Consider the following 72,089-nt stretch of genomic DNA (forward strand, 5'->3'; position numbering starts at 1 on the left):
GAGCATTAAGAAATTTACCTATTTGTGAAGTGTGATTTTTCCTATTGATGGCGGGGCTATGACGTCACAAGCTGCCGGCTCCAGCGTTCAGAACAGTTTGTCCCAAACGCTGAGAAGCAAAGTACCCCTTTAAGTTCAGAGACAACATTCAGCCATACCTCCTGAGACAGCAGAGAATTTTTAACCAATTGCACCAAAATGTACAAATGTCCACAGCCAGTTTTGTAACTCAGGTCTGGGCTGGTATAGATTTGTGACAAATTGCACAAGTCGTACCTGACAAATTCAAGTGCGCTGTAAGGCCGAGTTCACGCTATGGAATTTTCTAACGGAATTCAGCTGCATGAAGCATAATATGCGGGTGAATAGGTTTTTGGTGAACCCATTCACACTGCGGAATTTTCTGGTTGGAATTTCCGACAGCGAATTCTGATTAAAAAATTCTGCCAGATACTATCGCCTATTCTTATGATTTTGATATATGTAACCTACTCTGATAATCTTTACTTGCCGGTTACTGAAATTTTCAGTCCCATATGGACGCTAGAACATTTAACTTTGATGTTGTGCCTTGATTGTTTTGTATTTGCATATCCCACTGTCAGGTCTGCTATTTTCTGTGATTCATGCGTGCCTCTTACCTGTCAATTCACTGTTATATTATGCAGTACTTTGAATATGGGTTGTAACCAACTACTTGCCTCTGTTGGCTTGTTATTGTATTTTACCTTGTTTATTCCTTTTCTTTTTTATACGTTTGCTTTTTTTGAAAATTAATAAAACTTTTGAATGATAAAAAATTCTGCCAGAACATTGAACCTGCCCAATGTTCTGGTGGAATCCCATCCACAGACATTGCCATCTATTGGGACGGCAATGTCTGCGCAGTCCTAGCACCGACTGATTCAGGAGGACCTGGGCTGCGCTCAGCAGCTCTGGATGAAAAACACCTCAATTGTGAACCGGCCTAAAAAGATAACTAGACTATGGCATAGCTACACAATTTTAGAAAAAGCATTTAAAGAAGAAGCCGCAATGAAAAGTCTCTAAACATCAATTGCGACAAATTGTAAGACAATTTTAAACCACAAAAACAGGGTAAAACCAATTATAAATTCCCCTCCTCAATGTCTTTACGATGCTCACTTTGTATGCAGGGGCCCAGTCATTACCAAAAAGTACACAACCAAAACGTAGCCTCTGAGAGCTTTTTTTTTTTTTTTTTTTTTTTTTTTTTTTTTTTATAATACAGCAGGGAAAAGAAAAGTACTCGTACATCCTCTTGTGGTAGGACCCAGTGTCTAACCATACGACACCTATAATCATTTACGTAACTACCTAAGACATAGCATGATGCATTATGTTTTTTCATCTTTGAGTGTAAATCAGGGCTGTAACAACTTTTCCCCTTCATTTTCTGTATTATTTACCATAAACTAACTTCTTTATTATCCCATGGATCCCAAGGTCTAAATTCAACTGTTCAGAGCCAACATCAGAACATCCCTGTTCTCCCTTTATAATTTATTCACAAACACACAAAATGTATGATACAAATTTTGATGTTTAAAAAAAGAAAAAAAAAAAAAGGAATATCCTTAATAGAATACAATGATAATAGACATTGGGGGAGATTATCAAAGAATTTTGCGCCAAAAAAGTATTTTCAAAGAGCTTTGTGCTGTGGTTTACACCGTTCACATCAGTTTTGTAAAAGTGGGCGTGTCCACATATATTGTCCGCTTTACATGATATTTTCAAAGGGGTCAAAATCCAGTTTACATAAAAAATGTCACCCCAGTAGTGTAGAAATCAAAGAAATGGTTTTTGGTTTATTGTTTATTTATTTATTTTTTTTGAAAGGGTGTCATTTAAGTCATTAGAAAAATAAATAATTATTGAAAAATGTAAAACAAAAAAACAGTTATCGCTTAACTGGACACTAGTAACCATGGAATATTTTGTGAGATGTTTCCGACAGAATTTTCTGGGATGTAAAATTTGACGAGAAAAACGTCAATTTTGGCGCAAAAAAATATTCAATACGGCTGCAACAACAAAGAAATATTTTCAAAGCAGTCAAAAGACATTTGAAAATGTGAGGAGAAAAAAAAAAGGTGTGAATAATATCGCAGAAACAGAAATTACAGAAGTTTTTGAGAATCTCCCCCAGTTTTCTTGATGGCTTGGTAAGACTTGTAATTTTTTTTAAATTACATTTAATTTCTACATAAATGTATGAAAACCCACAAGACACTACCCTACCTATTTCACTCATAAATACACATATTTATGTGTATGTAAAGTAACCAAAAGTCACCAAGTTTAACCGTTGGAAGCCCAAGTTGTATCCTGATCATTTTTTAGTGTTTGCCAGACTGTGGGCATGTAGGACCCTGATTGCCAGAACTATATAAAGTGGAGCCAATGTTTTCTGGTCCTGGAGCCATGTCAGATTGACTGTTCATTTTCTCTAAGAAAATGGGCCTGTTTCCATCTATTTGCCCTTTTGAAAATTTAGTTAATAAAAATATAAAAATCTTTTTTTTATTTTAAATAGGATTGTGGAACCTGCTAAAAAAGGTATGAGGGAGGGGGCGACTTTTTTCGCACAGTTTATAACATCTCCGATTAACTTTTCCATGACGATAGAGACTGGAAGAGTCTGGAACAAATTTTAAGAGAAGATATCCTCCCTCCAAGTCTGCATTGTTCCTCAAGTTTTTATCAGATGTTGGTAATGTAGTCTGGCTCCAGCTTACTCCAAGTTTTTTTCCATGAATGAGAGGAGCTGCCCCTCCAAATATGATTCCAGCTACATCTGATGTGATCAGTGGAACACAGCCCAGTGCCAAGGGAAAGTCAATGTTATCACTAAATACCCAAGATCCTTGCGCACCAATTTTTCTTCCTCGGCTCATTGTTGCTTTCTGCAAGGTATTGCACTTTGTTTGTACTGCACAGGGGAGTAGGGGAAGTGACAACCCGAATTCCTATTTCAAAAGTGGTTGTTGTTTTCCAATCCTGTTCACTATTTGGCCAAGCATATTGCCCCCTGCAGACAAGAATAAGCACTTAAACAGTTGAATGAATGTCTATATCTGCCTATTGTTTTTGATCTACGTGATTGCGGTGGAACTCATAAAACTTATGAAAAAGCTAGACTAAAACAAAAGTGGGGGCCATGTATTTCAGGTGACACTAACATTTTGTTATTTAGAATTCTAGCAATAACTAAACTAATTTCATCTTTTCGTGAATTCTCATTCGATGTTTGTCAAGGCTTCCCTTCCGGGTAAAAAACTTTCCACACTCCATGCACAGAAATGGTTTTTCCTCTGTGTGAATCACTTTGTGTTTGGCAAGGTTGGACTGGTTGGCAAAACCTTTGCCGCACTCAGGGCATACATACGGCTTCTCTCCTGTGTGGATAATCCGGTGTGAAATAAGGTTGGAATGGTTGGCAAAAGATTTCCCACATTCTGAACACATATATGGTTTCTCGCCTGTGTGGATGATAAGGTGGGCATTAAGACCAGACTTGCTGGAGAAAAACTTGCCACACTCCTGACAGGAGAATGGCTTTTCACCTGTGTGAATCCTCAAATGCTTCACAAGAGCTGGATTATTGCTGAAACACTTCCCGCAAGCTGGGCAGACTACTGGCTTATCTCCCGTGTGGATTTTCTCATGCATTTTTAGATTGAATTTACTGGAAAACAGTTTCCCACATTCAGTGCAAGAAAATGGCTTTTCCCCGGTATGAACCCGTTGATGACTAACAAGACTTGGTTTATAAGTAAAACATTTGCCACACTGAAGGCAGGAAAACGGCTTCTCCCCAGAATGAGATCGCTGATGCTTGGTGAGGTAAGAATAAAGGCTAAAACTTTTCCCACATTCTGAACATATAAATTGTTTTGCCTCCACAACTTTTCCGCCGAACGCCTCACAATTTGATATGAAGCTTGTGGCTCTGGATGTTGTAGCTGAGTGATACATCTCTTCACTGCAGTCATATGTAACGTCATAACCTGATGAAAAAGACAGACAAAGCAAAGAATTATCTTGTTTTTAGCAGGTTAAAATCCCACAAAATGATAGTAAATCCTGTAAATTTGTAAATCAGTGGGGTCTGTCAGACTCCAGTGGTGTCCCATTACTTTCATGAGTGGAATTTACATCCCAAACTGATCCTCTAATGCAGAGTTAACCTGACCTTGATTTGTTTTTGGCTATTATTGATATGAAAACAGTGGGGAAAGCAGTGATCATGGTTGCATTTTTCACATTGGCCACTAGACATGACTTAAACCTACAAACAAGGTCAATACGCAATCACTCTTCACTACGAACAAACAGCACTAGATGTTGCCAAATACTATCCAATAGTTCCAAAAAATACATATGGTACCCAAATCTTAAAAATACCACTATACAGAGCTAGTAAATCCTGTTATAATTACAGTGAAAGATCTTTGGGAAGGTAACACAAAATCTCATTGAAAACTGCTCTTCTATGGAGGTGGTCTTTTCAGAGAAATTGCTACTATTCATAATCAAGAGTGGACTAAATATCCATCACATGAAATCTAGTCTGGGTATGGGGGTGGTCTTTACTGTAGTTTTGACAATACCATAAAGAAGTGGTCAGCAAACATTTGTAGGTCAGTAACTACTTCCTCATCTAACGCAGAGTTGTTTGCTTTCTGTTCTTGTTTACTAGAAGACATCACTGTACTCAGGACATTGTATAGGTCCAGACAATGATTTACTTTCTGTATACTGAAGCTTTGAAAACCAATAAAAAACTCATTTAAAACAGATTTTGAAGTGAAGAATCCATATTAAATCCTATTATCTCCTATGGAAAGGATAGGGGATAAGATGTCTGATGTCCCAGCGGCGGGCCCCCCGCGATCTCCCTGCAGCTATGTGTAGAATGTCTGCAGTTTCGGAAACCGCCGGGCTTCAGAGACCGCGACGTGACATCACACCACGCCCCCTCCATTAAATTCTATGGGAGGGGGCATAACGGCCGCAACGTCCCCTCCCATAGACATGAATGGTGGGGGCGTGGCGTGACGTCACGTCCCCGTCTCGGAAGCCCGGAGGTTTTAGCTTATTTCATTCCATGTACTTCAATCTAAAGCTCTGCACAGATCAGTGCAGCTACATCCAAATGCTGACTGAAAGAAGAGGTAGAGATGCATGTGTGTGTGCTTACCATTTAAAGTAGCAGGCAAACAAAAAACTTTTTTTATCACTACACTCCACACCTGTTCACATTCTGGACTTCTTTTATGTATATTGCACTCACTTCTTTTCTGCCCAGCCTCCTCTCTGCTCTCTCTCCCTTTGTGCTATGCTAATCCCAAATGATCAGGGCCATCTTTAATGCGGGGCAAAAGGGGCAGCTGCCCTGGGCCCTGTCATTCCTGTGGGCCCAAAGCAGCTAGCCTTTTAGCCCCACGCTAAATCAGCTAGCCGCCACCGGTTCATAGCTGAAGAGCACAGCGCAGCGCCCCTCACTCAGGCCCCACTACCTCTAATATGCGCAAGAAGAACCCGCCCCTCCCCCTCTACTCCAGGCGTGGAAACCTCAGACATTCGAGACCCCCTGTTCCTGTGTTCCTTCCCTCCCCCATGCGCGCTACTGTCTTAGCAGCGTGCAAAATCCCCAAATCCCCATCCAACCTCCCGCCCGGCAGTGTTTTGACTACTGTCTCCAGCGCTGGTGGAAGACAGAGCCACCGGTGCTCCCTGTAAGTGTTTCAGCAGCCCTGTATGTGAGGGGTTGGGAGGGAATAGAATGTGTAAAAAAAAAAAAAAAATTATATATTATATATATATATATATATATATATATATATATATATATATAATTCACCAGTGTTTCCTAGGGCACCTCCAGCTGTTGCAAAACTGAAATTTGGCATGCTGGGAGTTGTAGTTTTGCACAGCTGGAGGAACCATGGGAAACAGTAATGTGTATATATCAGCGCTCCCCAACCAGGGTGCCTCAAGCTGTTGCAAAACTACAACTCCCAGCATGCCCAATTGCAGTTTTGCAACAGCTGGAGGCGCCCTGGTTGTAAAACACTGATATATAAACACGCACACACACACCAGTGTTTCCCAGGGTGCCTCCAGCTGTTGTAAAACTGCAATTGGGCATGATAAGAGTTGTAGTTTTGCAACAACTGAAGGCACCCTGGTTGGGGAACGCTGTATACCATGCATGTGTGAGAAATATATCCTGCATGGGAAGGGGGGTTATAGATAGATATTTATGTGTGTGTATAGATGTGTGTTATTGCAGTGTTAGTCAAGGTATGGTGGTATTGTTGCGTTCTGGTATGGGGTTGTTATTCAGTCATGGTATGGCTGTATTGTTCTGTTCTGGTATGGCAGTGTTATTCAGTCACCATATGGGGTATTGTTCTGGTCTGGCATTGTTATTCAGTCATTGTATGGCGGTATTGTTCGGTTTTGGCATGGCAGTGTTATTCAGTCACGGTATGGTGGTATGTTTCTGTTCTGGTATGGTGTTTTTATTCAGTCACGGTATGGCGAAATTATTCTTGTATGGCAGTGTTATTTAGTCACAGTATAGGGGTATTGTTCTATTCTGGTATGGCAGTGTTATTCAGTCACAGTATGGTGGTATTGTTCTGTTCTGGCGGTGTCATTCAGTCACGGTATGGTGGTATTGTTCTGTTCTGGCGGTGTCATTCAGTCACGGTATGGGGGTATCGTTCTGTTCTGGTATGGCATTGTTATTCAGTCATTGTATGGTGGTATTGTTCTGTTCTGGCGGTGTCATTCAGTCACAGTATGGTGGTATTGTTCTGTTCTGGCGGTGTCATTCAGTCACGGTATGGGGGTATTGTTCTGTTCTGGTATGGCATTGTTATTCAGTCATTGTATGGTGGTATTGCCTAGGGTGGCAGAAATCCTTGCACCAGCCCTGGAGGCTGGGACCGACGGGGGACGTCGCGTAAATGACGTTCCTCCGCAGACCCACGCAGGAGGACGTGAGCAATGTCACACGTCATCCGGGCCGCTGCAGGAAAGAAGAAACCAAATTGCTTGCCCAGGGTTCAATCAAAATTAAAGACAGCCCTGCAAGTGATGCTTTAGCACTTTAACAGCAAGAGACAGTATTGTAACATGATCAGCACTAGGATAAGGAGTGGCTGCCCCCCCTGTGTGTAACAGTCCATTGCAGTTACTAAAACAGCTATCCCATTCTTCCAAATATAAGATCACCAGCTATCATGCATTTATTACATATGTTGTGGAAATACCATAAATGTCTGAGGTGGGAAATTCCCTATATAATGAGCCAAAAATTAATCTTTTGTCTCTCTGAAGAACAAACTCGTTTATGTAGCTAGACCATTTGGTATTTAACTCCTTTGATACTTAAAGGGGTATTCCACTGGAATTTTTTTTTTAATCAACTGGTGCCAGATAGTTGAACATATTTGTAAATTACTTCTATTCTTCTTTTTGAATTTCCTTTCTGTCTGACCACATTGCTCTCTACTGACACCTCTGTCCATTTCAGGAACTGCCCAGAGCAGGATAGATTTGCTATGGGGATTTGCTCCTACTCTGGACAGTTCCTATAATGGACAGAGGTGTCAGCAGAGAGTACTGTGGTCAGACAGAGGAAATTCAAAAAGAAAAGAACTTCCTGTGGAGCATATAGCAGCTGAAAAGTACTGGAAGGATTAAGATTTTTAAATAGAAGTAACTTACAAATCTGTTTAAAGGGGTATTCCAGGAATTTTTTTTATTTTACCATGCTACAGGGGCTGTAAAGTTAGTGTAGTTCATAATATAGTGTCTGTACCTGTGTGTGACGGTTTTCTCACAATTCTTCTGCGATTTTCACCACAATATTTATTTTTAACAGCATACAAAATGACTGTTGTCTCAGATTTTTCCCAGGTTGCAATGCGGCCGAGACCTGACTCACTAGTCAGCTGATGACAGGGAGCCTGTCTGCTTCAATGTGTGGACGGATTGCTTGGTGGGAGAGGGATCAATATGCAACAGCTGTAGGCACCCTGATTGAAAACCACAGGTCTTTTGTTTCAATGGGTGGGAGGGAGGGAAATGGTATTATCGGATTTGTAGGCAAAAAAGAAAAACTCAAACAGGAAATACCAGTTCAGAAAAAGCTAGCCCCAGTGTTATGGTAATCTCACAATTTAGCCATTTAGCCCCAAGATAAGCACAGATCCTTCCTAAGCATGTCCATTACTGTCTGCCAGGTATGTACTAAAATCACCTTATGGTGGAGAACCCCTTTAACTTTCAGGCACCAGTTGATTTAAAAAAAAATGTTTTCCAGTGGAGTACCCCTTAACCCTTTAACGACCAAGCCCATTTTCACCTTAAGGACCCGGGCATTTTTTGAACATCTGACCACTGTCACTTTAAACATTAAAGGACATCTGCAGCGTAACAAACACTTATCCCCTATCCTCAAGATAGGGGATAAGTGTTTGATCGCGGGGGGTCCGAACGCTGGGACCCCCTGTGATCTCCTGTACGGGGCCGCGGCTGTCCCGTGCAGGGGGCATGCCAGCCGCAGCATGACGTTGCGGCCGGCACGCCTCCTCCCTACATCTATATGGGAGAGGTGGGGAGGCATTCGTGCCTCCCCGCATCCCCCATAGAACTGTATGGGGACGGGGAGGAGACGGGGCGTCACCGTTGACCTCTAGGTCGACGCTACGCGCCTTAGCGCTCACCATGAGCGCTTATGGCGGCGCTGCGTTAGGGAGCTCGGGCGGGGGGGGGGTCCCAGCGGTCAGACCCCCCGCGATCAAACACTTATCCCCTACCCTGTGGATAGGGGATAAGTGTAATGCCGTAGCAGTTGTCCTTTAATAACTCTGGGATGCTTTTACTTTTCATTCTGATTCTGAGAATGTTTTTTCGTGACATATTCTACTTCTTGTTAGTGGTAAATTTTCGTCCATACTTGCATAATTTCTTGGTGAAAAATTCCAAAATTTGATGAAAAAATTGAAAATGTAGCATTTTTCTAACTTTGAAGCTCTCTGCTTGTAAGGAAAATAGACATTCCAAATAAATTATATATTGATTCACAAATACAATATGTCTACTTTATGTTTGCATCATAAAGTTGACATGTTTTTACTTTTGGAAGACATCAGAGGGCTTCAAAGTTCAGCAGCAATTTTCCAATTTTTCTCAAAATCTGAATTTTTCAGGGACCAGTTCAGTTTTGAAGTGGATTTGAAGGGCCTTCATATTAGAAATACCCCACAAGTGGAGGTACGCACCTTCAAATTTACCATGTTTTCGAGCCATGCAGTCAACAAACTTTACAGTTCCAAGCCTTTTATCCTTCTTTAATTCCCTGCAGTCCACAGCAAAGATATACTCGTGCGTCCGCAGAGCATTTTACGCCCACATCTGGGGTATTTCTGTACTCAGGAGAAATTGCTTTACAAATTTTGGGGGTCTTTTTTTTCCCTTTTACCGCTTGTGAAAATAAAGTATGGGGCAACACCAGCATGTTAGTGTAAAATTTTTTATTTTTTTACACTAACAGGCTGGTATAGACCCCAACTTTTCCTTTTTGTAAAGGGAGAAAAAAGCCCCCCCAAATTTGTAGTGCAATTTCTCCCGAGTACGGAAATACCCCACATAGGGGTGGACATAGGGGTATTCTACGCAAGTGATTCCCAAACAGGGTGCCTCCAGCTGTTGCTAATCTTCCAGCATGCCTAGACAGTCAGTGGCTGTCCAGAAATGCTGGGAGTTGTTGTTTTGCAACAACTCCCAGCATTTCTGGACAGCCACTGACTGTGGAGGCTCCGTTTTGGAAACACTGCCGTATGGTACGTTTTTCTTTTTTTGGGGGGTGGGGGGCGGGGGGAACAGTGTAAGGGGTGTATATGTAGTGTTTTACCCTTTATTATGTGTTAGTGTAGTGTAGTGTTTTTAGGGTACATTCACACAGGCGGGTGTTTATGGTGAGTTTCCCGCTAGGAGTTTGCGCTGCAGCTCAAAATTTGCTGCAGCAAACTCACTGTAAACCTGCCCGTGTGAATGTACCCTGTAAATTCACATGGGGGGGGGGGGGGGGGCAAACCTCCAACTGTTTCAAAACTACAACTCCCAGCATGTACTGACAGACTGTGCATGCTGGGAGTTGTAGTTTTGCAACAGCTGGAGGCACACTGGTTGGAAAACCTTTAGTTAGGTTCTGTTACCTAACTCAGTATTTTCCAACCAGTGTGCCTCCAGCTGTTTCAAGACTACAACTCCCAGCATGTACTGATCGCCGAAGGGCTCGCTGGGAGAGTTAGTTATGCAACAGCTGGAGGTACCCAACTACAACTCCCAGCATGCTGAGACAGCTGTTTGTTGTTTGGGCATGCTGGGATTTGCAGTTTTGCAACATCTGGAGGGCTACAGTTTAGAGACCACTGTATACTGTAGCCCTCCAGAAGTTGCTAGGCAACTCACCGGCTTCCATAGGAACCAGGGTGCCGCATTGCTTTCCTCTGCTGCCGCCGATCGCTGTCTGCTGCCTCCGCCGATGGGTAAGTGGACTTCCGTGCCGGTCTCCCCGTTCTGCCCGGCCTACTGTGGGTGGGCAGAATGGGGGAACCGAACGTTACCCCCCCCCCCCCCCCCCGATCTGGTATTGGTTGTCGCTTCTGAATGACCAATAGCAGGGATAGGAGGGGTGGCACCTTTGACAACTCCGATCCCCCTTATTTTCCGGGTCACCGGAGACCCGTATGCCCGGAATCCCCGCAAATAGTCGGTGTGAATTCATCGTCGATTTGTGGTGATCGCCGACATGGGCATTTGCAAGGGGTGCCTGCTAATAGATATTAGCAGTCACCCCGGTCCGGTCCCCGTCCTTAAGTACTAGGGAGCGAAGGCGTAGCTGTACGCACTTGTCTTTAAGGGGTTTAAGGACCAAGCCAATTTTTTTTTTACACTTTTGTTTTTTCCTCCTCCCCTTCTAAAAATATATAGTTCATAAGGTTAACAAAAAGACCAGAGTCCATCAAGTTCAACCTATAACCCAAATGAGTCCCTACTAAATTGATCCAGAGGAAGCTCTGAAATGGCATCCCCCTCATCCGCCAACCGGGCAAACTTGTTGGGGTGTGCCAGTTCAGGACTTGCCTCCCTAACACTTTTCCCTCTACCCCGTTTTCTAACTGTAACCCAGCTAACTATCTGTCCTGCACATCTGTCCCACTATCCACCCCCCCCCCCCACCTCTACCCCAGAGAGTACTTGCTCATTGAGCAGGAGACTCCTCTCCAAGTTGTCAATGCGTCTCAGTGTTGCCAATTGCTCCTCTAGATCCAGGATCTGGGCTTCCAAATGAACAACTCGCACACATCTCACACAACAATTTGCACCCTCAAATTGCTGTTCAAGGATTGCATACATTGTGCAAGATGCACAATGGACTGATTTTTCCAACAGGGAGGCCTTAATAGATTTGGGGATTGCAAAAATTAACAGTAAAAAAAAAAACAATCAAATATTTCAATTAAACTCCCTGAATTTAAAGTCCCTTAAAGGGTACCTCTCATCAAAAAAACTTTTGATATATTATAGATTAATGTATGCAGAATAACTTTACAATTGCATGTTATTAAAATATATGCTTCTTTCTATTTAATTTTCCACTTTGAAGAAACGACCACTAGGGGTCTCCCTACCAGTCCTGGCAGCAAGCATTTCAGACTCATGCTGGAGTCCTAAACACTACGAGCTGCCAGTCTGCTTTGTTCACAAAGGAGAACACTCAGAGCTGCCAGCCTGCTTTGTTCACAGCCTGTTTGGCTGTGAACAAAGCAGGCTGGCATCTCTGAGTGTTTAGGACTCCAGCATGAGTCAGAAATGCTTGCTGACAGGACTGATCGGGAAAAATACAATAGAAAGAAGCATATTTTTCATTAACATGCTATTGGAAAGTTATTCAACATTCATTAATCTAAAATATATCAAAAGTTTATTTGATGAGAGGTACCCTTTAATTTTAAGTCCCTCTCACTTTTATACTTACACTCATAACGCTTTCAATTTTGCACCTACAGACCCTTATAAGGGCTTGTTTTTTTTGCGTCACCAATCGTACTTTGTAATGACATCACTTATTTTATTACATAATCTGCAGCGAAACAGGAAAACTTATTTGTCTGGTGAAATAAAATAAATACAATTTTTTTACTTTTGGTAAAAATTACACCTTCTCTTTATTTTGTAGGTCCATACAATTACAAGGATATCTAATTTATGTAGGTTTTACTTTATTTTACTACTTTAAAAAAAATTATAACTACATGCACCAAAATTAGTATGTTTAAAATTATCATATTCTGACCCCCTATAACATTTTTCTTTTTCTGCATACAGGGCTATATATGAGGGCTCCTTTTTTGCACCGTGGTCTGTAGTTTTTATCAGTACCATTATTGTTTTCATGGGACTTTTTGATTGCTTTTTATACTTTTTTTTTTACTGTATATGAAGTGACCAAAAATTAGCAATTTTGGACTTTGATATTTTTGACCGTGCAGTTTAACTAAACTTATAATTTAATAGTTCGGACATTATTACATTATTTTATTTAAAAAATAGGAAAAGGGGGGGGGGTGATTCAAACTTTTATTTGTGGAGGGGCTTATTCATTTCTATTAACTTTTTTTATTTTATTTGATTAATTAATTAATTTATTTTACTTTCTTTCTTAGCCCCCATAGGGGGGCTTTAATATGCAGTCTTGCGACTGCATACACTGTTCAGTGCTGAGCTTTGGCTCAGCATTGATCAGTGTTATCGGTGCTCTGTTGCTCCAGCCTGTGGAGGCAGCAGAGGATCACCAATCGGATGGCAAGGAGGCAGATAAGGGCCCTCCCACTGTCCTTTCAGCTGATCGGGACATCATAATTTCATCCCGGTGGTCCCCCATCAGCTCCGTGAGCATGCTTTAAACACTGGTAATGGGATCAAGGCGTACAGATATGCCCTGCATCCTTAAGGACAAGAAAGCAAGTGCATACCCAAACGCCCTGCGTCCTGAATCCAAACGCCCTGCGTCCTGAACAGGTAAAAAGGCCTTTTCTCTCTTTACTGATCACTATAAATAATGTGTAAAATGTTTAATATTCCAAAAATGTAAAGTTTCGCACTCGCCCCCTTACTTAGCATAATCTCTAGCCATTGTTACTGCGCATGCGCCAGTCCCCCGCTACACCCGAAGTCGGGAGTAGCGAGGCTTCAGCGAGAGGGTGAAAGTTATAAGCGCATGCGCTCTGCAGAGTGCTGCGCTCATGGGGCATGAGACTCCACGTCACTAGGACGTGGAGTTGAAGGCAATGATTATGCTAATTAAGGGGCGAGCTTAGGACGCGTCAGAGGCAGACAGCCGGCAGGGGCCCCACCTTGAAGCGCGATGCTGGGGACAAACAATGGAACTTTACTGGGCATAACTCAGCGGCAATTGGAGGGAGAAAAGTAAGTGACCCCTCATTGGATTCCTGTTCACCCACACTATAACCCAGTTTATTGGGTTTAGTGTGGGTGAACTTGGTGACAGTTTTCCTTTAAGTTAATAAATGGACAAAGAGGATGTTTGCCATGGCACACAAATTGTATCCCACTGGAGCATACAAAAAGAGTTGTCCTACATATTCTCAATTGTAGGGCCAATTCAATTTCTATGTGTGAGTGATATCAACAGAACATAATTCATATATTATTAGGTTTGATGCTATTGTGTAGGACGTTATTACAAACCATTAAAAAAAAAAAAAAAGAGTACACATACACACCTATATTGTACTCTCTTTCCTTAGCATGCTCTTGCTTAACCCTCTGGTCAGCTGTTAGATATAGGTCTTCCTCGCTGTCACTCTGTGATATGGTCTCATCTGTTCCATCCTCTAGGCAATCCATCTAATGGTGGTGCAGAATTAGCAGCCATGATTAAGTTGCTATGATTGGAGAACTGATATTAGACAGCCAAAGAATGCATTTATAGTTACCTGGCAGTCCTCTGTGGTCCTGTAATCGTCCGAACAATCGGAGTCAGGTCTACTTCTGCTACTGGATCCATCTGTAGGAAAGACGTAACTGAATATACAAAATATAAAGATCTGTGCTTACATACACATACAGTAGATGAATGATGCCAGTGAAACTAAACAATAAAAACTAACTATGAAAAAAAGTTAGAAAAATAAAAAAGTAAACTTCAATGAATTGTTTAGTGTTTTTTTTTTTTGGGAAAACTTAAATGTTTAATAAAAAGAATTTGATAAAAAAAAATAAAACATAAAAAAAAGGAAGCAGAAGAAGAAGGAGATAATCCAACTAGGGCATCATGGTGTTCTGGACCAGAGAGACTAACCTTTCCTTATAAACACTCCTGTTTATAAACAGATCTGTTTGCCCTGAAGTACGTAATTTAGCAGTATCTAATTTAGCAGCGATTTCCTCTTGGCACTGCAAACTATAGTTAAGCTGTCATGTGGTTCTTTGACTATGTTAGTGGTTGAGACATTAGAGGAAAGATGGTAGACACATTTCTGGTATATTCCACATATATGGGCCATTTTTTCATCAAGCCAGCACTAGACTGTGAGGGTACAGGGAGGAATATACCGGGATGGTTTGTGAACTTAGTGGTTATTAGGGATCGACCGATATCGTTTTTTAAGGGCCGATACCGATAATCTGTGGCCTTTCATGCCGATAGCCGATAACTTATACCGATATTCCGGTATAAGTTATCGGCTATTTCTCCACCCCCCAAGAAGCCGCTGCAGATCACTGATTTAAAGCGGGCGCTTTAAATCAATGAACTGCAGCGGCTTTGGCTGAATCAGAGACCACCGCCGCCCGCCCGCTTCTCTCCCCCTGCTTGTCCGGGGGTCCTCCCAACCACCGCCGCTGCCCCCCAGCCATCCCCCCCTACCCCCGCACCGCCCCTACCGCCGCTGCCCCCCAGCCACTCCCCCCTACCCCCGCACCGCCACTGCCCCATTGCCTCCCCTATCCCTGGTTTTATAATTACCTGTTCCCGGGGTCCGGGGTCCACGTTACTTCTGGCTCCTGTCCTGAGCGGTCACTGTGCGCACTGACGGTGACGTCACGTTGAGGTTACAGCGTAACGCAGGACGCAGCAGGAGCCAGAAGTAGCGCGGGCCCCAGACCCCAGGAACAGGTAATTATAAAACCGGGGATAGGGGAGGCAATGGGGGCGGCTTGCGGTGCGGTGGGGGGGGGCGGTGTGCGGTGGCGCCGTGCGGTGGTGGGGCGGTGCGGTGGGGGCGGGACATTATCAGATTACTGGCAAGGCAATTGCCGATACAGATAACGTCAAAAATCGTAAATATCGGCCGATAATATCAGCCAAACCGATAAACGGTCGATACCTAGTGGTTATTACCCACCTGGATTGAGAGCGTTTACTTTCATCCTTGAGTGTAAAATATTCTTCTCATAAGAAGTCAGGTTCAGAGCCTTAAAAAGGTACAAATGTTAGGAAATTAACTTTTTTAAATGGTAATAACCACCCTTGACAAAAACTTTGCCCCAGACCTATGACATATGGAATGCAAATGTCATCTACCTCATCATCCTGTGGGACATAGCGATAATCTGTATATTTCTGTGAACATCTCTCTGGTGCTTTGCTTTGACTGTATCCATCTGTAGAGGAGGAGATGCAACTGACTGAACATACTAGAGTTGGTATTCCACAGGTGCTCTTTAAAGTGGAGTCCATAACAGTAAGGCCCCATTCACACTACTGTTGTCACCGTAGTGTGACTGCCGTTGGGGAAAATAGCAGGAGAAAAAAAATACAGTCTTTTTCTCCTGCTACTCCAGCTGAAAAACAGCGGCTCCCAACAGACCCCATTGACTATTATGGGGTCCACATTGGGCCGTCAAACAAAAAAAAAAAAGAGAGTTTGCCGTCCGTTCTCGATGGGGCGCAGCAGCAATGTGAAAGAAGCCTAATTCATGAACAACCACTAGTTTCTGGGGCCTCAAATCTATTTAGCACCAGAGTGTTACCCACAAATCTCCAACAACACTCAAGGCAAAGGGGCAGTCAAATTAGTGGAATGTCTTGTTGTAAACAACATTGGGTGCTTGATAGTTTTGCAAATCAGCAGAAGGACATGTCTACATCTACTGACTCAACTATTTTAAAACAGAATGTACATTAAATTCTAAGTTGAACTAATGTTACCCCTCTTCCCAAGCAATTATTTATATACAACTTTAGTCTGGTTGCCATAACCGTGATGACTGGCCCAAGACCAAAAACAATGGATTAATGCAAAGAGACTTACCTGTGCTAATATACGAGAACTGCTTTTCCTCCTTGCAAAGAAATTCATCACCCATATAATGGTCCTCCACTTCAATTTGCAATCTCCTCTCTGCTTTCCCAAACCTCAGAATTTCAGACTAAAAGATTCACAGTAAAAGTATAAGTCCTAATGTGGAGCATCTCAGTAGATAAAGCAATTTAGGAAGCTCATTCATAAATAATAATTATTATTCTTAAAGCGTAAGTATTATTAATCTAAACACTCGTCATGTTGTCCAGACATGTCAAAAGTTTAGATCACACCAGGTCTCTGTCCTTTTAACATCCGGCTCAAATGTGTGACCACTCTCTTCACTTCGCGGCCGGCCGCATGATCTGACTCTTTCACTCTATTGACTAATGCAGTGAAAGAGTCAGATTTGATTGACAGTCAGGGAATGAAGTATGTGCTGCTGCACACCATAGCCGGCAATTACACATGATTGCAGTGGGTCGCAGGACTGAGATCTGGTGTGATCTAAACTTTTGACATCTCTGTATAACACGTCAAAAGTTTAATTTAATGACACTAGGTTTAAAATAAGCCATGGTTTCTGTTTCATAAATACAAAAATTCCAAGAATGTAAAGCTTTAATTTAATTACAAAACAAACATAAGGTATGTGAAAGATGAAGGTGAGTCAGCTGACCTTATTACAGATCAGTGTAAGGCTAGGTTTCCACACAGGTTTTTTTACTGGTGTTTTTTGGAAACTGCCTCTGTAGTTTTTACGACAAAGTCAAGAGTGTATTCAAAAAGAATGGGAAATATAAAGGAAGGACTTCTGTCTTCTTTCTGCTGGATCCACTTCTGGCTTTGGCTCAAAAACTGCAGTGGCAGTTTCCCAATAAAATGGCAGAACAAACCTGTGTGGAAACCTAGTCTTAGGGTGACTGGCCCTGTGTTAAAGGGGCACTCCGGTGAAAACCTTTTTTTTTTTTTTTTTTTTATTAAATCAACTGGTGCCAGAAAGATAAACAGATTTGTAAATTACTTCTATAAAAAAATCGTAATCCTTCCTGTACTTATTAGCTGCTGAATACTACAGTGGAAATTCTTTTCCGTTTGGAACACAGAGCTCTCTGCTGACATCATGAGCACAGTGCTCTCTGCTGACAACTCTGTCCATTTCAGGAACTGTCCAGAGTAAAAGGAAATCCCCATAGCAAACATATGCTGTTCTGGACAGTTCCTAAAATGGACAGAGATGTCAGCAGAGAGCACTGTGCTCATGATGTCAGCAGACAGCTCTGTGTTTCAAAAAGAAAAGAATTTCCGCTGTTTAACTTTCTGGCACCAGTTGGTTTTAAAAAAAAAAAGTTTTTCACCGGAGTACCCCTTTAAGATGAGGTTTTGCTTGCATGTATGTTTCTATAAAACAATAAAAGTCCACAACATCCAGTTCCAAAGAGACCCACACATTGGTATACTTAAAGCGTACCCATAAGATCCAACTTTTTTTTTTTTTTTTATATGTAACTCAGTACCTAATCCTGACCGTGTGCATCTAATTTTTAGTGTCAAAAGGGATACATTTATTAAATCCATAAGAATAAAAAGAACAATAGGAAATCATACAATTCTGCCAGTACAGAGTAATACATATCACAGATGTACATCAAGCGTGTATCTAATACACGTATAAGCAAATAAAGCATATAAGAGAGTTGTAATCAGATGGTCACATCTCGAATAGTGAACCACGTAGGAAGTACCTTAGTCTGGGGAAGACACATGAGGAATGACAGGAAGGGAAGAATGGAAGGGGGGGAAGAAGGATAAGAAGATGGTAGGGAAATAAGGGTGGAAGAATACAAAAGGATCTGGGTAAAATTAGAATGCATAAACCAACAATATCATCAGTCTGTCCCACTTATATATGGTACAATTGTGTGGTAGAGAATTCACAGGGAGAAACAATAGGACACATCAGGGGCATGAGCAGATGTGATCCACCCACCCCAAACCGCGCATCAAATTTTTATGTGTCTAGCACCTTTATTTATTTTATGACACTTAATTCAGCTCACTAGTCTGACATCCTCTCAAAGGGAGGGGGCGTGGCCTCACTGTGCAGGTCTCCGCCCCCTCCCTCAGTATGCTGTCTGCTCACATCTCCCCTAGCATTAGCAAAACTACAACTCCCAGCTTGTCCTCCCTGACAGTAATAGGACACAAGCTGACAGTGCGAGGATTTTTCCTCCTGCTGTGAGCCCTGCGCTCACAGCTGTCAATCAAGGAAGTGTGTCCATGACATAGGTGATTATGCATGGACACAGCAGGACTAGTATGTGTCCAAGCAGGCAGGGGGGGGGGGTATTAGGCAGTTGTTTGACTGGCTTTTTCAGTATGAAATACTGAAAATGTTCTAATGAAAGCAATTGCAAAACCTATTGGTTTTGCATTCTTTACAACATATCAAAAGTTTGTGTGTCCGACAGTGCCCATTTAAAGATTTTAATATTTTGTCATTAAAACAAAGAAATAGATCTATACCTTGATAGGTTTTCTCATCCTTTGAGCCTTTTTAGGACAGAGAGGCATTTGTTTTATTACCGTACCGGATACATCTGTGGAAAACATACATGCATTGAAGGGAATTTATCATTAGTGGTGGAAGCCTTTTCTTTTCTATATGTAGCGCAAAAAGCAAGTAGTCTATTTTTTTATGTACGGTGGGATGCATTTTGCAGTGAATACTAATTCATCATGTGTGTTTTTTTTTTAGATGCATTTTTTTGGCGCAAATACGTTTTTTTTTACAGCAAAAATACACCATCAAAAAGGACATGTAGGAAAGTGTTCTACAGAGACAGCTGCGGGATGCAGGAGCCATCCCTCAAGATTGCTAAACTCCAACTACTCCCAGAGTCTGTCCCAGGATGGGAGTAGTTGTAGAACCGCAGCGCTGAGGGCACTTGCACATACCCTGGCTGCAGGACTATTTTGGCACACTTAGGACTACTACTCCCATAATGGACAGACTCTGCCCATGATGGTAGTTATAGTCCACGGGCTGAGAGGAAGATCGCAGCAGGTCATTCTCCAGAGACCAGCTGCAATCCGAATTTATTAAGTTAACAATCCGGCAGCACATGCGGCTCCACTGCGCTCCCCACCGGCTTAAGGCTCCTGTATACCCTGTCACAATTCATAATCCCCGCCGCAGGGAGATGGGAGCTCTGATTGGTGAAAAGCTATTGGTTTGTACAGTTAATAAATGCAGATCGCAGCAGGTCTCTGGAGAATGACCTGCTGCGATCTGCCCTTCAGCCCGTGGACTATAACTCCCATCATGGGCAGAGTCTGTCCATGATGGTAGTAGTAGTCCTAATTGTCCCAAAAGAGTCCCGCAGCCAGGGGATGTGCAAGTGCCATCCCTCAGCACTGCGGTACCACAACTACACTTGCAAATCCCCCGGCTGCGGGATTCTTTTGGGACAAGTAGGACTACTACTCCCATCATGGATAGACTCTGTCCATGATGGAAGTTATAGTCCAGGGGCTGAAGGGAAGATCGCAGCAAGTCATTCTCCAGAGACCCGCAGCGATCCACATTTATTAACTGTACAAGCCGGTGGCACATGCGGCTCGACTGCACACCCCGACAATTCCTGTATACAGCGCTCATAATTCATAATCCCCGCCAACGGGAGCTCTGATTGGTGAATAGCTATTCACCAATCAGAGCTCCCGTCGGTGGGGATTATGAATTGTGACAGTGTTCCCCGCCTGGAGCCAGGGGAGCGCATTGGAGCCGCATGTGCCGCCGGCATGTTAATTTAATATATGCAGATCACAGCGGGTCTCTGGAAAATGACCCAGTGCAATCTGCCCCTCAGCCCCTGGACTATAACTCCCATCATGGACGAAGTCTGTCCATGATGGGAGTAGTAGTCCTAAAAGTCCCAAAAGAGTCCTGCAGACGGGGGATGCGCAAGTGCCATCCCTCAGACTCTGTCCCATGATGGGAGTAGTAGTCCAGGGGCAGAGGGACAGATCAAAAGGGGGTCACACCCCTGCGACCTTTACTGCTCCGCCCCCTAGTGATGACGTAATTAGGGCGGAGCTACACTGTCCAGGCTTGACTCTGTTCTCATTATGCGTTTTGCATAATGGGAACAGAGCCTTTCTGGCAGTGTGTTCCCAAACAGGGAGACTCCAACTGTTGCTTAACTAGAGCCCCCCCATGATAGGAGTTGTAGTTTAGCAACAATTGAAGGCTCCCTGTTAAGGAACACGCTGCATTATGTGCGCTGTCCCCAGGGGAGAGCGCAAAAAGGAGATTTTTTAACACTTATCGTAAAATCTCTTTCTCGAAGGATCCATTGGGGGACACAGACCGTGGATGTATCTTGCTGTCTCTAGGAGGTGTGACACTATGGTGATAAAAAAAAGTCAGCTCCTCCCAGCAGGATACACCCACCTTCAGGCTCTGAGCTAGTCAGTTTAAGTTCCAGAGCAATAGGAGGAGACAATAGGTCAAGGAAAAACCCAAAACTGTCCGAGAACCAGAAGAAAAAACCAAGGAAAACCCCCAAAAAGGGCGGGAGCTGTGTCCCCCAATGGATCCTTCAAGAAAGAGATTTTACGGTAAGTGTTAAAAAATCTCCTTTTCTCTATCGGCTCCATTGGGGGACACAGACAGTGGGACGTACCAAAGCCGTCCCTTGGGTGGGCAGATAAGTAATCAGGCAGACGGCCGAACCACTGCCGCCTGCAACACCTTACGCCCCAGGTTAGCATCAGCCGATGCGAAAGTATGAACCCGGTAAAACCTCGAGAAGGTGTGCAAAGACGACCAGGTAGCCGCCTTGCAAATCTGCCAGGCCGAGGATCTATTCTGGAGAGCCCAGGATGCCCCAACAGAACGCGTGGAATGAGCCACAACCCTGAAAGGAGGAATCTTCCCCTTACAGCGATAGGCTTGCGAAATGGCAGACCGAATCCACCTAGAAATGGTGGCCTTGGAAGCAGGTTGTCCCTTGCGATGACCTTCCGTAAGGACGAAAAAGGAATCACACTGACAAAACGAAGAAGTGATGGAGAGATAAGACCGAACAGCCCGAACCACGTCCAGCTTGTGCAGTAAGCGCTCCCATGGATGAGAAGGAGCCGGGCAAAATGACGGAAGGACAATATCCTCATTGAGATGAAAGGCCGAGACCACCTTAGGAAGGGTCTGGCCGGAAAACAACCTTGTCCTGGTGGATCACCAGAAACGGAGAACGGCAGGAAAGGGCTGCCAATTCAGACACCGTCCAGATGGAGGTGATAGCCACCAGAAATGCCACTTTCCAAAAAAGGAGGCGGAGAGACACCTCTCTAAGGGGCTCAAAGGGTGCACCCTGGAGGGCACTCAGAACCAAATTCAAGTCCCAAGGAGGAGAGGGTGACCGATAAGGAGGAACAGCATGCGCCACTCCTTGCAAGAAGGTCCAGACATGAGGATTAGAAGCCAGGGGCCGGGGGCCGCTGGAAAAGAACAGTAAGGGCCGAAACCTGACCCTTAAGGGAACTGAGAGACAACCCCAGTTCCAACCCCGACTGCAAAAAGGAGAGAAGACGGGGAACAGAGAAGGTCACCGGGGAGAAGTCCTGTGCTTCACACCAACGATCAATAAGACCTCCAAGTACGGTGGTAAATCCTTGCAGAGAAGGGCTTACGAGCCTTGAGCATGGTGCGAATGACTTGGGAAGAGAACCCGCAGGCCCTCAAAACCGCGGTCTCAACCGCCACGCCTTCAGATGCAGCGACTGTAAATTGGGGTGGCAAAGAGGACCCTGAGAAAGCAGGTCCGGACTGAGCGGAAGGCGCAATGGAGTGTAGTCCAGGAGCCTGACTACGTCGGCGTACCACGACCTTCGAGGCCTATCTGGAGCTACCAGAATGGCGGGGACGTCCTCTGCCTTGAGCTTCCTCAACACCCTGGGAAGGAGCGGAAGAGGAGGGAACAGATAGGGTAGGGCAAACCCAGCCCAAGGAATCACTAGGGCATCCACGGCCAGAGCCTGAGGGTCCCGGGACTTGGACACAAACGGAAGGATCTTCCGATTGTGCAGGGACGCGAAGAGGTCCACGTCCGGAATGCCCCAGAGGTCGCAGAGTTGCGCGAAGACCTCTGGATGTAGAGACCACTCGCCGTGGGTCGGGTGAGGACCGACTGAGGAAGTCCGCTTCCCAGTTGAGCACCCCCGGGATGTGAATCGCCGAAATGGCCGGAACCTTGCTCTCCGCCCAGGAGAGAATCTTGGTCACCTCGGCCATGGCTGCCGAGCTGCGAGTGCCGCCCTGACGATTTATGTACGCCACGGCCGTGGCATTGTCCGACTGAACGCGGACAGGATGGGACTCCCAATGAAGAAGACAAAGAAGAATCGCCCATAATTCCAATATGTTTATCGGAAGAAGGGTCTCCTGGGGAGACCAGAGTCCCTGAACCGTCCAATCCTTGAACACGCCGCCCCAGCCCGACAGGCTGGCATCCGTTGTAACAACCTGCCAGTGAAGGGAAAGAAATGACCGCCCTAGGAGAAGAAGGGGGGAGCGGAGCCACCAGAGCAGAGACTGATGGACCCTGCGAGGGAGAACAATCTGACGATCGAGGGATAGATGAGACCTGCTCCATCGGGAGAGATTCGCCAGTGAAGGGGGCGGTAATGAAACTGGGCAAAAGGTACGGCCTCCATAGATTCCCCTCGACCGTAACAGGCCCATCACCGGCGCAAGGACCTTTGTAAAGACCCGAGGAGCCGTGACTAGACCGAAAGGGAGGGCTACAAATTGAAAGTGCCCCTCCGGAACTGCAAAGCGGAGGTACCGATGATGGGCCGGAAATATTGGCACATGGAGGTAGGCATCTTTGATGTCCACTGATGAAAGGAACTCCCCTTGTTCCAGGGACACCACCACCGAACGGAGAGATTGCATTCGGAAGTGGCGGATGAGAAGATGATGGTTGAGACGCTTGAGGTCCAAAATTGGACGCACAGAACCGTCCTTCTTGGGCACCACAAAAAGATTTGAATAGAAACCCCGAAACCGTTCCCCTGGAGGAACAGGAACAATAACCCCCTGGAGAAGCAGAGGCTGGAGAGCAGCTCGAAACTGCTTCGCCAGAGGAGGAGACCGGGGAGGCCCAGGAGCGAAAAAAGTGATCCCTCGGAAGGGATGCAAATTCGATCCGGTAACCGTTGGACACCACGTCCCTGACCCAAGAGTCTTGAATGCGAGAGGTCCAAATGTCTCGAAAAAGCAAGAGACGACCTCCCACCTGAGAAGAAACCGCGGGGGGGGGGGCCTCACTTCATGCAGAAGTGGACTTGCGGTTGCCTGATTTGGGCGCAAAACGGCTGGACCGGTTGGAGTCCGACTTCCAAGACGGGCGAGCCCAGAACGAGGGAGCCTTTTTGTCACGCGAGGGCGCCTGCCCGGACCCCTTGTTGGAGTCAGAGGTCCGAAAGGACCGAAAGGAAAAGGACTTCCTTTGGGAAGTAGGGCGGGCCTTATTTTGAGTTAACAAGGTACTCTTACCTCCCGTTGCCTCGGAGATAATCTCATCAAGGCGTTTGCCAAAAGGACGGCCACCCGTAAAGGGAAGCTCAGTGAGAGATCTTTTGGAAGCGGCATCCGCATTCCAAGCTTTAAGCCACATAGAGCGGTGGAGAGCCGCTAGGTGACCCACAGCAAAGGCAGAACAATGGGCTGACTGCATGGAAGCTGGGCACAGAAAATCCCCAGCTTTAGAGCATTGGAGAGCCAAAGCAGATAGATCCTCCGGGGGGGGGGGGATCCCGCTAAGATATCCTGACGGAGCTTTTGGCACCACTCCGACAGGCCCTTGGACACCCATGTCGAGGCGAAGATGGGAAGAAGAGAAGAACCAGCAGCTTCAGTGGCAAACTTCGCTAAGGATTCCACCTTCTTGTCTGTGGGATCCTTGAAGGCAGCGGCATCTGCCAGAGGCAGTGTAGTCGCCTTAGAGATCCGGGAAATTGGTGGATCCACTGAGGGAGGGGAAACCACCTTAGTGACAAAGACCTTGTCAAATGGATAACGTTCTTGAATTGTCTTGATTCCCGGGAACCTCTTGTCTGGATGTTTCCATGCGGTTTCCAGAATGTCGTCAAAAGTCAGCGTGAGAGCTGAACTTCTGAGGTGCTGGCTTAGCACGATGAAAGGATACTCCTGGATTGACATCCGAAGATCCTGGGTCCTCCAAGTGAAAAGTGTCTCTTTGGGCTGTCACCAAAGAGTTCACCGTTGCAACTGAGTCCGGGCGGTCCTCTGAGTCAGATGCCGGCTCGGAAGCCTCGTCCACCAGTTCACCAGGGGAATGAGAATGAGTAGAGGCAGTCCTGGAGGGGGGCGACTCTGACCGGGTACGCGGCTCTGGCGTGACAGAGCGGCGACTCCGAGAACGTCCTCTGGAGGAGCGATGTTTGTGTCCAGATGCCAGGGGGGAGGCGGGACCCACAAGGGGAACACTCACGTCTATCTGAAGACTCATTGGAAGAGTCAGACGAGGCACCCCTAGGACGCTTGTGAGAGCGTGAAGTATGTGGAGACGAGGAGCGTGCCCTTCCAGAGGTCCTGCGCAGGGAAGACCCCTTCAAGGCGGACACCACTTCTCGGGAGGCCTCAGCCACCGAGCGGGAGACTTGGGTCAAGTCAGCCATATACTGGGTCAGGGAAGAAACCCAGGCTGGTGGAGCGGCTGAATCCACCAGGACTGAAGGGGCATCAGGGGGTACCAGGGGGTCTGGGGGAGCAGTTGAGCAGGCAGGGCAAGTGGGCTCGGCAGAGCCAGACATCTTGATATTACAGTGCTTACAGAGATAGTAAGTCACTGAAGTTCCAGGTCTCTGTTTAGAGGGAGGAACAGCTCTGGGTACGGACATAATGTGGGAAAAGAAGGGAGATAGGAACTTTCTCACCCTAGTCTGTGTCCCCTGTCAGCTGCAGTGAGGAAACTCGCTCTGTGCAGCTAGAGAGAGTGAAACAGGCCAGCCAATAGGAAGAGAGGGGCATGCCTGAAGCAATGCACTAAGTAACTGACGCACCTGTCGGCCGCTTGTGCGCTCGGGGGAATAGAGCGGGTGGCCAAAAGCCGGAGAAAAGAAGTAAGCCGGCGCTGAAGCGCCCGGCTCATAGCAGCGCAGCGGCTGTGAGCCGCGTATGAGGCGCTGCTGGCAAAGTAAAAGTAAGCCGGCGCAGAGAACGCCCGGCCCGGGACAGCGCCGCGGCTGGCAGCCGCATATAAGGCGCTGTGGACGAAGTAACACCAAGTACACACACACGCACACATAAGTAAAGTGCCGGGAATAAGGCGCTGTAGACGTAGTCGCACCAAGCACACACACACATAAGTGAAGTGCCCCATATAAGATGTCCCTTCAGGTGCCACTGCTCCCCCAAAAATAAAGTGCAGCCCCTGTAAGCTAGCCCCAAAATCTGAAGGTGGGCCAAAACAGGGGGTCTCCAGAGGCTGCGAGTCCGTACCTATGGAGAAAAATGGGGGAAGAACTTACCTAATAGAGTCTTCGGTGAAGTCTTCAGTCAGCTTTAGTTACCTGCATCACGCCTGGCTGCTATGCGCGAGCGAGGCGAGAAGGGAAATAGGGGGACCATGACCCATGAGGTACCACCCAAGCGCTGACCGTTGGCGAGGGGGGGTTAACAGCGCATATACGCAATGTCTGTGCCCCCCCCCCCTTACTCGCAATGGGGAAACAGGGAACCGCAGTCCCTGAGTCCCCACCTGAAAACAGAAAAGAAAAGGAATTAAAAAACTAACACGTCCCTAACTAGGAAAACAAAAAAATCAGAAGACCTGGTCTGGCGCAATCCAGACCACGTATACCTCCTTCAGACACTAAGCTTAAACTGACTAGCTCAGAGCCTGAAGGCGGGTGTATCCTGCTGGGAGGAGCTGACTTTTTTTTTATCACCATAGTGTCACACCTCCTAGGGACAGCAAGATACACCCACTGTCTGTGTCCCCCAATGGAGCCGATAGAGAAAAATTTACTAACCTATTTGTCGTATGTTTCGTGTGTAAATGAGAGGACTTCATCAGATTCGGTGGACTGCGACAATGACCAGCGTTTTTTTATTTCAATAAAATGGTTAAAGATGGCTGTGGGGGGAGTGTTTTTTTTTAAACTTTTTTTTTCAATGTGTTGTGTTTTTTATAATTGAATTTACAGGCTTAGTAGTGGAAGTCGTCTTGTAGACGGAATCCATTACTAAGCCAGGGCTTAGCGTTACCCCCAAAACAGCTAGCGCTAACTCCCAATTATTACCCCGGTACCCACCGCCACAGGGGTGCTGTTACCAACAGGCCCAGAATGTCAAATATGGCACTCCTGGGCCTAGGCGGTAACAGGCTGGTGTTATGTAGGCTGGGGAGGGCCAGTAACAATGGTCCTCGCCCACCCTGTTAACGTCAAGCTGTTGCTGCTTGGTATCTGGCTGATACTGAAAATAGGGGGAACCCTATGCATTTATTTTGTTTAATAAATAAAAAACGTATGTGGTTACCCTTATATTCAGTAAGGGGAACACTATGCGTTTTTTTTTTTTTTTTTTTTATAAATAAATGAAAAACGTGTGGTTCCCCCTATTTTCAGTATCAGCCAGATACCAACCAAGCAGCAACAGCCTGACATTACCAGGGTGGGCAAGGACCATTGTTATTGGCCCTCCCCAGACTAAATTACGCCAGCCTCTTGCCGCCTAGGCCGCCATTTTTGATGCTCCGGACCTGTTGGTACCGGCTCTTCCCGTCACCCGTGGTGGTGGGTACCGGGGTAATAGTTGGGGGTTAGCACTATCTGTTTTTGGGGCTAACACTAAGTCTCAGCTTAGTAATTGATTCTGTCTACAAAACGGCTTCCACTACTAAGCCTGAAAATTCAATTATAAAAAACACGACACACAAAAAAGAAAAAACTCCCCCACAGCCCTTGTTTACCCTTATATTGACATTTAAAAAATGCTGGTCCTCATCGCAATCCACTGAATCTGATGTAGTCCTCCACATTCATGTATCTGAAATGAGGAAAAAAAAAAGAAGGTTAGTACATTTTTGGGTCTCTCCCCTGGAGAGTATGCCCATACTGCAGTGTGTTCCTAAACAGGGAGCCTCCAATTGTCTACGTGTGCCTACTGTATTCTGTATATACAGTCATCTATAGACAGCTGTATATACAGGATAGCGCAAAAAAGACTTAACCTAAGAGCTCAGCAGTAGCTTGGGTTAACACTTTCCTTGCTGGGCTCCTGTATAGTATACATGGGTACACTATGCACCCCTGTATACTATACAGCCGGCGGAGGTAAGTAGTGATGCTCTGCACCCTGTATATGTATATGCTATACATCACTCCTTAACTCATTACACTCCATGGGCCGGGCGCTCTGCATCCGACCCATCGAGTGGTAACCTGAAGGTAGTGAAAAAAATTGCCACAGGGTACAAAAATGACTGTTTCCACACACCAGCAAAAACACAAGAAAAACTGACAAAACGCAGGAAAAAGCTGTGACAGTTTTTCTGGCGTTTTTGCTGGTGGACAAAAAACCTCAATGAAATCTGAGCCTCAAAGCAATAGAGCAAAATCCCTGTGTCCACTTTTCTTGTGAGGTGCAGCTCAGGTGTACAAATAGAACTGTGTGGAGATTTAGAACTTTGCACAAAATTTAGCATGTGCCTTGCACAAGTATGGTAAATTTGGTGCAATTGCACCAAATTTAGACCAACCAAAACGATCTACAAAAAACTTCTACCTACACCAACATTGATAAATTTCCCCTTAGTGACTGAATACACAGAATTCCTAAAGAAATAATAAACACAAATTATATGGAATCTTTTTATGGACTATGTATAGTAATGTCATAACTAATACTTACCTGGCATGACTTCAACAGGAGTCACAACCTCTTTATCTATCAATTCAATGGTGGCCATGTTTCTACTCTAAAAGCAGACAAAAATATATATATATATTGTCAGATTTATAGATTTTCTTATTGCAATTGTACTTATCACAGTGCATCTTGTTAGACACTTTTGGTTGTTTTTTTGTTTTTTGTTTTTTTTATGCCAATGTTATGCACCAAAAATTTCCAGATAAGTCTCACTCCTTTTCATTCTACATTAATAATCATAAACACACAATAATGTGCCATGCGTCTACACCAGTTAAGCATATGGCTTAGTAAATGCCCTCCAGTGTAAACAAACATTGTAAATTAAACACTATAAATTGTAAATTCCATCTACCTGATGCTCCTTTGGGATCTGATGGTTTTCCTGTGGCTTTCCAGAACCAAGACACTTTTTCCTGAGCACATCTGCAGAAAATACACACACCACATAACTAATAATATAGAATTCATTAAGAGGAAATGTGGATTTTTATAGGTCAAAATTTACTCCATTCTATTAGCAAAATGTGACCTCAGGGACAGGATATCTGGGGGAGGGAAAATTATGCAACATTAAATAGAAACGACTGCACAATCTTACAACTTTTTACATTCACTGGGCAGTAAGAAAAAGATCAGGTTAACCCCCGGTCATTCACACAGGCCCAGATTTATCAAACTGTGAGAGAGAGAAAAATTTAGTCATTTTCCCACAGCAACCAATCACAGCTGAGCTATTGAGCTCTGGTAAAGTGAAAGCTGAGCTGTAATTGGCTGCTGTGGGAAAATACCTCTATTTTTTTCTCTCACACAGTTTGATAAATCTGGGCCATAGTGTCTGAAACAAAAGAGTTAAAGGGGTATTCCAGGCAAAAACATCTTATCCACTATCGAAAGGATAGGGGATAAGATGTCTGATCGCAGGGGGCTCGCCGCTGGGACCCCCCGCGATCTCCCTGCAGCAGCCCACATTCTATGCGTAGCTGCGTCTGCAGTTTCAGAAACTGCCGGGCTTCCGAGACGGGGATGTGACGTCACGCCCCCTCCATTCATGTCAATGGGAGGGGGCGTTGTGGCCGTTACGCCTCCTCCCATAGAAATGAATGGAGGGGGCGTGACGTGACGTCACATCCCCGTCTTGGAAGCCCGGCGGTTTCCAAAACTGCAGAAGCAGCTACGCATAGAATGCGGCCTGCTGCAGGGAGATTGCGGGGGGTCCTTTGGATAGGGGATAAGATGTTTTTGCCCGGAATACCCCTTTAATAGAGGAAAAGAAAACAGCACAAAACAAAATTGGTTGCTTCTTTTATTTTCCAGAGGCATTTTTAACCCCTTAACGACATAAATGTAGGTCCTGGGGCAGAGGTACTTCCCCCTTTTCCGGAGACCCGCCGGTAATGGCGGACATCAGTAATTGCGCTGATGTCTGCCATTAATCCCTCAGATGCCGTGATCAATACAGATCAGGGTACGGCCTCCATAGTTGCCACCATCTGACCCAGGACTTCCATACAAGTGCGGATGGGGGCTGAGACCTGGGTCCGAAGGGAGCGGACCCCCGACAGAAGGGCCAGACGTTTGTCTGGCGGGAGACAAATTCGGGCAGAGGCCGTGTTGAATCGAAGTCCTAGGAAGGTAGGACGGAGGACTGACTTGTCCCGGTTAACCATCCACCCAAGGCGATCCAGAGTGTGGAGAGTGACGTCCAGATTCTCCAGTCTGGGCTCTGGTTGGAGCTTTGATGAGAAGGTCATCCAGGTAGGGTATCACCGAGACTCCCCTCGACCGTAACAGGCCCATCACTGGCGCAAGGATCTTTGTAAAGACCAGAGGAGCCGTGGCTAGACCAAAGGGGAGGGCTACGAATTGAAAATGCCCCTCCGGAACTGCAAAGCGGAGGTACCGATGATTTCCTGGAAATATTGGCACATGGAGGTAGGCATCCTTGATGTCCACCGATGAAAGGAACTCCCCTTGTTCCAGGGACGCCACCACCGAACGGAGAGATTCCATTAGGAAGTGGCGGATAAGAAGATGACGGTTGAGACGCTTGAGGTCTAGGATTGGTCGCACCGAACCGTCCTTCTTGGGAACCACAAAAAGATTGGAATAGAAACCCCGAAACCGTTCCCCTGTAGGAACGGGAACGATAACCCCCTGGAGAAGCAGAGACTGGAGAGCCGCTAGAAAGTGCTTCGCCAGAGAAGGAGACCGGGGGGCCCAGGATCAAAAAAACGATCCCTGGGAAGGGAGGCGAATTCGATTCGGTAACCGTTGGACACCACGTCCCTGACCCAAGAGTCCTGAATGTGTGAGGTCCAGATGTCTCGAAAAAGTTAGAGACGACCTCCCACGCGAGAAGAAACCACAGGTGGGGGCCTCACCATGCAGAAGTGGGTTTGCGGTTGCCTGATTTGGGCGCAAAACGGCCGGACCGGTTGGAGTCCAACTACCAAGACGGGCGTGCATGGAATGAGGGAGCCTTCTTGTCCCGCGAGGGCGCCTGCCCGGACCCTTTGCTGGAGCAAGAGGTCCGAAAGGACCTAAAGGAAAAGGACTTCCTTTGGGAAGTAGGGGAGTCTTATTTTGAGGTAACAAGGAACTTTTACCTCCCGTTGCCTCAGAGATAATCTCATCAAGGTAAAAGGAAGCTCAGTGAGAGACCTTTTGGAAGCGGCATCCGCATTCCAAGCCTTTAGCCGCATAGAGCAGCGGAGAGCCGCTAGGTGACCCACAGCAAAGGCAGAACAACGGGCTGACTGCATGGAAGCTGCACACAGGAAGTTCCCAGCTTTAGAACATTGGAGAGCCAGAGCAGATAGATCCTCTGGGGGGGATCCCGCTAAGATATCCTGATGGAGCTTTTGGCACCACTCCGACAGAGCCTTGGACACCCATGTCGGGGCGAAGATGGGAAGAAGAGAAGAGCCAGCTGCTTCAGGGGCAAACTTCGCTAAGGATTCTACCTTCTTGTCCGGGGGATCCTTGAAGGCAGCGGAATCTGCTAGAGGCAGTGTAGTCGCCTTTAAGTTCCGGGAGATTGGTGGATCCACTGAGGGAGGGGAAACCACCTTAGTGACAAAGTCCTTGTCAAATGGCTAACGTTCTTGAATCGTCTTGATTCCCGGGAACCTCTTGTCTGGATGTTTCCATGCAGATTCCAGAATGTCGTCAAAGTCAGTGTGAGAGCTGAACCTTTGAGGTGCTGGCTTAGCACAATGAAAGGATACTCCTGGAGTGACATCCGAAGATCCTGGGTCCTCTAAGTGAAAGGTGTCTCTTATGGCTATCACAAATGAGTTCACCGTTTCAATTGAATCCGAGCGGTCCTCTGAGTCTGATGCCGACTCGGAAGCATTGTCCACCAGTTCACCAGGAGAATGTGAATGAGTAGAGGCTGTCCTGGAGGGGGGCGACATGACCGGGTACGGGGCTCTGGCGTGGCAGAGCGGCGACTCCGAGAACGTCCTCTGGAGGAGCGACGTTTGTGCCCAGATGACAGGGGGGGGGCAGGACCCACGAGGGGAACGCTCACGTCTATCTGAAGCCTCAATGGAAGAGTCGTACAAGGCACTCCTAGTACGCTTGTGAGAGCGTGAAAGTATGTGGAGACGAGGAGCGGGTCCTCTCAGAGGCCCTGCGCAGGGAAGACCCCTTCAAGGCGGACACCACTTCCTAGGAGGCCTCAGCCACCGAACGTGAGACTTGGGTCAAGTCAGCCATATACTGGGTCAGGGAAGAAACCCAGGCTGGTGGAGCGGCTGAACCCACCGGAACCGGAATCTCACCCTAGTCTGTGTCCCCTGGCAGCTGCAGTGAGGAGAAAGGCTCTGTGCAGCTAGTGTGAAAAACAGGCCAGCCAATAGCAGAGAGGGGCGTGCCTGAAGCAGAGGCACTAACTAATTGGCCCCCTTCTGACTGAAAATTGCGCCCACGGCGCTGATTGGAGGCTATTTCGCGCCTCAGAAGAGCTCCGACAGCCCTGTGGGGGACAGGCCGAGAAGAAGCAGTAATGGCGCCTGCTCCTTGTCCCGAGCGCACATGTCAGCCGCATATGCGCTCGGGGGAACAGAGCGGGCGGCCGATACGCCGACAGAGACAGCCAGAGAAAGCGAAAGTAAGCCGGCGCAGAGAGCGCCCGGCCCGAACCAGCGCCGCGGCTGTCAGCCGCATATAAGGCGCTGGCGGAGAAAGCGAAAGTAAGCCGCGCGGAGAGCGCCCGGCCCGTACCGGCGCCGCGGCTGTCAGCCGCACATAAGGCGCTGCGGTCTAAACACCTTAACCACACACACACACACTCCAGTGAAAAACTTAGATGCCACTGCTCCCCCAGAATAAAGGTCCAGAATAAAAGTCCATCCCCAGTAAGCCAGCCTCATAACCTTAAAAGGTGGGCCAAAACAGGGGGTCTCCAGCAGTTGCAAGTCTGCACCTGAGGAGAAAAGGGGGGGGGGGGGGGGGGGGAGTACTTACCTCAGTCAGAAGAACTTACCTAATGGAGTCTTCAGTGAAGTCTTCAGTCAGCTTAGTTACCTGCATCACGCCTGGCTGCTATGCGCGAGCGAGGCGAGCAGGGAAATAGGGGGACCCATGAGGTACCAACCCAGGCGCTGACAGTTGGCGAGGGGGGGTGAACAGCGCATATACGCAATGTCTGTGCCCCTTTACTCGCAATGGGGAAACAGGAGTCCCTGAGTCCCCACCTGAAAACAGAAAAGAAAAAGGAATTTAAAAAAACTAACACGTCCCTATACTAGGAAAATAAAAAAATCAGAAGACCTGGTCTGGAGAATTCCAGACCATGTCCACCTCCTTCAGACACTAAGCTTAAACTGATTAGCTCAGGGCCTGAAGGCGGGTATATCCTGCTGGGAGGAGCCAACTTTTTTTTATTACCATAGTGTCACACCTCCTAGAGACAGCAGCATATACCCACGGTCTGTGTCCCCCAATGGATCCGATAGAGAAAACGAAGATTGTTTTGAGTCCTTAAGGTGAAAATGAGTCCTTAAGGGGTTAAGGTCAAAATGGTCCTAAAAGGGTTAAAAAATAAAAAAGTTATTTGATTGGTTGCTATGGACAAATGGACAACTTTTCCTATGCACAGGTTTTGATAAGTCTTCCCCAAAGTGTGGTACATGGCTCACTAGTTGATGATGTTCGGCCATTAAAGTGAGTGGGACTATGCCGGTACGTCCTGTTTTGACAGCATTTTTTGTGTAGACCACAGAGGACTGTAAAGGAATATGTAAAGGTTTAGCTCACCTTGTGCAATGTCCAAAGGCATCCTCTGCTCCTTACACTTCTGAAGATTCATTTCATCTTCATATACAGATTCAGCTTTAATGATGGATATGTTTCTACCCTAAGAAATACCCAAAACACCCCAATACCCCCATTAATTATGGAGTATCTACAAAATTTAAAGCAAGCTGCATAAGTAATATAATTACAAAATTGACCTGAATTCCACCTACCTGAGGTTGTTGTGGGAAAAGATGGATCTTCTGTGGATATCTGGCACCAAAACAAATTTTACTGGAAGCATCTATAGGGAAAACATCCAAAAGGACATAGATTGTTTATCGGAAACTAAACCCGTTATTAAACGTCTGTTAACAATACATAATGTACGTTTATTAACGGGTGAAATTCATAGTGTGAAAGCAGCCTTACTTCTTGACTGTTGACTACATCAGTCAAGCAGTAAGGCTGCTTTCACACTATGAAGTTCACACGTTAATAAACGTACGTTATGTATTGTTAACAGACGTTTAATAACGGGTTTAGTAAGGGATGCTTCTGGCTGAATAATGTCTGTCTAAATATCGTTATAACATCCGTCAAGTACAATGTTTTAACACCTCTGCCTACAGATTCCCACAGCCAGGACTACTACTACTCCCATCATGGAACAGACTTGTTTCCATGATGGGAGTAGTAGTTCCCCGGCTGCGGGAGTCTGCTGGTGGCTGGGAAGGTTACATTAGTGTTTGTACTACTACACCCATCATGGAACAGAGTCTGTTCCATGATGGGAGTTATAGTACAGGGTCTTCTGACACCCGATCCGTTCAGAAGTTATTAAGCAGGGGAGCGGGCGGCATGCTCCGCAACCCTGATATGTACACAATGTATTTTTTACTTTCATTTTTAAATTCCCCGCTGGGAGCCCTGAATGGCCGCCACTGAGGAGCCATTCAGGGATCCCAGCGGGGTTTTTAAAATGGACAATGTGAGGGGACATATGTATATTAAAAGTGTTGTGGGGGGGCATAGAGCACTATATATCTAGACCCCCCAGCGCATTAATAAAAATATGACCCCGCCAGCGCATTAATAAAAATATGACCCCCGCCAGCGCATGTATATGTATACATCTATACCCCCGCCAGCGCATAATGTGACCCGCCGACGCATTTGTCTTAATTTTCCATTACAGCGCTATATGTGAATGGTATATCTATCAGAACGCATACAGCAGCCGCCTGATAGATATACTATTCATTCATACCGCCGGCGGCTGCATATGTATATAGATGTGCTGGGGGGCAGACATATACTTCTATATACATATGCAGCCGCCGCGCTATGAATGAATAGTATATCTGTCATCATCAATGGCCGGGCGGCTGCTGGATGCGCTGCTGACAGATATCACATATAGCGCATTTGTGCAACGCTATATGTGACAAGTATATCTGTCAACAGCGCATCCAGCAGCCGCCCGGCCGATGATGCTGACAGATATACTATTCGTTCATAGTGCGGTGGCTGCATATGTATATAGAAGTATATGTCTGCCCCCCAGCACATCTATATACATATGCAGCCGCCGGCGCTATGAATGAATAGTATATCTATCAGGTTCATCTGGGTGGTGGCTGCTGTATGCGTATAGGTATATATATATCTGATAGATATACCATTCACATATAGCGCTGCAATGGAAAATTAAGACAAATGCGCCGGCGGCGTCACATTATGCGCTGGCGGGGGTATAGATATATACTTTGCACTGATATGTGTATTCACACAAAAATAGGTAAAATTTTGACTCACTTTGTAAAATTATTAAGCACTGAAGAGTCGTGAGGCATATGAACAATGCTATTCATTTGATTTATTCACAGAAAAAATGTTTAAAATATCAAACCCCCGGCCGCCACAAAAAGTGCTGGTGCAAACATATATGATGTACATAAAGTTGAAAGCATGTACATGCCATATTATAGTGTAGCCCTGGGGAGCAGTGCAGTCTCTTTCAGTATATGGCCAGTAGAGGAATATGCCTGTTGCAGCTGAAATACACAGTCTCAAGTCCTGCTTTGGGCAGAAGTCAGATATAACAGTCCCGACACTATAGAAATTAGTAGGCAAAGTTCATATGGTTATTGCTCTGTAGTCTGCACTGGGATGGCAGTCCCATGCATGGTATAGATATATACATATAAATGCGCTGGCAGGGGTCATATTTTTATTAATGCGCTGGCGGGGGTCATATTTTTATTAATGCGCTGGCGGGGGAGTATATATTTTTATTAATGTGCTGGTGGGAGGCATATTATAAATGCACTGGGAGGCTAAATATATAGCGCTCTATGCCCCCCGCAGCGCTATATATCTTGCCCCCCCACAACACTTTTAATATACATATGTCCCCTCGCATTGTCCATTTTAAAAACCTCGCTGGGATCCCTGATTGGCTCCTCAGTACCGGCCATTCAGGGCTCCCAGCAGGGAATTAAAAAATGAAAGTAAAAAATACATTGTGATCGCAGGGTTGCGGACCATGCCGCCCACTCCCCTGCTTAATAACTCCCTTAATAACTCCCCTGCTTAATGTGTATTAGTATAGTCCATTTAAAAGAAATATGTGAACATTTAATATCCTGTACAATCTTTTTCACTTTACAACCGCACTTTGAAAAACAAATGTTGGAATCTGATTGGCAGCCATGGACAACTACTCTTCGTTTTCTTTGTAAAGGGGGCACTTCCAGATTACCCTCAGTTTAGAACCTAATCTGTGTTTTGTCTTGGCCTTCAGTATAACAATATTTCAATTTATTTAAGATTCCTCAGTTAAAGATAATTTATCATAACTAACAAAATGGCAAGAATAAATTGTCCACGATGGAAGCTGCTTTTTTTTTTATAGGACCCTAACTGATCTATAACTATTACTGGAAGTGTCATCTTACCCACTGACTCCTGATGTTCCTCCATCATCACCATCACCTCAGGTCCTGTGACCAAACATAATACACGGAGAGGTAACAGGATATTGGTATTATGTGAATTGCACCCACTGGCTCCCCCCTTGTACACACACCAGACTTCACTCGGCAACCAAACAGCAACCTTTATGCCTTCTACCCCTTCCTTTGGGACTCTATATCCAATACGTTATTCTACAGAGACATCTGTACTCATTACTCACCATAAATTCAGAAAGGTAGCCATTATTCCTTTCCTGTGCTTTATACAACTGGTTGGGACATGTCCTCTATAGAAGGTCTTGTTTATATCACAAACTGCCCTTACCTTACACGTATACAGTGACCCCCTGACCTACGATGGCCCCGACACAAGATCATTTCAACACGTTGAAGGCAACATCAACATACAATGCTTTTGTATGTCTGGGCCATCGCATAAACAGCTATACAGCAGCGCTGACTGCTTCAGCCACTGCCGGATAGCCGTTTACGGTGCCCCGTGTGGTCCGCTGACGATCACTTACCTGTCCTCGGGGTTCCGACGCGTCCTCTTCAGGATCCTCTGCATCGTCGGCGCTCTCCATCGTCGTCATTACGTCGCTGCGCACGCCGTCCCGTCATCCAATAGGAGCGGTGTGCGTATCGACATGATGGCAGTGACGGAGAGCGAGGATGCCGGGGAAGCAGAGGCCTTGCCGGAGCGTCGGAGACACCAAGGGGACGCGGTGACAGCGATGGAAGGCGACATCCAGGGCAGCAGTGACGAGCGGTGACGGTCCGGAGCGGCGGGGACACGCGAGTATAACCTCCAATACCAGTGGTCTTAAACCTGCGGACCTCCAGATGTTGCAAAACTACAACTCCCAGCAACATCTAGAGGTCCGCAGGTTGTAGACCACTGTCCTATACTTTACATTGCACGGATCCCTCAACATGCGATGGTTTCAACAAACGATGGTTCATTTGGAACGGATTACCATCGTATGTTGAGGGACCACTGTACTTTAAAATACTGTCAAAATGTGATGCTGACAGTCTACTTTTCTTTTACGCTCTATAGTTACAGGTTGACTAAGTTTGGACCATTAAAGTGAATGAGACTGTGTCGGTATGTGGATCCAGAATTTTAACAGGATTCTTCGTTTACACCGCCTGGGATTGTTGTCGTTGTAGAATATGTAATAGGTTTAAAAATAACTCACATCGTGTAATGTCCAAAGGCGTCCTCTGCTCCTTATACTTCTGAAGATTCATTTCATCCTCACATACAGGTTCAGTTTTAAAGGTGGACATGTTTCTACCCTAGGAAGTACCCAAAACACCCCAACACCACCAGTAGTTAGAGAGGATTTACTGAATGAATACATAGCAAGTTGCTGAAATAATATAATCACATTGTTGATCCTGAATTCTACCTACCTGATGTTCCTGTGGCAAAAGATGGTATTCCTGTGGATATCTGGCACCAAGACATATTTTACTGGAAACATCTGTAGGGAAAACACCCAGAACTGACATAGATTGTTTATTGGAAAACAAGCAATAAGATCCTTCCTGTCAGGTCTGACCGCTCGTGTGGGTAGAAGGTCAACATGGTGCCATATTGGTCAACTAAAATCATTAGGTTTGACAATGATTCAAGGATTACACAGGGTTCTAGTGTAAGTGTGATTATTGTAGTGACTCACTTGGACCAATGTCTTATATTGTTATAGGGTTCTCATCTAGGCACTTTACCTTCTATCCACAGAATAAGGAATAACATGCTGATAAGTTGGGATCTTACTGCTGGGCCCCCACTGATCCGTACAATAGGGGTAAAAAGTCCCCCGGAATAAATGCATGTACGGCCAGAGCTCTTATCATTGTCTATGAGACTTCTGAACACTGCTGAGCTCAGCTCTAGCCTTACTTTTTTTAAAGGGGTATTCCGGGCAAAAACCTTTTTCAGGATAGATGATAAGATGTCTGATCGCGGGGGGCCCGCTGCTGAGACCCTCCGCGATTTCCCTGCAGCATCCGCATTCAATGCGGGTGCTGAATCTCCAGTTTCGGAAACCTCCGGGTTTCCGGGACTGGGGACGTGACGTCACGCCACGCCCCCTCCATTCATGTCTATGGGAGGGGGCGTGACGTCCGTCACGCCCCCTCCCATAGACATGAATGGAGGGGGCATGGTGTGACGTCCCCAGTCCCGGAAACCTGGAGGTTTCCGAAACTAGAGACGCAGTCCCAGCAGTCCTTTGGATAGGGGATAAAATGTTTTTGCCCGGAATACCCCTTTAATTAATTAGATCACACACAGATGCCTATCTTATCATAATTGCTATAAGATAACTGATCACACCAGGCATTCTGCATTTCCAACTTTGGAAGTAGGGTAAGACGCTATGGGTAGCTTTGTGGAATGGCCATTTTAATCCTTCCAGGAAGCAGCCTTTTGTTTGGGCTTTAAAAGGCCTTTATCATCTATATCATCTCAGCTCTATGTCATGATCGGAGCCGAGTTAAAACAAATGATACCCGTCTCTTAGGTAATGGCTGGTTGCGAAGGTTTAAAATGAGGTTTTTCTTGTAAACGTAACAGTCGTAAAGGGCCAGGCTGAGCTGCAGCATGCAAACCTCCTTCTTCCCCCACTCATCGTTGCTCAGCAGAACTGATACCAAAGTTTTGGCCCACCTTCCTGGACGAAAGCAAGTGACATCGGCTGAGGCAGGACATCACGGTGGTTGGTGATCAGCTGAGGGGGCATTTACTTGCGTTTGTCCAGGAATGTGGGGGCCTCTCTGCTCCAAAGACGTGTATGTAGCTGGAGAAAAGGGGGTCATGGGGGTCAAAGCGGTCAGACCCCCACAATCATAAACTTGCTGTGGATAGGGGATAATTGTCTAAAAAGTTCTAAGTTCTACATATTGAGTATGTCATCTGCATCACAAATCCGTGGCAGGAAGCACTACTTCTATATTTGTTCTGACAGAGATTCCCCCCTCCCCTCTTTGTTGGCAATGTATTGGCTTTCTGGCTCAGATTTTTAGCTAAGCTAGCCCACTTCTCATTCTCTACATCTTCTGTACACGTGGCAAAGAAAGGGACTGGCTTAGCTAATAAACCAAGCAGGACAGCCAGTCCCCTTTAAAGAGGTATTTCGGTGGAAAACTTTTATTTTTTATATATATATATATATATATATATATATATATATATATATATATATCTCACAACTGGTGCCAGAAATTTAAACAGATTTGTAAATTACTTCTATTAGAAAATCTTAATCCTTCCAGTACTTATTAGCTGCTGAATACTACAGAGGAAATTATTTTCTTTTTGGGACACAGTGTTCTCTGCTGACATCACTGTCGAGGAACTGTCCAGAGCAGCATATGTTTGCTATGGGGATTTTCTCCTACTCTGGGCAGTTCCTAAAATGGACAGAGATGTCAGCAGAGAGCACTGTGCTTGTGATGTCAACAGAGAGCTCTGTGTTCCAAAAAGAAAATCATTTCTTCTGTAGTATTCAGAAGCTAATAAGTACTGGAAGGACTACGTTTTTTTTAATAGAAGTCATTTACTAATCTGTTTAACTTTCTGGCACCAGTTGATTAAAAAAAAAATTCCCACCGGAGTACCCCTTTAGGCTGAGTTTACACTTGTTTTTTTTTTCTGACAGTTTTTGGTATTCTGCCACTGCAGTTTTTGAGCAAAAGTCAGAAGTGGATAAGGGAGGAGAAGTATAAGTCCTTCCTTTATATGTCCTTTTCCTTTTGAATACACTTCTGGCTTTGGCTCAAAAAATTGAGTGGCAGTTTTCCAAAAACTGCCAGAAAAAAAAAAAAAGTGGAAACTTCGCCTTAAGCTCTCTGCCTGTGTCTGAACTATTGTATAAACAGAACTTCCTGGACCAGCACGGAGATCAGACATTGATGCTCATTTTCTGCCTAAAGTATTTAAGTATATTTTATTCATTTCCATTTAAAAAATGTGTAAATATTTTAGGTCCTGGACAATTCTTTTAATTTTACAAAGGCCGTCTGAAAAATGAACAGTGGAATCTGGTTGGCAGCCATGGACAAATACTTCACTCTATGAAACGTGCAGTACCTCCCGAATAACCTCAGATCACAACCTTATCTGTGTGTAGTATTAGTTCCTAGAATAACAATATTTTGCAGATTCCTTAAAGACAATATATCAAAACTCAATGAATGACAAAAATAAATTGTGCATCATAAAACCTTTTTATAAGGCCCTAACTGATCTATTACTATTGCTGGAAGAGTCCTCTTACCCACTGACTCCTGATGTTCCTCCATCATCACCATCAACTCAGGTCCTGTGACCTCTGTACAGGGCACAAACATAATATATGGAGAGATGTTAGGGTATTGAAATCATGTGAATTGCACCCAATGATCCCTCCTTGTACACACCCCAGACTTCACTCTCAGCATTGTGCTTGCTACTCTTTCCCCAAACAGCAACCTGTATGCCTTCTACCTCTGCCTCTTCACCTCTTTGCCTAATACTTAATTATACAGCTACATCTGCTCTTTACTATGTCATCATTAATTTAGAAGTGTTCCCACTATTCCTTTCCTGTGCAGCCATCTCTGCGTATGAATCTCCTACCTTGGTACACTCAGCAGTGTGCCCACTATTTCTATCACTCCTCCTCTGCTACCCTGTATACCCAGCATTGTGCTGCCTAATCCTTTCCAGTATAGACAGCATTGTGCCCACTACATACTACCAAATAAACTCTGAACTGTGCGAAAACAAATTCCCAGTACACTAAGCAACATGCTCATTAATCCATTCCTGTACACCAGTGTTTCCCAACCAGTGTGCCTCGAGCTGTGGCAAACCTACAACTTCCTGCACTGTGCCACCTATTCCTTTTATATACACCCAGCCCTGTGCCACATATTCCTTTTATATACACCCAGCCCTGTGCCACATATTCCTTTTATATACACCCAGCCCTGTGCCACCTATTCCTTTCATATAAACCCCTCCCTGTGCCACCTATTCCTTTCATATACACCCAGCCTTGTGCCACCTATTCCTTTCATATACACCCAGCCCTGTGCCACATATTCCTTTTATATACACCCAGCCCTGTGCCACATATTCCTTTTATATACACCCAGCCCTGTGCCCCCTATTCCATTCATATACACCCATCCCTGTGCCACCTATTCCTTTCATATACCTCCATCCCTGTGCCACCTATTCCTTTCATATAGACCCATCCCTGTGCCACCTATTCCTTTCATATACACCCATCCCTGTGCCACTTATTCCTTTCATATACACCCAGCCCTGTGCCACCTACTCCTTTCATATACACCCACCCCTGTGCCACATATTCCTTTCATATACACCCATCCCTGTGCCACCTATTCCTTTCATATACACCCATCCCTGTGCCACCTATTCCTTTCATATACACCCATCCCTGTGCCACCTATTCCTTTCATATACACCCATCCCTGTGCCACCTATTCCTTTAATATACACCCATCCCTGTGCCCCCTATTCCATTCATATACACCCATCCCTGTGCCACCTATTCCTTTCATATACCCCCATCCCTGTGCCACCTATTCCTTTCATATAGACCCATCCCTGTGCCACCTATTCCTTTCATATACACCCATCCCTGTGCCACCTATTCCTTTCATATACACCCATCCCCGTGCCACCTATTCCTTTCATATACACCCATCCCTGTGCCACCTATTCCTTTAATATACACCCATCCCTGTGCCCCCTATTCCTTTCATATAGACCCATCCCTGTGCCACCTATTCCTTTCATATACACCCAGCCCTGTGCCACCTATTCCTTTCATATACACCCATCCCTGTGCCACCTATTCCATTCATATACACCCATCCCTGTGCCACCTATTCCTTTCATATACACCCATCCCTGTGCCACCTATTCCTTTCTTATACACCCATCCCTGTGCAACCTATTCCTTTCATATACACCCATCCCTGTGCCACCTATTCCTTTCATATACACCCATCCCTGTGCCACCTATTCCTTTCATATACACCCATCCCTGTGCCACCTATTCCTTTCTTATACACCCATCCCTGTGCCACCTATTCCTTTCATATACACCCATCCCTGTGCCACCTATTCCTTTCTTATACACCCATCCCTGTGCCACCTATTCCTTTCTTATACCCCCATCCCTGTGCCACCTATTCCTTTCATATACACCCAGCCCTGTGCCACATATTCCCTTCTATGCACCCAGCCCTGTGCCACCTATTCCTTTCATATACACCCATCCCTGTGCCACCTATTCCTTTCATATACACCCATCCCTGTGCCACCTATTCCTTTAATATACACCCATCCCTGTGCCCCCTATTCCTTTCATATAGACCCATCCCTGTGCCACCTATTCCTTTCATATACACCCATCCCTGTGCCACCTATTCCTTTCATATACACCCATCCCTGTGCCACCTATTCCATTCATATACACCCATCCCTGTGCCACCTATTCCTTTCATATACACCCATCCCTGTGCCACCTATTCCTTTCTTATACACCCATCCCTGTGCAACCTATTCCTTTCATATACACCCATCCCTGTGCCACCTATTCCTTTCATATACACCCATCCCTGTGCCACCTATTCCTTTCATATACACCCATCCCTGTGCCACCTATTCCTTTCTTATACACCCATCCCTGTGCCACCTATTCCTTTCATATACACCCATCCCTGTGCCACCTATTCCTTTCTTATACACCCATCCCTGTGCCACCTATTCCTTTCTTATACACCCATCCCTGTGCCACCTATTCCTTTCATATACACCCAGCCCTGTGCCACATATTCCCTTCTATGCACCCAGCCCTGTGCCACCTATTCCTTTCATATACACCCATCCCTGTGCCACCTATTCCTTTCTTATACACCCATCCCTGTGCCACCTATTCCTTTCATATACACCCATCCCTGTGCCACCTATTCCTTTCTTATACACCCATCCCTGTGCCACCTATTCCTTTCTTATACACCCATCCCTGTGCCACCTATTCCTTTCATATACACCCAGCCCTGTGCCACATATTCCCTTCTATGCACCCAGCCCTGTGCCACCTATTCCTTTCATATACACCCATCCCTGTGCCACCTATTCCTTTCATATACACCCATCCCTGTGCCACCTATTCCTTTAATATACACCCATCCCTGTGCCCCCTATTCCTTTCATATAGACCCATCCCTGTGCCACCTATTCCTTTCATATACACCCATCCCTGTGCCACCTATTCCTTTCATATACACCCATCCCTGTGCCACCTATTCCATTCATATACACCCATCCCTGTGCCACCTATTCCTTTCATATACACCCATCCCTGTGCCACCTATTCCTTTCTTATACACCCATCCCTGTGCAACCTATTCCTTTCATATACACCCATCCCTGTGCCACCTATTCCTTTCATATACACCCATCCCTGTGCCACCTATTCCTTTCATATACACCCATCCCTGTGCCACCTATTCCTTTCATATACACCCATCCCTGTGCCACCTATTCCTTTCATATACACCCATCCCTGTGCCACCTATTCCTTTCTTATACACCCATCCCTGTGCCACCTATTCCTTTCATATACACCCAGCCCTGTGCCACATATTCCCTTCTATGCACCCAGCCCTGTGCCACATATTCCCTTCTATGCACCCAGCCCTGTGCCACCTATTCCTTTCATATACACCCAGCCCTGTGCCACATATTCCCTTCTATGCACCCTGCCCTGTGCCCTCTTCTCCTACCATATGCACCAGCCCTGTGTCCCCTTTACTCCCCTATGCACCCGGTACTGCACTGTCCTGTCCCTTCCTGTACTCCCAGCACCCTACCCACCACTGTTGTCCCCCCCCCTTCTTGATCAGAACAGTGGTCTCTTCCTCACCCCGTATAACACTGTCTCCGTTCACTCTGCTGAGTAGTGTGTCGCCACACTTTTGACGTCATCAATAGCGCCCCGCAAGTGAAGGATCATGGGAACCGTAGTCCACAGTGTGTACCCTAATTACTGCTGAGGACAGAGTCTCCGCCCCCTACTCTTTATTTGCGTCTGTCCGTACTCTGTGAGCTCCGCCCCCCGTGTCCTGGTGATAGAATTCAGTATTTCTGTAAATTAGCTGTGTGCTTCGTGAATGTAGAGAAGATGGGCACAACTGAGGCGCACACCACTGTCACCATGTACAACTACAGGACGCACCTTCTCGATCACAAGAATGTTTAAAAGAATAACATCACTTTACATTCTCAGGCTTTATTCACAAACAATATTGGTGCGTTTTTCATATTACTTTTAACTTTCTTTTTGTGCAAAGACACTGTGCAATATTGTAATGTATTCATGCAGTGTTTGGATTTTTAGCATTTGTGGCTTTTTAACCCCTTCAGGACGGAGCCCATTTTGGCCTTAAGGACCGGAGCGTTTTTTGCACATCTGACCACTGTCACTTTAAACATTAATAACTCTGGGATGCTTTTAGTTATCATTCTGATTCCGAGACTGTTTTTTCGTGACATATTCTACTTTAACATAGTGGTAAATTTTTGTCGATACTTGCATCCTTTCTTGGTGAAAAATCCGTAAATTTGATGAAAAATTTGAAAATTTAGCATTTTTCTAACTTTGAAGCTCTCTGCTTGTAAGGAAAATGGATATTACGAATACATTTTTTTTTGGTTCATATATACAATATGTCTACTTTATGTCTGCATCATAAAATTGACGTGTTTTTACTTTTGGAAGACATCAGAGGGCTTCAACGGTCAGCAGCAATTTTCCGATTTTTCACAAAATTTTCAAACTCAATATTTTTCAGGGACCAGTTCAGGTTTGAAGTGGATTTGAAGGGTCTTCATATTAGAAATACCCCATAATTGACCCCATTATAAAAACTACACCCCCCAAAGTATTCAAAATGACATTCAGTCAGCGTTTTAACCCTTTAGGTGTTTCACACGAATAGCAGCAAAGTGAAGGAGAAAATTCACAATCTTCATTTTTTACACTCACATGTTCTTGTAGACCCAATTTTTGAATTTTTACAAGGGGTAAAAGGACAAAATTTTTACTTGTATTTGTAACCCAATTTCTCTCGAGTAAGCACATACCTCATATGTCTATGTAAAGTGTTCGGCGGGCGCAGTAGAGGGCTCAGAAGGGAAGGAGCGACAAGGGGATTTTGGAGAGTACGTTTTTCTGAAATGGTTTTTGGGGGGCATGTTACCTTTAGGAAGCCCTTATGGTGCCAGAACAGCAAAAAAAAACCACATGGCATACCATTTTGGAAACTAGACCCCTCGGGGAATGTAACATGGGATAAAGTGAACCTTAATACCCCACAGGTGTTTCACGACTTTTGCAAATGTAAAAAAAAAAAAAAAAATTTTACCTAAAATGCTTGTTTTCCCAAAAAAATTGTATTTTTAAAAAGGGTAATAGCAGAAAATACCCCTAAAAATTTGAAGCCCAATTTCTCCCGATTCAGAAAACACCCCATATGGGCGTGAAAAGTGCTCTGCTGGCGCACTACAGGTCTCAGAAGAGAAGGAGTCACATTTGGCTTTTTGAACGCAAATTTTTCTCTGGGGGCATGCCGCATTTAGGAAGCCCCTATGGTGCCAGGAGAGCAAAAAAAAACCCACATGGCATATCATTTTGGAAACTAGACCCCTCGGGGAACGTAACAAGGGGTTAAGTGAACCTTTATACCCCACAGGTGTTTCACGACTTTTGCATATGTAAAAAAAAAATTTTTTTTTTACCTAAAATGCTTGTTTTCCCAAAAATTTTACATTTTTAAAAAGGGTAAAAGCAGAAAATACCCCCCAAAATTTGTAACACAATTTCTCCCGAGTACGGCGATACCCCATATGTGACCCTAAACTGTTGCCTTGAAATACGACAGGGCTCCAAAGTGAGAGCGCCATGCGCATTTGAGGCCTAAATTAGGGATTGCATAGGGGTGGACATAGGGGTATTCTACGCCAGTGATTCCCAAACAGGGTGCCTCCAGCTGTTGCAAAACTCCCAGCATGCCTGGACAGTCAACGGCTGTCCGACAATACTGGGAGTTGTTTTGCAACAGCTGGAGGCTCCGTTCTGGAAACAGTGGCGTACCAGACGTTTTTCATTTTTATTGGGGAGGGGAGGGGGGCTGTGTAGGGGTATGTGTATATGTAGTGTTTTTTACTTTTTATTTTATTTTTTGTGTTAGTGTAGTGTAGTGTTTTTGGGGTACAGTCGCACGGGCGGGGGTTCACAGTAGTTTCTCGCTGGCAATTTGAGCTGCAGCAGAAAGTTTGCGGCAGCTCAAACTTGCAGCCAGATACTTACTGTAATCCTCCACCCATGTGAGTGTACCCTGTACGTTCACATTGGGGGGGGGGGGGGGGGGGACATCCAGCTGTTGCATAACTACAACTCCCAGCATGCCTGTTGGCTGTCGGTGACTGCTGAGAGTTGCAGTTTTGCAACAGCTGTAGGCACACTGGTTATGTATCACTGAGTTTGTGACCTAACTCAGTGTTTCACAACCAGTGTGCCTCCAGCTGTTGCAAAACTACAGCTCCCAGCATGTACGGTGCATGGTGTACGGTGACTGCTGAGAGTTGTAGTTTGCAACAGCTGGAGGCACACCGGTCGTGAAACACTGAGTTAGGTAAAAAAAAACTCTGAGTTTCACAACCAGTGTGCCTTCAGCTGTTGCAAAACTACAACTCTCAGCAGTCACCGACAGCCAACGGGCATGCTGGGAGTTGTAGTTATGCAACCAGCAGATGCACCACTACAACTCCCAGCATGCACTTTAGCTGTTTGTGCAAGCTGGGAGTTGTAGTTAGACAACAGCTGAAGGTACACTTTTCCATAGAAAAAATGTGCCTCCAGCTGTTGCAAAACCATAAGTCCCAGCATGCCCATAAGGGAATGCTGGGAGTTGTGGTGGTCTGCCTCCTGCTGTTGCATAACTACAGCTCCCTGCATGCCCTTTTTGCATGCTGGGAGCTGTTGCTAAGCAACAGCAGGAGGCTGTCACTCACCTCCAACGATCCAGACGCTGCAGGTCAGTCCCGCCGCCGCAGCTGCTCCTGGGACCCCGATCCCAACAGGGGCGCCGGGGATCGGGGTCCCCAGCACCCGGGGTGCACGTCCCGCACCCGCTCACGTCCTCCAGAAGAGGGGCGGAGCGGGTGCGGGAGTGACACCCGCAGCAGGCGCCCTGATTGGTCGGCCGGTAATCCGGCCGACGAATCAGGGCGATCGTGAGGTGGCACCAGTGCCACCTCACCCCTGCAGGCTCTGGCTGTTCGGGGCCGTCAGAGACGGCCCCGAACAGCCAGTAATTCCGGGTCATCGGGTCACTGGAGACCCGATTGACCCGGAATCACCGCAGATCGCGGCGATCGCTGACATGGGGGGGGCATAATGACCCCCCTGGGCGATATGCCGGGATGCCTGCTGAACGATTTCAGCAGGCATCCGGCTCCGGTCCCCAACCGGCTAGCGGTGGGGGCCGGAATTCCCACGGGCGTATGGATACGCCCTCGGTCCTTAAGGACTCGGGATTCAGGGCGTATCCATACGCCCTATGTCCTGAAGAGGTTAAAATGCAGCCCTAGGAGGGTTTTTTTTCCCCCATAGGTGTATAAAAAATAATAATAATTAAGGGCCCTTTCACAATGTCATTGCACTCCAGTAAATGGAAAAAAATGTTTACATGTCCTATTTCTTTTTTCAGCTCAACTCTGGTAAAATATCAGATCCCCCTGATAGACCCCATTCAAGTCGACGGGATCCATCAGGACCTGGTGGTGTCACTTGCGCTCCAACCCATTCTGGGTCTGTTCTGCGCAAAAAAAAAAAAAGCCAATTGGACCCAGAATAGGACGAAGCACATCCCACCAGAAAACTCAATTTTTAAAATGTTAGAGAACAGCTGTTCCTAGATCAGTGTTCCCTAACCAGGGTGTCTCAAGCTCTTGCAAAACTACAACTTCCAGCATGCCCAGACAGTCTTTGGCTGTCCGTGTATTTATTTTAGTGATTTTCCAACCAAAAAACAAAGTAAACATAACAAAAAAGAAACAAATACACTCCAGGTAGCTGCATGGCCAGTTCCAGAAGGAGTAATTCAGAATGAGACAAGGTAATAAATTAGGCAGCAAAAAGCAGGATAAACAAACCAGACCATTCACACTCCGGTACGCCCTCTCTCCACTACCACTATAGGACAACCAGCCACAACAAATTAGACCGCCTGGGAGGAATGGCCAGGAGGATCCATTGAGGCCTCCAGTAGCAGCCAAGGAAACTACACCTTGTCAAATTTATTTGGGCATTTAAGACTAAGGTAGAGGAGGGTCTTCTACAATGGAACATATTTATTGACAAGGCTAATCCACCTAGAGAGAGGGGGGAGGGGGGAGAGTGTTTCTATGTCATCACAACCAATTTACATGAACAAAACAGTAAAAAGTGAATCAAAAGGCGTCTATGAGACTCTGACTCAACTCCATTGATAACACCCAAGAGGTAAACCTCAGGGGTAAGAAGAAATCCAAATGATCTGCCAAAAACTGCATCACCTCCCTCCAGAACTGGGGAACACTGGGGAGACTACACACCGCATGCATAAACAAACCCACCTCCGCAGAACATCTAAAACATCAGAGGGAAAACATACAAATATGCTCCAGTATTTCCAGGATATAGTGGAAAAATGAAACAGGATTGAATCAACAAGTCTCTAGCGTTAACTACAGTAGGATAATACGACCCTTCCACCTCCCTCCAATGTTCACTAGACAAGTCCGGAATATCTGCCACCCATTTCTCATATGCCAACTTGAACAGACTAGGCCCTAAACTATGGAGCAGGGCATAAGTTGAGTAAGGGGCCTAGAGAGGTTGGAAGGAGCCAGAAAGAGCTCTACCTCAGAAAAAGCAGAGGTAACCACCAAGGAACCAGACTGGGCCTGGAAAGCATGTCTCAACTGGAGATACCAGAAAAAGGCATTCCCAGGGACATGATAGTGAGCCTGCATGTCATTGAAGGACAGGAACACTTAGTCCTCCCCAAACAGATGGGCAGCAAATTTGACACCATGAGTACCCCAAAAACCGTCATCCTGTAACCCTTGGAGGTGGGACATATGGACATTTGCCCACAAGGGTGCTCTAGGAGAGACAATTGGTTGCAGAAACCGCCCAGACACCACCGACCAAACCGACAGTTTTTTTTTTTTCAAAGATTTTTATTTTCAATAAAAACAAAGGAACAAACCAATACATAACATCCCGTAGACAAAAAAGGGGGAAAATGTCATACAAAAACGTGTTCGTACATTGATAAAGGATACAATATAACATTGCAAGATACACCTATTTGTTGAAAGCTCAAAGAGCAAAGGGGAGGTAAATCTCCTCAAGCTAACTATGCAGTAGAAAAGCATGTTCAGACATTATCAGAAGGTACAGTGTCAAATGATAAGATACACATATATTTGTGGAAAACACAAAGAGTAAAGGGGAGGTCAAACATCCCCAGGCCAACTATGCATTCGAGCAAACCAGCAGCCCATAGTAGTAAAAAAGCAGGCATAGGAGCCTAGATATGAGGGAACCAGAGTCCCAATCCAGGAAGGCAGTAAACAGTCACCAGTGATGGAAGAACATGAAAGCTAGATGGAAGTAGTCCATCCGAAAAGACAATAAACAATGAGAGCAAACAAAAAGAAAGAGAAGAGAGGAAAAAAATAAAAGGGGGGGGGAGGGGGGAAGAAGAATAGATGGAAATAAAATAGAAAGAAAAGCTCAGAGCTGTAAGGGACAAAGGGCAGAGAAACAAGAACAGGGAGGAAAACATGGGAGAACAACAAAAGACAACAACATACAGGACGGACAAAGCTGGGTAGACCAAAGGGTTTGGGGAGGGATAAGAGTACTAGGGAAAGGAAAATAGAACGGCCCTTCAAGGAGTGGCTGGGGTATTCGGGGTTAGTAAGTGTCAGGATTCGGCAGGCTGGAGGTGGATCCTCTGTGTCAGAGAGGGATTGGCGTGGACCGTGCTGGCGGACCGGTTCTAAGTTGCTACTGGTATTCACCAGAGCCCGCCGCAAAGCAGGATGGTCTTGCAGCGGCGGTAGCAACCAGGTCGTATCCACCGGCAACGGCTCAACCTCTCTGACTGCTGAGATAGGTGCGGTACAAGGGATTAGGCAAGAGCAAGGTGGGACGTAGCAGAAGGTCAGGGCAGGCAGCAAGGATCGTAGTCAGGGGCAACGGCAAGAGGTCTGGAACACTGGCTTGGGATACACAAGGAACGTTTTCACTGGCACAATGGCAACAAGATCCGGCAAGGAAGTGAAGGGGCAGTGAGGTAATATAGGGAAGTGCACAGGTGAATACACTAATTAAAACCAGGCACCAATCAGTGGCGTACTGGCCCTTTAAATCGCAGAGAGCCGGCGCGCGCCGGGACAGCACAGACGGGGAACGAGTCTGGTAAGCGGGCCGGGATGCGCACCGCGAGCGGGCGCGTCCCGCATCGCGAATCGCATCCCGGCTAGGGACATTATCGCAGCGCTCCCGGTCAGCGGGTCTGACCAGGGCGCTGCGAACAGGAGAACGCTGCAAGCGCTCCGGGGAGGAGCGGGGACCCGGAGCGCTCGGCGTAACAGTACCCCCCCCCCCCCTCTTTGGGTCTCCCCCTCTTTTTAGAACCTGAAAATCTGTGAATAAGGTCCTTGTCGAGAATGTTATCCTTGGGTTCCCATGACCTCTCCTCAGGACCGCAATTCTCCCAATCTACAAGAATTTTTTTTTTACCTCTGATCGTCTTAGACGCGAGAATTTCTTTAACCGAGAAGACATCTGAGGACCCGGAGACAGGAGTAGGAGCAACAACCTTGGGAGAAAAGCGGTTAAGGATAAGCGGTTTAAGGAGAGAGACATGAAAAGCATTGGGAATACGGAGAGAAGGGGGAAGAAGGAGTTTGTAGGAGACAGGATTGATTTGGCACTTGATTTTAAAGGGTCCAAGATAACGTGGTCCCAGTTTATAACTGGGGACACGGAAGCGGATATACTTGGCGGAGAGCCACACTTTGTCTCCAGGAACAAAGACAGGAGGAGTTCTTCTTTTTTTGTCGGCATTCTTCTTCATCCGGGATGAGGCCTGTATGAGGGATTTTTGAGTCTCTTTCCAGATGGTGGAGAAGTCCCGGGTAACCTCATCAACAGCGGGCAAACCAGAAGGCGTGGGAGTGGGGAGGGGGGGAAGAGGGTGACGGCCATACACCACAAAGAACGGGGATTTAGCGGAGGACTCAGAGACTTTGAAATTGTACGAGAAATCGGCCCAGGGTAGAAGATCGGCCCAATCATCCTGGCGGGAGGAAACAAAATGTCGCAAATAGTCACCAAGAACCTGGCTAACTGTCTCCACTTGCCCATTGGATTGGGGATGATAGGAAGACGAGAAATGTAATTTGATTTTAAGCTGATTACAGAGGGCCCTCCAGAATTTCGACACAAATTGAACGCCTCTATCCGAGACGATATGCGTGGGAAGCCCGTGATGGCGAAAAATGTGCACAAAAAATTGTTTCGCCAACTGTGGCGCAGAAGGAAGACCTGGAAGTGGAATAAAATGTGCCATCTTGGAGAAACGATCAACGACCACCCAAATGACTGTGTTGCCATGGGATAAAGGCAGGTCTGTTATAAAGTCCATAGCAATCTGAAACCATGGTAGCTCAGGAACAGGCAGAGGATGAAGGAGACCGGCAGGCTTCTGACGAGGAGTCTTGTCCCGGGCACAGACTGTACAAGCCCGAACAAAATCAGCAACATCTGCTTCCAGGGTAGGCCACCAATAAAATCGAGAGATGAGCTGGATGGACTTTTTGACGCCAGCATGGCCGGCGAGGTGTGAGGAGTGTCCCCACCTGAGGATTCTGAGGCGCTGGCGTGGAGGGACAAAGGTCTTTCCAGGAGGAGTTTGTCTGATGGAAGCTGGGGAAGCGGAGATCAGACACTCAGGAGGAATAATGTGTTGCAGGGAGGCTTCCATTTCAGAGGCATCCGAGGAACGAGAGAGGGCGTCAGAACTGATGTTCTTGTCAGCAGGGCGAAAATGAATCTCAAAGTTAAATCGGGCAAAAAACAACGACCACCTAGCCTGGCGTGGGTTCAGCAGTTGGGCAGACTGAAGATAAGAGAGATTCTTGTGATTAGTGTATATAATAACTGGGTATTTGGACCCCTCCAGCAGGTGCCTCCATTCCTCGAGGGCTAGTTTTATGGCCAGCAGTTCTCGATCACCAATGGAGTAATTTTTCTCCGCCGGAGAGAAGGTCCTAGAAAAGAAACCACAAGTAACGTTATGTCCAGAAGAGTATTTTTGTAGGAGTACAGCTCCAGCTCCCACCGAGGAGGCGTCTACCTCCAGTGAGAAGGGTTTAGATGGATCAGGTCTGGAGAGTACGGGAGCAGAAGAAAAGGCAGTTTTGAGACGGTTGAACTCCTCGTCCGCTTGAGGAGGCCAGGACTTAGGGTTGGCGTTTTTCTTGGTTAGGGCCACAATTGGGGCCACAATGGTGGAAAAATGTGGAATAAATTGTCTGTAGTAATTGGCAAACCCCAAGAAACGTTGGATAGCTCGGAGTCCGGAGGGGCGTGGCCAATCTAACACGACTGACAGTTTGTCCGGGTCCATTTGAAGTCCCTGGCCAGAGACTAAATATCCTAGGAAGGGAAGAGATTGGCATTCAAAGAGACATTTCTCCATCTTGGCATATAATTGATTGTCCCGGAGTCTCTGAAGAACCAGGCGGACATGACGGCGGTGTTCTTCGAGGTTAGAAGAGAAAATCAAAATGTCGTCCAAGTAGACCACAACACAGGTATATAATAAATCACGAAAAAATTCATTTACAAAGTCCTGGAAGACAGCAGGGGCGTTGCAAAGCCCAAAGGGCATAACCAGATATTCAAAGTGTCCGTCTCTGGTGTTAAATGCGGTCTTCCACTCGTCCCCTTCCCTGATGCGGATGAGATTATATGCACCTCTTAAATCCAATTTGGTGAAGATGTTGGCGCCACGTAGGCGGTCAAAGAGTTCCGAGATAAGAGGCAGGGGATAGCGTTTTTTTTATAGTGATTTTATTAAGACCGCGGTAATCAATGCATGGTCGTAAGGAACCGTCTTTTTGGAGACAAAGAAGAACCCAGCTCCGGCAGGGGAGGAAGACTTGCGGATAAATCCCCTTTTTAAATTTTCTTGGATGTACTCCGTCATGGCTTGTGTTTCAGGAGCTGACAGGGGATAGATTCTGCCCCGGGGTGGAGTAGTACCAGGAAGGAGATCAATATGACAGTCATAAGGCCTGTGAGGAGGCAAAGTCTCTGCTTTTTTTTTGCAAAAAACATCGGCATAGTCCAGATAGGCCTTGGGGAGACCTGGTATCAGAGGAGCCATAGGGTTTTGACTGGCAGGACTGGGAGCAGACGTAAGGCATTTTTTGTAGCAAGAAGTACCCCAGTTCTTGATTTCCCCGGTGGTCCAGTCAAGGGTAGAGGAATGGCGTTGAAGCCAAGGCAGTCCGAGAAGAATTTCAGAAGTGCAGTTAGAGAGGACCAGAAATTCTATTTTTTCGTTATGAGGTCCAATGCACATTAACAGGGGTTCTGTGCGGTAACGCACAGTACAGTCCAATCTTTCACCATTAACTGAGGCAGGCGATGTAGAGAGGTCTGGCGAGACTGGTCACTGGGATGTTGAACCTGTTAACGAAAGAGGCCAAAATAAAATTTCCTGCAGATCCACAATCCAAGAAGGCCACAGCTGAGAAGGAGGAGTTAGAAGAATAAATCCGCACAGGCACAGTAAGACGTGGAGAAGCAGAGTTCACACCTAGAGCTGTCTCACCTTTGTGCGGAATCGGAGTGCGTCTTTCCTGATGTGGAGGACGGATAGGACAATCCTTCAAGAAATGTTCGGTACTGGCACAGTACAGGCATAGGTTCTCATTGCGGCGGCGTGTCCTCTCTTGTGGTGTCAGGCGAGACCGGTCTACTTGCATAGCCTCCACTGCGGAAGGCACAGGGACAGATTGCAGCGGACCAGAGGAGAGAGGAGCCGGGGAGAGAAACCGCCTAGTGCAAACAAAGTCCATATCCTGGCGGAGCTCCTGACGTCTTTCGGAAAAACGCATGTCAATGCAGGTGGCCAAATGAATAAGTTCATGCAGGTTGGCAGGGATTTCTCGTGCGGCCAGCACATCTTTGATGTTACTGGATAGGCCTTTTTTGAAGGTCGCGCAGAGGGCCTCGTTATTCCAAGATAATTTGGAGGCGAGAGTACGAAATTGGATGGCGTACTCGCCTACTGAAGAATTACCCTGGACCAGGTTCAGCAGGGCAGTCTCGGCAGAAGAAGCTCGGGCTGGTTCCTCGAAGACACTTCAAATCTCCGTGAAGAAAGAGTGTACGGAGGCAGTGACAGGATCATTGCGGTCCCAGAGCGGTGTGGCACATGACAGGGCCTTCCCAGACAGGAGACTAACCACGAAAGCCACCTTTGACCGTTCAGTTGGAAATTGGTCCGACATCATCTCCAAATGCAGGGAACATTGCGAGAGAAAACCACGGCAAAGTCTAGAGTCCCCATCAAACTTGTCCGGCAACGATAAACGCTGCGGAGGAGGTGCAGGAGCTGGCGGAGGAGATGGTTGCTGAAGCTGTGGTAGAAGCTGCTGTAGCATAACAGTCAGTTGAGACAGCTGATGGCCTTGTTGCGCTATCTGTTGCGACTGCTGGGCGACCACCGTGGTAAGGTCAGCGACAACTGGCAGCGGGACCTCAGCGGGATCCATGGCCGGAGCTACTGTCAGGATTCGGCAGGCTGGAGGTGGATCCTCTGTGTCAGAGAGGGATTGGCGTGGACCGTGCCGGCGGACCGGTTCTAAGTTGCTACTGGTATTCATCAGAGCCCGCCGCAAAGCGGCATGGTCTTGCAGCGGCGGTAGCAACCAGGTCGTATCCACCGGCAACGGCTCAACCTCTCTGACTGCTGAGATAGGCGCGGTACAAGGGATTAGGCAAGAGCAAGGTTGGACATAGCAGAAGGTCAGGGCAGGCAGCAAGGATCGTAGTCAGGGGCAACGGCAAGAGGTCTGGAACACTGGCTTGGGATACACAAGGAACGCTTTCACTGGCACAATGGCAACAAGATCCGGCAAGGAAGTGAAGGGAAAGTGAGGTAATATATGGAAGTGCACAGGTGAACACACTAATTAAAACCAGGCGCCAATCAGTGGCGCACTGGCCCTTTAAATCGCAGAGAGCCGGCGCGTGCGCGCCCTAGGGAGCGGGGCCGCGCGCGCCAGAACAGCACAGACGGGGAACGAGTCTGGTAAGCGGGCCGGGATGCGCACCGCAAGCGGGCGCGTCCCGCATCGCGTATCGCATCCCGGCTAGGGACATTATCGCAGCGCTCCCGGTCAGCGGTTCTGACCAGGGTGCTGCGAACAGGAGAACGCTGCGAGCGCTCCGGGGAGGAGCGGGGACCCGGAGCGCTCGGCGTAACAGTAAGGCCCCAAAATTAGGGGAGGACTGAAATGTGAGACAGTCAAGTCAAGTTTTAGCGTATCTGTCATACTCCTCCGGTGTAAGAGCAAGTAACTCTTCCATTCTCTGAGTGGCGGCTATCTCCTCCAGCCATTCTCCGATAGACGGGGCAGTGAGGAGCGCCATTTGCGGGGAATGACAGTGCAGGCAGCCTGCAGCATATGGCTTAAGAGGGACTTACGGAAAGAGGTGGAGGACATGGGGAAGCTAAATAGAAGCACCGCTTCAGGGGAGTTGGGTACCGAGATCCCAGTGACCTCCCGAATAGTCCGGAGGATGGAGGACCAGAAAGAGGAGAGTAATGGGCAGCCCCACCAGATATGTGCCATAGTCCCTTCGGATCCCCCACAATGCCAGCAAGCTTCAGAGACCGAGGGGTATGGAGCGACAGTTTTAATAGAAGCTGTGGTGTCCCGGTACCTGTATAGAGGTCCCCATAGCCAGAGTCCCTAGGACGTCGGGGTCCTTCTTATCTAGTCTGCCCCTTGTCACCTCTCATCTAGGTGTTAGTAACCTAACAGTTTATTCAGGATTTATATAAATATAATTGTACAAATGTATATAATTGGTTAATTACCTGTACGGAGCGTAGCAGGACCTGCGGGTCACGTGATCGGGTAAACTCTATGGTTTTTGCTTAACCCCTTAAGGACTCATGACGTACTGCTACGTCATGAGTCTGCTCCCGATCTATAACGCGGGGCCACGGCCACGGTCATAGCGGGTCGGGCCCGGCCTCTAACAACAGCAGGGACCTGTGGCTAATAGCCCGCGGCACTGATCGCAGTGCGGCGCGCTATTAACCCTTCAGACGCGGCAATCAAAGTTGATCGGCGCGTCTGAAAACGAAAGTAAACCGTTCCCGGCAGCTCAGTCGGGCTGATCGGGACATCGCGATAAAATCGCAATGTTCAGATCAGCTGGGACGCAGGCAGAGGTCTCCTTACCTCTCTCCGCGGCGTCTGATCGTCGATTGATTGCTCCAAGCCTGAACTACAGACTTGAGCAATCGACCGCCTATCTAGCTATGGCTTTGCAGGGATCAGCATAGGAGATCAGTGTGTGCAGTGTTATAGGTCCCTATGGGAGCTATAACACTGCAAAAAAAAAAGTTAAAGGGTACCTCTCATCAAATAAATTTTTGATATATTTTAGATTAATGAATGTTGAATAACTTTCCAATAGCATGTTCATTAAAAATATGCTTCTTTCTATTGTATTTTTCCCAATCAGTCCTGTCAGCAAGCATTTCTGACTCATGCTGGAGTCCTAAACACTCAGAGCTACCAGCCTGCTTTGTTCACAGCCAAACAGGCTGTGAACAAAGCAGGCTGGCGGCTCTGAGTGTTCTCCTTTGTGAACAAAGCAGACTGGCAGCTCGTAGTGTTTAGGACTCCAGCATGAGTCTGAAATGCTTGCTGCCAGGACTGGTAGGGAGACCCCTAGTGGTCATTTCTTCAAAGTGGAAAATTAAATAGAAAGAAGCATATTTTTTAATAACATGCAATTGTAAAGTTAGTCTGCATACATTAATCTATAATATATCAAAAGTTTTTTTTGATGAGAGGTACCCTTTAACAAAGGTCATTTAACCCCTTCCCTATTAAAAGTTTGAATCACCCCCCTTTTCCCATAAAAAAAAAAAAAACTGTGTAAATAAAAATAAACATATGTGGTATTGCCGCTTGCAAAAATGTCCGAACTATAAAAATATATCGTTAATTAAATCGCACGGTCAATGGCGTACGCGCAAAAAAATTCCAAAGTCCAAAATAGTGTATTTTTGGTCACTTTTTATATCATGAAAAAATGAATAAAAAGCGATCAAAAAGTCAGATCAATACAAAAATGGAACACGGTGCAAAAAATGAGTCCTCATACCGGCCTGTTATAGGGGTTAGAAGATGAGAATTTTTAACATAAATTTTCCTGCATGTAGTTATGATTTTTTTCCGAAGTACGACAATAACCAACCTATATAAGTAGGGTATCATTTTAACCGTATGGACCTACAGAATAAAGATAAGGTGTTATTTTTATCGAAAAATGCACTGCACAATGATTTTTTTTTCCGTTTCGCTGTGGATTTTTGGGTAAAATGACTAATGTCACTGCAAAGTAGAATTGGTGGCGCAAAAAATAAGCCATAATATGGATTTTTAGGTGCAAAATTGAAAGCGTTATGATTTTTGGAAGGTGATGAGGAAAAAATGAAAATGCAAAAACGGAAGGGGTTAAGGACCTTTGGAGGTCCCTATGAAGTATTGCACCCATCATTCCTTGTAACGGTGAGTGACAGTTATTCAGACCAATCAAAGCGGCCCTGCCCATTTTAGGCGAGCGCCGGCCATTGTTAGCTCTTTCCTCGTGGGCTGTTGACGGAGGAGGATCTGCGCTGCTGTCATCAGTGAGTCATTACAAAACTGTGAGTGCATCAATCCCTAAGCACTCTGCAAGATCACCGGACCTTATCTATCCCCTAAATCCGGACGGATCTTCGCAATTAACCCTAAATTCTGAGACTTATAACAGAAGTCAAGGTCCGCAACAACTGTCAGTCACTGAAGTGTATGGAGACTGTTTGAATGAGACTGTTACTGTTCATTGGATGTACCGCAAGTCTTTATGTAAAGTTTTACCCAAGTTCAACTACCTTGTGGACCTTCAGTCATTATTTGCATGCACCTATCGTTACTGGGAAGGGCGGTGATAGGCCGGAGTATTACCTCAGCATACTAGCCTTCAGCCTGGCGTCACGAACAATAGGGTTAACCTTAACCCCTGATATACTGAAGCAAAACCCTGATTACACTACCCCTACCCCAGAGCAATATATGAGGATATATATATATATATATATATATATATATATATATATATATGGGGAGTACCTGTATAGCGTATTTGAGAGGCCTTCATAAGACCCCATAAGAGCCCCAGCCAAGGCAGTAGCTGTGTTCAAGAGATCCAGATTGATCCACCATGCCGCATACACCAGTTGAGAGGCAAGGAAATAGTTGTACATGTCAGTTGCACAGCCAGTCCACTGTGGCATTTGGGTGCCTGGAGGAGAGCCCGACTGAGTCTAGGAGGTTTGTCCTGCCTGTAGTAAGCTAGATTTATCTAAGAGACAACCCAAAGGTTTATATTTAGCCAAGATGGATGCAATTTCTCAAAGTACTGCTCCCTTTAATCCGTATATGACAGGATGTACGTCGAACAGATTGCCACACATGTCATAGTGATCATGTGGTGCTTGTCCAATCACTAGGGGAGCTCAGCCGTGACTGACATCAACCAGAAAATACAAAACAGAGGCGCTCCCTGTGGGGGATCACACGTGCTAATGCCGGACAAGGACAGGGATACAGATGGTCTCTTACCCCCTCCGGTTGTGTACCGACATACACAACAATGGTCAGCACGTGTGGAAGCAAAGATTAATGTGTTCGTCTGCAGCCTTCCCATAAAAGCTTGTATTGTGAACTTCGTAAAGAGTAGGGATCCTCAGGCACTGACAGGAACAAAGAGGCTTCAGGTAGGTAGATTCAGGTATAAAAAGCTTTATTCAGCCAAGATGCAATGCGTTTCACTGCGCTCAACCAGGGCATCTAGGTGCTTGAGGGAATTCCCTCCATACCTCATTGGCCTCATGTAACATAATCGCTGGCTCCAGTCTGCATCAAACATACATTAATTGACCTTGCCATTAAAGGGGTACTTCACTGGAAAAATATATATTTTTTTTTAGCAAACTGGTGCCAGAAAGTTAAACAGATTTGTAAATTATATATATAAATGTGTATTGGTGCTCTAATAATAAAAACTACAAGTAACAATAGAGGCTCAATTACAAAAATCCTGATGGGGAGTGTCCTTGGAATATCTGCCCAGAGGGAAGTTCTTGTCTCCGCTGGAAGGAAAAAAGTATATATAGTTCATTGACCACATCAGGATGATGACATGCAAAATAAATCTCCTGGTCCGGCTCAACTTATTCATGAGATCCTATAGAGCAAGTGTATCCTCCTCACAGGATGCAGAACACTCTTGTTCCTTTCTTACGTAGTCCCTTATATTGTACTGCATATAGAATAGGTAACGATATGGTTAATCCGAGAGTCCTAACTACATGCGGTATAAGACACTCGCCGATTTAAAAATACCTTAAAGATCCCGCAAAGCTGTAAGTCCGTGTCCTTGATAGTATGGAGCTTGTCCCGTTGTACTTGATTTTTGTGCTTGGAGTAGTTTTCAGGAGTCCGTGGTTCCAGTCAGCCTCTTAGCCGGGAGATCTGACCCAGCCGGTGGCGTCTCACCGGCTTGCTGTACTGTTGGTGGATTACGGAGTGCTGTGACCTAGCGTTGCGATTGACGTCACTACTACAGGGAGAGCGCGAGGCCAAAAAGCATCTAACGTGTTTCCAAAAGTAACGCTTCCTTCATCAGAAATGGATTATCCTCCTAGGTCACAGTGCTTTATAGCAGTTCCGTATTCCACTCTCTCACTGAGACTCTGAGACTCATGTCATCATCATGCTCCTGATACACAGTGGTCAATGAACTATATATACTTTTTCCTTCCAACGGAGACAAGAACTTCCCTCTGGGCAGAGATTCCGAGTACACTCCCCATCAGGATTTTAGTAAGTGAGCCTCTATTATTACTTGTAGTTTTTATTATTAGAGCGCCGATACACATTTATGTTGTATACAGCTCCATTTTTGGTGGTTTTATCCAAGATCCACCTGTTGTATCTAGGCAGTTTGTACAGGATATATTCAGGGCTGGTGTTATCTTTTCAGATTTGTAAATTACTTCTATAAAAAAAAAAAAATCTCAATCCTTCCACTACTTATCAGCTCCTGTTATGATCCACAGGAAGTTCTTTTCTTTTTTAATTTCCTTTCTGCCTGATCACAGTGCTCTTTGCTGACACCTCTGTTCATTTTAGGAACTGTCCAGAGCAGGATAGGTTTTCTATGGGGATTTGCACCTACTCTGGACAGTTCCTAAAATGAACAGAGGTGTCAGCAGAGAGCACTGTGATCAGGCAGAAAGGAAATTAAAAAAGAAAAGAACTTCCTGTGGATCATACAGCAGCTGATAAATACTGGAAGGATTTTTTTAATAGAAGTAATTTACAAATCTGGGGCGGAGCCTGACCGCTGAGCTGGATGGCCGCTTAACTGCGCTGCTCTCCACGACCGAGACCTGAACCGACCTCATACAGCTCCTCATCTCACACCAAAATGGGCAGAACGGATCGAGATTGTGCTAGTGCCACCCCTGGTCCACCGAAATCTAACAAGAACCAGGCGGACATGGCAAAATACCTGAGGGCAAAGTCCCAGCAGAGCCCGGCGCGGTCTTCCAAGATGGCGCTGGCTCCCGCCGCCGCTGCTGACGGAGACGAGGCATCAGAAGACGAGAGTTACGGTGGTAGCCAGGTGGACTCAGGTGGGGAAGACCCGAAACTTCACCTAACCAAAGCCTTTCTGAGAAAGACTGTGCAACAAGCGGTTGCTAAAGCGATCCAAGCGGCCTTCGTACCGGTGCTACAGGAGCTGGCGGATATTAAGTCGGAAGTCTGCCATGCGGCCTCCCGCACCGAGCACTTAGAAACTGCATTGACTGACACAGTGTCCTTCTGCGACTCAACTGGGCACCAGCTCCAGCACCATGAGAACCAACTCAATAAAGCCTTCTTGATGTTAGAAGACCAGGAAAACCGGAGTCGGAGGAAAAACGTGAGGATTAAAGGCGTTCCCGAGACATACGCTTCGGAAGCCCTCCATGGCGTCACCATGCAGATTTTCGCCTCCTTGCTAGGAGATGAAAGAGCGGCAGCCATTGTTATAGAACGGGTCCACAGGGCGCTTAAGCCTAAGCCTCAACCGAACGAACCTCCCAGAGACTTGGTCTGCGGGCTGCTCAGCTATCTGGACACCGCTGCGGTCCTCAGGGCTAATAGAGAAACCGAGGACTTGAGATTTGAAGGTACGCAGATTCAGATCTACCAAGATATCGCTCCATCCACGCTGGCTAAGCGACGTCTCCTTAACCCCCTGCTGCAGAAACTCAGAGAGCACCACTTACCTTACATGTGGTTGTTCCCTTTCGGCATCTCCATATTGAAGGGTGGAAAAAGGATCTCTATCAGGTCTCCAGATGAGCTCGATAAAGCCTGGGCGCTGCTGGAAATTGACCCAATTGCCATCCCCTCCTGGCTGCCAGTGAATATGTGCCACACACTGCCGTCGCTCCCGAAGCAGATTGGAGGCCCGCGAGCAGAAAAGCCTAAACCTTCTAAAGCCCGCAGACATGCAGCTAAGCTACAGAAGGACTATGACACCACCTGATCTCCACCGGTCTCCTGTCCGATAAGTATATTGCCTTCATTTAAGATTTAAGTTTTCTAGTTACTATACTGCCCGCCTTGGCCGTTATAGCCCGATTGCAGAGCGCCTGGCTATTGTTGCTTGCCTGGAACTCCTCAGCACTTGCGGAACGACCCTGCTGTGTTCTGTCGGTGGACTTCCATTGTTCCACAGCCTGACAGCCTTTGTGTTACTCTACAGCTTGACCTGTCAGTTCTTAATGTTGTGGGGCTGCGATGCAAAGTTTCCCCTGTAGCGCTGCATATTGCATTTCCCTGGCCTTTCCCCCCCCATCTCCTGGCCCTATGCCGTAGATCACGGCATCTCTCGCTGCCACCACCCCCCCCTCCTTTCACTGCATAGTACCTGCTCGTGACTGCTACCACCCACAACCTGCTAGCCGAGAGCTACCCCATTGCCACCCACATGATTTGGGTCCTGGACTTCCCTGCTCCTATGGCCCCTTCCCTAACCCTTTCTTGGCCCCCCGCGGACACCTGGAGGCATGAGATTCACCGGCCGAACGGGCCACTGCTGTATGCTCCACTCGGTCATCTGAGGTATAACTGGACTGTTGGCATCCCATGGACTGGCACGAGGGACACGCCTTGATACCTACCAAGTAGACGGGATGAGCCGCTACTGAGCTCCCTCGGCCTTGCTTTGATGCCTTATTTTTCTAAGGGGTCCGTGTGTGGTCTAACCGACTGGCGGGGGGGGTGGGGGTGGCTGGCTGGCTGAGTGGCTGGGGAGGGGGGTCATGTCATGTCATGCTGTGTCATGTTGTTTCATTTAATTTCATTTTATCTGCTTTAACCTAATTTGCTGTGCATACTAGTCTGGGATTCTTACAGCTAGCTACCTATTACAGTGGGTTCGTACTTAGCCTGCTATTTGTTCCATGCGGGATGTTCTACACATATGTTACTCTGAGGGCTGTATTTCTTAACATTTACCTATTTTAGAGTTTTAAGGTTCTAATAATGGTCGATTTGGTCGTCGGTTCAGGAATTTATCCGTAACCCTACTTTCTACACCCACCTTTTTCCTTCTCTCTTTGTAGAAAGGCTATCCCCTCTTCATTTCCCCCCTCACCTGTACGCCTTAGTACTTCGCCATCCCATTGGCTGCTTTATCACCTATAGTGAACTGTTTCCCCCTTTTTCACTATCTGACCCTCTCATTCTTTCCCCTTTCTGCTTTTACTCCTTCCCCCCCCTCCCGCTTGGTGTCTTGTTCGGTCTACCCCCCCCGGCCCTGGTGCGTCTGCCACCAGTCTCGTCTTGTTTCTTGTGTCTCCCCTGTCTTGTCAACCCCTTGTTCGCGCCTGCTACATCCAGCTGCTACCCTGTGTACCATGGCCACTCTCCAGTTTATGACGTACAATGTACATGGCTTTAATTCTCCATGTAAGAGACATAATGTATTGTCTTTATTGCAGAAAGAGAAAGTGTCTGTACTGTTCTTACAGGAAACACATTTTAAGAAGCATAGGATTCCCAAACTACCTTCTAACTACTTTTCTCTTTGGTTTCATAGTGGGAGCTCGAACTCCTCCTCCAGAGGGGTATCTATTGCACTGCAGAGGGAGGTCCCCTTCCAACTCCTTGACTCTTACGACTCAGCTGACGGGAGGGCGCTGTTCATAAAAGGTAGGATCGGAGCCGTGACATACACTTTAGCCTCCCTTTATGCCCCAAACAAGAAACAGATTCCCTGGCTGTTGGGTACATTGGAGAGATTGAGGGCCTTCGCGGAGGGTCCTATTATCATAGGAGCTGACTTGAACGTCGCTCTAGAACCCCTACTGGACTCCTCTACGCGGAGGTCGGCAGTCCGACCGGTTGACCTACGCACCCTGAGGAACAAACTACAGGAGTTGGGTCTTGCTGACATCTGGCGTCTGCACAACCCAGGTGACCACTCCTACACTTTCTTCTCCACCCCCCACCAGTCTGCTCAGGGCCTGGATTACCTCCTCTGCCATGAAAGCCTCCTACCATCGTTCCACCACTCCACAATAGCACCTAGGACTTTGTAAGACCACTCACCCGTCACTGCCGCGTCCACTCTCACGCACCTCCCCAGGCGGGACTGGACGTGGCGCCTAAATGACTCCTTACTGTCGCATCCAGAAACGGTTTCTAACCTCTCATATCAAATTCAAGCCTTCTTTGATATAAATCTCACTCCAGACGTTCCCTGGCCAACGGTATGGGAGACGCATAAAGCATACATGCGAGGCATCTTAATTGCCTTAGGCTCTAAAGTCAAGAAAGAGAGGGCACGAGAGGTCTCCTCCCTATTGGAGCGACTTACCGAGCTCGAGAGACGATTCAGAGCTCCGTTCTCCCCATCCGTTGCCCGGGAACTCACTTCTGTTCGGGAACAGCTGCGAGATATACTCACTCAGAAACATGCGGACTCTGTAATCCGCTTCCGTCAAAAGTTATTCCAACACGGGGACAAGGGGGGGCGATTGATGTCGGCTATGATTAAAAAGCGGAAGGAGAAAACATTTATCCCTGCCATCAAAACAGACGCACACCAACTAACCACAGACACTAAGAAAATAGCCTCGGCTTTCACGGATTATTATACTACCTTATACAATATCTCCCCCCATGTCCCTGACCACACACAACGATCTCAAGCTATAACATCCTTTCTGAGCTCGCTGGCATTACCTACCTTGACTGCAGAGGAGGGTGCATCCCTCTTGGAGCCTTGCACCATTGAAGAGGTACAGAAAGTACTACAATCCTTCCCTAACGGCAAAAGCCCGGGCCCAGATGGACTTAGCTTGACTTACTATAAGACATTTCAGGAGGTCCTGGCCCCCAAGTTGATGCACTGGTGCAACGCTCTATTGGAGGGGGGTAGCCTGCCTGCTCAAGCGCTCGAAGCACATATTACTATCCTTCCTAAAGAAGGCAAGGATCATCTCTTATGTTCCAGCTACAGGCCCATATCCTTACTCAATATTGACGTGAAGGTGTGGGCCAAGGTGCTAACGCTTAGACTGGGGCAATATCTACCACACCTCATACATCCGGATCAAACGGGTTTCGTGCGCGGCAGGGAGGGCAGACACAACGCCCTTAGGGTGATGCACGCAATGCATTATGCTAGGTCCACACACACACCGCTTATCCTCCTCGGCACAGACGCCGAGAAGGCATTCGACAGAGTTTCCTGGCAGTAATTACAACACACATTGGCCTCCTTTGGAGTGCCCCAAGCATTCACAGCAGCCGTCATGTCGCTTTACTCGAGCCCGAGCGCGCGCGTTAGGGTCAATGGCACTTTGTCCCCCTCCTTCCAGATCAGAAATGGTACCCGGCAGGGGTGCCCCCTGTCCCCGTCATTGTACATCACAGTCATGGAGACACTATTGCAGGCTTTACGGAGGGAGAAGCTGATTGAGGGCTTGGTGGTGGGTGAGCATGAACATAAAGCCGCTGCTTTCGCGGACGATCTGCTCCTTCTCATCACGAACCCGGAGACCGCCTTACCAAAAGTACAAGACTTGCTAGACCATTTCGGCTCGCTTTCCAACTTCAAGGTCAATTACACTAAGTCGGAAATATTGAATGTTTCCTTGCCCAACACTAGAGCCGTACTCTTACAAAACTCCTCCCCTTACCGATGGCCGTCAGACCACATTACTTACCTAGGCATTGCCTTGCCCCCATCGCTGTCCGACCTGTTTACAGCCAACTACGTGCCTATGTTTGCAAAACTGAAACGACAGTTAGAGTATTACCAGCTGCCCTTCCTGTCGTGGATGGGTAGGCGGAATCTACTACAGACGTACATTATGCCCTCCATCCTGTATTTGCTCAGAATGGTACCTATTGCCTTACCGACCAAGCATTTGCTTCAATGGAAGCGATTGTTCTCCTCCTTCCTCTGGTCAGGCAAGAAGCCACGCTTGCCGTACAAACTCCTGCTCAGGCGTAAATCACACGGGGGCATAGCTCTCCCGGATGTTGAGCAATGGTACCGGGTGGTGCATTTGCAGAGATGGACGGAGATTTTCTCTCGCACTAGCCTTCTGCAGGGCACTTCTTTAGAATCACTACAACTAGCGGTACCTGATACCTCCCGCGAGAGAACACTCTGGCTCCCCTCGACAGACATAATCACCCAGATAGCTAACCCATTGCTGAGGGGCACACTCCTGCTTAAAAAGGCTTTTGATAGGTCGGGCAGACGTATGGTGGGAGGCAGACCTACCCTGTCTCCAGCTTTACCGAGCTCACTGATTCCGCACATCCTGACGCCCCACGCCTCGGAGGTGGATGGTGTTTGGAGACATTTTAGATCCGTACCGCTGAAGCTTTTGTGTAGGGATGGCCACCCACCGTCTCAGGAGGTAATCCAGGAGCTGATCCCGACTACGACTCTAAATTTCATGCAAAGCTACATTATACGGCGCACATGTGCCTCCTTATTGAGGCAATATGAAATCGGCTCCGACCTATCCTGGGTAGACAGACTAGCTTTCGCTACCACAGACATTGACACTAAGCCGCGGCTTTCTGTCTTCCGCTCACATTACATGGACGAGGATGGTGCTACTCCCCCGCTTTTCCTTACCTCTTGGGAAAAGGAATTGAAGGTTATCCTCACTGACGCTGACAAGAAGAAGATTCTAGATAGCTCCCATGGGTTCTCTAAATGCGTTAGGTTACAGGAAGGACATTACAAGCTGCTAGTTAGGTGGTATAGGACACCCGAGCTGCTCAGACATTGGGGCCTCACACAGACATCGGAGTGCTGGAGATGTGGGGGTGACATTGGCTCCCTATCACACATATGGTGGCACTGCCCCCTCCTAACAGACTTCTGGAAGGGTGTGGGGGAGACTATGACTGAGGTGACTGGCACTAGGGTTGACCTTACACCACTCCAGATCTTCCTAGGGCTCCCGGGCTCGGGGTGCCCCCTACATCCCAAATCCCTGACAGCGCATCTACTCACGGCGGCTAAGGCCCTTATCCCGTTACACTGGCGTCAGACCACTCCGCCAACTGTTGATGAATGGAAGGGCAGAGTCTCACAGATATGCCGCTTGGAGGAGTTGTCGAGCTGGGGGACTCACACACATGACCGTTTTCTGCAGACGTGGACCCCGTGGAGGAAGTACCTAGCCTCCCCCGGAACTCCCTAATTACTGCTCGCTGTTTCCTTTGTTTCTTCTGACCTTTCCCCACATACCACGCACTCGGGTTTGGATGTACCGATTGAACTCCATCAGTACTGCACTTTACCCACATTCGCGTCTGCCCTTGTCCTCGTGTTCTCCCACGCCCCTCACCTCTTTTTCCTCTCCCTATTGTGTCCTTCCTCACCCCCATCTCATCCATTACCCTCCTATTGTGGTCGCCCTCCTTCCTCCACCTTCTCACCCCACCTTCTCTTCCATCACTTTCTAATTCCCGACCACTTACTCTATGTTCTTCACCCCCTACTCTTTCTCTCCATCTCAATTTCTCTCCATGCTACCATGTAAGTTGAATCATCTTGCCTGAGACAGACTATCCATGGTACACGGGTGCAGCCGGCCTCGCTCGTGGACAGTGGGTCCTCTCTCACATCCTTGCATATGTGTCATGTCCCCGGCCCGCAATGTCTCTTTTGTGGGTTTTCCAGGGGTCTTGTACATACTTAGGACTCATTGTGCAGACACCTACCGTTTATTAGTCTGTCGAATGTCTTAGGCGCTATGTACTTGTGAACTTACATAATTATTGTTGAATTCCTTGGTTGACTCAACTGTTGTGTCTTGAAAATTCATAAATAAAGAATTGATAAAAAAAAAGAAGTAATTTACAAATCTGTTTAACTTTCTGGCACCAGTTGACTTAAAAAAAAAAAAATGTTTTCCAGTGGAGTACCCCTTTAACCCCTTGGGGACGGAGCCCATTATGACCCTAAGGATGGGAGCATTTTTTTTTGCAAATCTGACCACTGTCACTTTAAGCATTAATAACTCTGGGATGCTTTTACTTATAAATTTGATTCCGAGATTGTTTTTGCGTGACATGTTCTAATTTATGTTAGTGGTAAATTTTCGTCAATACTTGCATCATTTCCGGGTGAAAAATAAAAAAAATTTATGAAAAATTAGAAAATTTTGAATTTTTCTAACTTTGAAGCTCTCTGCTTCTAAATCAATTATATATTGATTCACATATACAATATGTCTACTTTATGTTTCCATCATAAAGTTGACATGTTTTTACTTTTGGAAGACATCAGTGGGCTTCAAAGTTCAGCAGCAATTTTCCAATTTTTCCCAAAATTTTCTAAATCGTTTTGAAGTGGATTTGAAGTGCCTTCAAATTAGAAATACCCCACAAATTACCCAATTATAAAAACTGCACCCCTCATAGTATCCAAAATTCAGTAAGTTTGTTAACCCTTTAGGTGTTTCACAGGAACAGCAGCAAAGTGAAAGAGAAAATTCAAAATCATCTTTTTTTACACTCGTATGTTCTTATAGACCCAGTTTTTGAATTTTTACAAGTGGTAATTGAAGAAAAATCCCCCCAAAATTTGTAACCCAATTTCTCTCGATTAAGGAAATACCTCATATGTGCATGTCAAGTGTTCGGCGGGCGCAGTAGAGAGCTCAGAAGGGAAGGAGCAACAATGGGATTTTGGAGAGTGAATTTTGCAGAAATTGTTTTTGGGGGGGCATGCCACATTTAGAAAGCCCCTATGGTGCCAGAACAGCAGAAAATCCCACATGGCATACTATTTTGGAAACTCACAGGTGTTTGACGACTGTTTATTAAAATCGGATGTGTAAATGAAGGGCAGTTTTTTCCCCAAATTTTACATTTGTACAAAAGGTAATGGGAGAAAATGCCTCCCAAAATGTGTAACCCCATCTCTTCTGAGTATGGAAATACCCCATGTTAGGACGCAAAATGCTCTGCTAGCGCACAACAATGCTCAGAGGAGAAGGAGCGCCATTGAGCTTTTGGAAAGAGACTTCGCTTGGAATGGTAGTCAGGGGCCAAGTGCGTTTACAAAGCCCCTGTGGTGCCAGAACAATGGACCCCCCCTCACATGTGACCCCATTTTGGAAACTAAACACAGAACCTCACAGAATTTAATAAGGGGTGCAGTGAGCATTTACACCCCACTGGCGTTTGACAGATCTTTGGAACAGTGGGCTGTGCAAATGAAAAATTAAATTTTTCATTTTCACAGACCACTGTTCCAAAAATCTTTCAGAAACCTGTGGGGCGTAAATGCTCACTGTACCCCTTAATACATTACATGAGGGGTGTAGTTACCAAAATGGGGTCACATGTGGGGGGGGGGGTCCATTGTTCTGGGACTATGGGGGCTTTGTAAACACACTTAGCCTTCAATTCTGGACACATTTTCTCTTCAAAATCCTAATGGCGCTCCTTCTCTTCTGAGCATTGTAGTGCGAGAGCAGAGCACTTTACAGCCACATATGGGTTTTTCTTACTCAGAAGAAATGTCAGAACTGCGTTTATGTCAGAACCGCTTTAAATCAGCCACTCCTGTGCAAATCACCAATTTAGGCCTCAAATGTACATGGTGCGCTCTCACTCCTGAGCCTTGTTGTGCGCCCGCAGAGCATTTTACGCCCACATATGGGGTATTTCCGTACTCACGAGAAATTGCGTTACAAATTTTGGGGTTCTTTTTTTCCTTTTACTGCTTGTGAAAATAAAAAGTATGGGGCAACACCAGCATGTTAGTGTAAAAATTTATATTTTTTTTTCTCCTTTTCATAAGGGGTAAAAGGAGAAAAAGCCCCCCCAAAATTTGTAGTGCAATTTCTCCGGAAATACGGAAATACCCCATATGTGGCCCTAAACCGTTTCCTTGAAATACGACAGGGCTCCGAAGTGAGAGAGCACCATGTGCATTTGAGGACTAAATTAGGAAATGCATAGGGGTGGACATAGGGGTATTCTACGGCAGTGATTCCCAAACAGGGTGCCTCCAGCTGTTGCAAAACTCCCAGCATGCCTGGACGGTCAGTGGCTGTCCAGAAATGCTGGGAGTTGTTGATTTGCAAGAGCTGGAGGCAACATTTTGGAAACACTGCCGTACAATAGGTTTTTCATTTTTTTTGGGGGGGGGGGGGGGGGGACAGTGTAAAGGGGTGTATATATGTTGTGTTTTACCCTTTATTATGTGTTAGTGTAGTGTTTTTAGGGTACATTCGCACTGGCGTGTTACGGTGAGTTTCCCGCTAGGAGTTTGCGCTGCAGCGAAAAATTTGCCGCAGCCCAAACTTCAAGCAGGAAACTAACTGTAAACCTGCCCGTGTGAATGTACCCTCCAACTGTTTCAAAACTACAACTTCCAGCATGTACTGACTGAGGAGTTGTACTTTTGCAACAGCTGGAGGCACGCTGGTTGGAAAATCTTCAGTTAGGTTCTGTTACCTAACTCAGTATTTTCCAACCAGTGTGCCTCCACCTGTTGCAAAACTACAACTCCCAGCATGTACTGATCGCCGAAGGGCATGCTAGGAGATGTAGGTGCATAACTCCAGCTGTTGTATAACTACATTACTAACTTATCGGCTTCCGTAGGATCCAGGGAGTCGTCCTCTTCTGCCGCACGACGTCGCCGCCCGCCGATTACCGTCGCCCGCTGCCTCCGGACAGGTAAGTGGATCTTCGGCGCCCGGTCCTCTGTCGTTTCCCCGTTCTGCCCCGCCTATTGTGGGTGGGCAGGACAGGGAAAAGGAAAGTAAACCCCCCGCCCCCCGATCTGCTATTGGTGGTCGCGTCTAGACCAGCAATAGCAGGGATAGGAGGGATAGGAGGGGTGGCACCTCTGCCACCTCACTCCTATCCCTTCAGGGGGATCGTAGGTGTTTTAGACAACCGCGATCCCCCTTATATTCCGGGTCACCATAGACCCGTAATGACCCGTAATCGGCGCAAATTGCAAGTGTGAATTCACTTGCGATTTGCGCCGATTGCCGACATGGGGGGGGCTGATGACCCCCCTGGGCATTTGCACGGGGTGCCTGCTGATCAATATCAGCAGTCACCCCGGTCCGGTCCCCGTCCTTAAGTACCAGGACTCAAGGGCGTATGCATACGCCCTTCGTCCCCAACAGGTTAATAGGGACTGAGAGTAGCCTGTCGGTGTAACACTAACAGGCATAATACATTGCTGTACTATACTGCCATATGCAATATCAGCAATCAAGTAATCACCTTAAAAGTGCATAGTTGTGTAAAAATATTTTTAAAAAGTACATATATTTGAAACTACCAAGTCAGTAATGACCTGAGCTATAATATTATCATGTTATTTAACCTGCATGGTGAACATGATTAAAAAATAATAATATAAATGAAACTGTGGTAGTGAAAGGTGTAATGCATGCTGCCTGTGATTTTGGGTGACAATAATGTACAGTTCGTGA

General features: G+C 46.5%; 1 protein-coding gene across 1 annotated transcript; it reads right to left on the bottom strand.

Annotated features, from left to right (window-relative positions):
• Positions 1-1,243: 1,243 nt before the first annotated feature.
• LOC130282797 (zinc finger protein 660-like) lies at positions 1,244-44,582 on the bottom strand. The gene is made up of 15 exons (XM_056531543.1): positions 44,525-44,582; positions 40,856-40,909; positions 37,986-38,056; positions 37,769-37,868; positions 33,822-33,892; positions 33,610-33,709; positions 28,700-28,770; positions 28,327-28,393; positions 18,906-18,979; positions 16,389-16,506; positions 15,659-15,738; positions 15,480-15,549; positions 14,070-14,140; positions 13,857-13,980; positions 1,244-4,034 (listed from the first exon to the last, which is right to left on the bottom strand). Exons 2-15 carry the CDS (start codon positions 40,887-40,889, stop codon positions 3,235-3,237), a joined length of 1,851 nt encoding a protein of 616 aa, XP_056387518.1. The 5' UTR covers positions 40,890-40,909; positions 44,525-44,582; the 3' UTR covers positions 1,244-3,234.
• Between the last annotated feature and the right edge of the window lie 27,507 nt (positions 44,583-72,089).

Source organism: Hyla sarda, chromosome 7 (genome assembly GCF_029499605.1).
Source record: "Hyla sarda isolate aHylSar1 chromosome 7, aHylSar1.hap1, whole genome shotgun sequence".
In the NCBI taxonomy this organism is placed as follows: Eukaryota; Metazoa; Chordata; class Amphibia; order Anura; family Hylidae; genus Hyla; species Hyla sarda.

Coding starts and splice junctions, on each gene's coding strand:
- LOC130282797 (XM_056531543.1), bottom strand. CDS start 40,889: ATGGTGATGATGGAGGAACATCAGGAGTCAGTGG. Junction 28,771..33,609: donor GCCTTTGGACATTGCACAAG/GTGAGCTAAACC, acceptor TATTTTCTGCAG/ATGTGCTCAGGAAAAAGTGT. Junction 13,981..14,069: donor GGACCACAGAGGACTGCCAG/GTAACTATAAAT, acceptor CACCACCATTAG/ATGGATTGCCTAGAGGATGG.